General features: G+C 38.7%; 1 protein-coding gene across 1 annotated transcript; it reads right to left on the bottom strand.

The window, feature by feature from the left end:
* Positions 1-12,878: 12,878 nt before the first annotated feature.
* HGF (hepatocyte growth factor) lies at positions 12,879-71,136 on the bottom strand (the record flags this gene model as incomplete). The annotated part of the gene is made up of 18 exons (XM_082498510.1): positions 12,879-13,049; positions 15,234-15,379; positions 17,211-17,317; positions 18,071-18,217; positions 18,816-18,890; positions 21,631-21,727; positions 22,205-22,243; positions 24,307-24,446; positions 26,264-26,366; positions 27,844-27,971; positions 29,344-29,518; positions 39,633-39,751; positions 45,501-45,621; positions 47,358-47,500; positions 52,274-52,388; positions 52,985-53,097; positions 57,869-58,034; positions 71,061-71,136. 18 exons carry the CDS (start codon positions 71,134-71,136, stop codon positions 12,879-12,881), a joined length of 2,181 nt encoding a protein of 726 aa, XP_082354636.1.
* Positions 71,137-72,089: the final 953 nt, after the last annotated feature.

The raw sequence follows: 72,089 nt of genomic DNA, 5'->3' as shown, positions 1-72,089 counted from the left end.
ATGGTAATAAAGAATTGATACATATGTTGATTGCTAAGGGCTATTTAGGAACTTATTCTTCCTCTAGGGAGGAGCATGTCCTCAAGTTCTTTCATGTGAACCCTCACTTGTCATCAGCATTTGTTTTCGATCCACAAATCTTCCATGTTAAAGCAATTGCCTTGTTTGTGGAGCTGTGGAATCGAGCTTCACTAAATGACTTAGCAGAATTTCTTTAAAATAATTCAATTGGCTTGATCAAATAATTCACGTGACTTAAGTATTTGTAGTACGCATTTCCAGTGTACTTTTAAAAGTCTTTTTTAATCTTCAGAATTCCTTCCGAGGATGGACCAGAGTTTAATTTATAGAAAAATTTTTGGAAAGACAAGAGCTGGGGCTTTTGCACATATACACATATACCTTTAGTCTATAATGCAGTCATAAAGGGGTTTTGACCCTGCCACATATGAATGTTTTGGGCTTCAGTCTGATCTTAGATGAAGTACATATCACATGCAGTTATCATCATGTTATAAATATATCTCTATATTCTATCAAATAAATGTCAGGCCTGGTATACAATCTGTCATTTTTAATTCTGAATTCTAAGAGATGTGTCTAGACAACTAATATAGATGCTGTAGAGATATACACTCTAAGTTCAGCTCCAGAGCGCAGGCCGGTTATAGGTGCTCCCTACAGACTCGGAAGTATTTGGACTGAATACCATTAAAATGCAAGCATATCAAAATGTTCTCTGCATTACCTTTCAGCTACACAAAAACATATATTGAGGCATCTAATAAGACTCTGCAGAGTAAACCACAACACCACATCTGTTTTCACAGGAGTTACACAAACTGTGGTTAAAGGTGAAGTAAATTTGAATGTGCCCTCTCCCATATAGTTGCAATTGTTGAGCCTTTGAAAGTCATTTTAAGCTGTTGTTTTAAAAAGAGAAAAGGAATTAAAGGGAGCCTTTTTTTTTTTTTTTTTTTTTTTTTTTTTTACATCAGTTTTGGAAGTCTTTTTTCTGTTTATGGAGTTCCTGGCTTAGGTACTGTATAAACAAGTGCTGCCCACCCTTGAATCCTTACCCACATTCAGCCAAAGCCACAATGCTTTATAAATTGCACTGGATTATTTTTGTCTTTGAAGGAAAAGAGTTGCCAATGGGACTTAAGTTTATGCTTGAAGTTAAACATATGTTTAATTATTTTCCCAAACGAGGACCTAAGGGGTTTGTTACAGCAGAAACTATTCATGTTGATATTATGGTGGTAAATATATCAGAAGGTACATAGTGTACCTATTCTGGCTGAATTTCTATGGATATATTCAATCTCTAGGAATAATGTCACAAAGTCTGTGCGTGAGATTCTTTCTCAACACTTTGAACATTACAACAGAATTTGAAAAGCATAAAAACACACAGCATGATGATAGCATGTACAGATTTATCTCTTGCTACAAGTATGATGGATCCTGCTGTGGAATTTTTAAATTGAACAAAACCTAATGCATTAATTATCTGGGTCAGCTATCTTTTCCACTATAAACTGACTTCTTTCTTTCATACAACGTCCCCAAAAGCAGTTATGTTAAGATTCACATCAAAGAGATCCTGTTAGGAAAAATAGCAACTTTTTATTCTTCCCCTCTTCCAGCTATGAAAGCCGTAGCCAGCTAGCAATCTCTAGGAACTACATTTTTTTTTTTTTTTTATTTTCATGGTTTGACAGACAGCACCGCATCTGCCCAGACAGAAGAATTGATCAAATGAAATATCTTTGACAAGATTTGCCAGCTGGTTTTGAATGCTGCATGGCAGTGCACAACTGCAGTAAATACAGCAAATGAAGAAAATTATGGCAGCTCCGTATCATCAGAGCAATGCAGCAGACAAAATCCACTGCTGAGCCTGACCTTGAATAAGAATAATTTCAGATTATTCTTATTCTTCACATCATTAACTGTTTCTTACAGAGGTCCTATCTATAGAGATCACATTTAATATCACATTGGTACTAGCCTCCATCCTATATGATTGAACAGACCTAGCATCTATTCTGATAAGTCCTAAGTAAGGTGAGAGTATCTTCTGTAATCAGATCCATTCTAGTTCGTGTTATTTATTTAAATGAAATAAAAATTTTGGAGGGAAAACCAAGCCTAGTGAGTCATAGCTCTAAATGGGCTGTCATTAACTGCAGCTGCAGTTTTGTGCCAGACTACAGGCATGCAATCTTTACTGTGCAAATATCATCTACCAAAGCATAGTTCTCAATAATGCGAAGTACTGGACAACATCCTTAAGGTTGTAAGCATGAAATATTAGGTACTTAAAGATCTTTTCTAGTTTCTGTACTCCGTGAAATATTTTCTTTTTCTAAGAGCTGATATTTTATTTGTTTTGAATGTAAGACAAAGCATTAGGAAAGGCCTGGAGGGAAGTCTAGCACACAAGTGACTAGTAACAGTCTCATTCCCTTCTACTATTGGAGGAAAATATGTTTTGGTTTCTTTCTTCTTAGTCAAGTAAACAGATAAATATATTTCCCCTGGCTTCCATTACAGCAAGTTGGCAGTTACAGAAGAATCCTTTCAGTTTTGATTTCCTGTCAGCTTTGCTAACAAATGACCACAGAGTACAGTATTCTCTTGGTGTGGTTTTTATAGACTCTGTGCCTTAAAAGGAGTGTTTCTGAATGAAATTGCTATATGTTCTCACTTGGAGGGGCTGGTGTGTTTTCTGTGTGCAGTATCTTTCCCCTTTTAATGAATGTGTGAAATTGGGAAAACGACAGGAAGGATGTGGCCTGAAAGAGAACATTTTAAAAAAAAAAAACTTCTCTTCCCTTGATCTTGATCTTCTAAGTTGGAGTCAAAAGACTGACTAGATTCAGACACAGACGTAAACTGGTTCAGGCCACTTTTTCAATCTGCCCACAGCAGGCAGAAAAAACAAACAAAACGAAAACAGCTCCATGTGCAAAGGGCACATCTCAGGGAAGTCAGTGGCAAACTGCTGAGTGATTTCAGTAGGGCTTGCTGAAATTTCTCCCTTAAAGTTGAATTTCTCCTCACAGGTGGACCTTCCAAAGAAAAAGAGCTGACAATGGCAGGGGTGATGAGCTGTGGTCAGAAGCTGTGTGGTTCCTAAACTACTTCCTTATACCTCAGTGGCCACCCTTATGGGCTGGGACCTAAAATTATTGCCCTGCTTTCTCACGCCTGAAATACTCTGAGGGTAGCCCCTAACCTTTACATTTGCCTCTACAGAACTTCTCTATTTGAAGCCAGGCATCACTTCACTACCCCTGTGCAGGCAGTAGACCATCTTGATGAGCAATCGAAAAACCTACTGTATGAGCAACAGTCTTTTCTGACGTTTTTTCTATTTTCCAGAGTGAGTTTGCTTTTTCTGCTGTCACACACCAGAGAGCTCTGTCTTTACAGGCATGGTCTCTGGAGAGACTAAGGCAAATGCTTTAGAAATGCCACTCCACTCAGTGCGTCTGCTATGTTTTGTTCTTCAACATATGTAATGCCCAAGTAGCTCTTTGCTCTGTATTTTGTAGAAGGAAAACGTCCTTCAGGGAAGTGCTCAGTACAGTTGCTGCATCTGTGTTGAGGGCCAGACAGCGGTGTGGGGTGAGGGGCAAGGGGGAAGAGAGACAAAGTGACTTCATCACTTCCACCCTTAGAGAAGATAATGAGGGAAGCGCTTTCCAAATAGAGAAAGTGAAGTGTCTTCAGAAAGCTAAGGAGGCCAAGAAAACTGCCAAGAGAGGAGAGAAGAGAAGAACATTCCAAAAAGCTGTCCTTAGCAGACCATAAATCTTACCCAGCGGACAGTTCAAACACATCACTTGCACCAGCCCTACTCTTCCCTGTTTATTTTCTTCCTGTCAGCATTAAAATAGAATAATAAAGTACCAACCAAACAAACAAGACAAACAAGAAAATAAACAAGAAAACCCAGTAGAGAAGAAAAAGGATTGGAGTCCTTGTCTGTCAGCAGTGTAGAGGAGTCCCTTGGATCACACTGTGCTGCAGCCTGTGCAAACGCCACTGCCTCGCCACGTCTGATCCAAGAAGGAATTCACAAACTCTTCTTCAGTGTCTGAAATAACCATTCAGAGGAATATGGGAATGCCAAGATTATATTTAAATATTTAAAAGGGAAGCACATCCAAAACTTTTGTTTTATGTCCAAGTGAGGTGTCTTCCTGTAGGTTTTGGCTGCCCAAACTTGCGTCAGCTTCACAGATTCTCTAAACTGCTTTAAAGGTGAGGAGCATTTTACGCTCCTGAAGAATTTGTGAGGGAAATGGGAAGAAAAGTCCGTCCTCCCCAGCGTGGAGTGGGAAAGAAAGGAAACTCTGCTGCCAATTCTGAAAGGGAATGCACAATCCCTACCCAAATAAGCAGGGAAATACCTCTCTGGAGGAAGCCGCAGAGAGCGGGAGCCTGGGGAGGTAAGCAAGCACGCTGGAGGGAAAACAAATGGATTTCAGTTGGAAACCAGCCTGGTCTCTGTCAAACATACCAATAAAACTGACAAGTTCCTGCAGACTGAGTTGGTAAGATCTGCATGTCATGATGGGAAAAAGTACCGATAAGAAAATTTAGTAGCTTTAACACAAAGGGCAGCTACAGAAAACTGAAGAGCCTTTTTTTTTTTTCTCCCCCCCCAAGAATGTGTATAAACCAGTCATGAAGGTAGGGCTAGAAAAACTTCAGTAATCTCAGTAGAAAGAAATTCATGTTCAGGGACTAACGTTAGGGGGTTATATGAACTAAAAAGTTGTTAACACTAAGTGGCATCAGAGGGGATTCAGGAACACCATGCTTAAAAATACAGCCCAGCCTCTCTGCTAAGATAAAGTGAGAAATCAGCCTGGAAAACCCATCCAGAGCTTTAGAAGCAACTCAACCAAATTAACTAAGATAACAGCCCAGAAAGTTCTCCAGTAAGAAAGCAGGTTTCTACAGGAAAAATACTTTCTTTTAAGACAGCTTTAACATTAAGACCAGTCTACAGTGACACCTAACAAAATTAAAGCAGAATAAAAGGAAGAAAAGGATCCAGAAGGGTCCCCAAAGGCCCATGCACCATTTCAATTAGCAGTGTAGATGTATACTATTAGTATTAATTCCCTAGAGGGTCTGAGCACCTTAAGCGCCAAGGCTGAGCTTTTTAATTCCTAACTTTTGGGACATTCACATGCAGATTATAGTTTTACTGACAGGTCCAAACCAGTACACATCTGGCTGAACACTAACCAGGCGTGATTCTCTGCTTCCAGGACAATAAACACCAATGCCAGAGCTTCTACATTGCTTCAGGCAGAATAAGTACATATGTGTATGCACACATGAACACACACACACACACAAAGACATTTGTGAACACACTGTCACTGCAGAACTGATTGGATTGGTTTGGATCCAGCTCGTCCAGAGTGCAGGCGAAGGAGCTGAGGCACATAAGTTTTTTTCTCGCGATTCAGGCTTACACTACCAAAGTTTGCCAACACAAATATACAAATTCAGGGTATGAAAAATTCATACCCCTGGCTGTCACCACTGAGCTTCCCCTTGTTATTCTTGCTTATTAGGCAAAGTGAGATAAGTGTTTCTGGTAGGAAGACCTTTCTTTACAGGTCGCCCTATTCCTATACTAAAGCACTTCAGTTAGCTCAGCTCTGGGGGACAGGGAAAATCCCAGGTTATAACCTTTAGGTATCTGTGTAGACCAAGAAGTTCTGAATTAGTTAGCTAGACACCATTGTGAAGACACCTGTGTGCATTTGTGGGGGTCTGGTGTGCCTTTTTCCATGCTTAATTTGTGTGCTTTAGTGCTGTCACATTAAGCCTCTGGCTATGTAAGAACAGTTTGGTATAGAGAGAGGGCTGAGGCACACCTGCCCAGGGATAGCCAAGCCTCACAGATATGGGATGTGTAGAAGCCATCTAGCCCACTAACATATTCCTTTCCCCGTGTCAATATACTTGATGGCATGCTAGGAACATCAGTGTCAATAGTTAAAGGCTGGTATCTAAATATTTCAGGACTGTTATGAGTTTTCACCTCCTAAAGGTAATCTTAGATACATATTCTGAGCACGTTCAACAGGAAAAATTAAGGCTATGTGTGGACTTCGCCAACAGAAGCATAGACTTCAAAGAACTGTGGGACCAGGCAATGATTGCAACTCATCTGCCTCGTGAGGATGCACAGCAATGAAAAACAGAGGCTTTCAAGTGAATACTTAATGTAAAGCTTCCACAACTTACATTGCTCTGAACAGCAAATTCTCTGAGCCTTCATTCAATTAAAAACAAAAATTAAAAAAAGGAGAGAAGATACTATGTGATAGCAGTTTTGTAACTGCTATGTGAAGTTACAGTACTGTCAAACACAAGGCTGAACAGCAGATGGCATATTTACACCCAAGACATGAGACTATTGTTGATATGGTTTGTAATAAATAGCAATGTTGATGTAAATGCATATTTGCTCAATCTGTGTATCGTGCTGACATTAATCCTCAAGGAAAAGAAACCATCTGGAAAATTTTCAGTTAGTATAATCTGAACTGAATTAAATGCTATAAAGTCACATGTTACTGAAGGTAAAACTTTTCTCAAGTGGAGAGAATGACTATATCCTTGTTTGTGTTTTACACTAGCCTCATCTAATCCAATGTGTCTCTCATGCTGTATTTCCTGCCTTATTTTTAATAAGTTCCTATGAATTTCACTCTCCTCTATATATTTTTTCTCCCAGTAGAATATATCAAATAACCCACTTGAGGACAACACTAGCTTAAATAGACACAACTTGAGATATCTCAAGCAAATGCCAACATCACAGGCTCTGAAGTGGTACAGTTTTTTGCTCTAGTGGAGAGTTTTTCCCTAAGGAATTCCCTAAAGAATTTATTATTATGCGTATAAAAACTACATTAATAGTGACTACATCCATCATTTTTTTAGTTATTATTATTATAATGAAAAATATTTGAATAGTAAGTAAATCATCCAATCCCCATATTCAGTTAGACTCTAACTGAGCAAAGTTGATAGTCTGCAGTGGATCTTTGATGCTCAGGTTTGAAGTAAAACATATGCTTTTCTCTGCCCTGAGTGCTTGGCTAAGTCAGGATCTGAAACAGCCCCATGACAAGGTCCAAGGTTCAGAAGGAGGATTTAGGACATACCCACTGGCCCTAGAAGGAGTTCAGAGAGTGATTTCGATGCAAGTAGGATCAGATCCTCGGACACAGAAGTACAATTTGCACTAGATCCTCTGTGACCAGATGGAGAAGTTATTGCACCTTCCCAAGTGTTCTGAACCAAAGTGCAACAGCTTTAGGAAGGCTAAGGCTATTAAGCTATTCTATTGCAGCTTTTCACACCATATATCCAATGTTACAGAAACTAAGACAACATGAAAAAAACTTTATCTGTTGGTTTTAGGGCTTACTTTGAGATTAGCTTTTTTATGGTTTGCCTTTCTCCTCTCAGATGTTTTCTTTCCTATTTATTGCACGTGGTTTTTATTGGAACATAGCTGTCCAGAAATCGGTGTTTTTGAAGGCAGAGTAAATGCACAACTGAACTCTACTAAATGGCCTGCTCTGTTTACACGAGACTTGTTAAATAACGAAGAGCAGAAAGCAAGGACTGAGCACTGATGTGGGTTTTCATCATTTATCATTTGCAGATTATAGTGTTCTTGCAACTACAAAAGATAAAGCCATAACAGAATGTAATATGAAGGCAATAACCCTTTATAGATCTTTGCTGTGCAAATTGCTGTACAAGCAGTCAATTCGCATGGCTCCCAGGAGGTATACAGGTCACCTGAACATCCTTAACACTTTGAATGTAAAACTATAACAAGATATGTTTTTGACATATGGACTATTTCTAAATTGTTATAACTTTGGAAGCATTCCTGCATGGTTGAAGTTATTGGCAAATCTCCCATTGATTTCAGGAGTTCCTGATAAAATCCACTGATTTTATGAATCAATTAGGAAATCTCCTTTTTGGACTACAAACAAAAAGAAAGTGGTGTTTACCACGGAAAATTCAGAATCAGACTTCAAACACTCTTCACATGAGTTTATTTGAAGAATGATTCACTGTTGATATAGCTGGAGTTGTTAGCAAATATGTCTTTAAATCATCAAAAAATCCATTAAACCAGAAATGCTTAGAACTTTAGATTTTCTTCTGGATAATGAAAAAGAAGTAAGGAACTCACTGTCCCTTACTTGAACTTACCGAACCAGAATGCCTTCATGCTACAGGAGCTTGACAGTGCTCAGCTGGACAGAGGCACTGATCTGGTGGGGCTTAGTAATGGTGTTGCTTGTTTCCTCTTTTGCTAGCTGTTGCTGTTGGCTGGTTTTGACATTAAGTGCAGCAACATCACCTTGGTTTCTGCAAGTTATTGGTCTCCTTTGCATCATCTTATGTACCACCAGCAGTACTAAGTGACAAACCGAGGGGAGCCCTTTCCAGAAGTGTAAAGTATATTAAAAGAAATGTTTAAAATTCCAAGCCTCTCATACTGAAATTGAAAGGGACTATAAACCTCTTGGCAAATATTCATGTTTAGGTTAAACACACCCTTTCCACTGCAAATATACTCTCTCTGTAATATGCTTAGGCCATTCTCAGTGCAGAACCCCATCAGGAAGCTTTTGGGGAGACTCAGAAGGATCACAGCATGGATTTGGCTGTATCTTTCATTTTACGTGCAATACTGCTATTGGACCCATGAAGCTCTTTAAAGTACCTGTTCTCCTTACCCTGCACACTGAAATCCCTCACTGAAATTAGATTTGGGAGCCTAGCAATGGAATTCCAAACCTTCTTCTTTAAATAAGAAATATGATGCTAATTAAGCTGTTTTTTTTATAAAATACTTTATTAAGAATAATAAGAGTAAACAAGGTTACAAAAATACCAACTTTATTAACTAATGAAGATGTTGTTAATTACAGAAGATTTGTAATACAAGTTATAACCACAGTGTTCCCTTTTCATTAGGCATTCAGCTAGTTGTATTTAACGGGAGCATTATTTTTCCTACTTAAATATGAAAAAATACTCTTATCATACACTGAATTCCGCAGGCAGCTCCCCAAAGTTAGGTCCCATGCAGGGAAACACCATACATGCCCAAGAGGATGTTTAAAAAGGAACACTGTAAAATTTTAGGATGAAAAGCCATGTTAGTTCCTGCCAGCAGCCCCAACATTCATAATACAATAATATACCAGTGCACGTGAGGGAGGAAGAAAATGAATGATAAGGAAACAAGGATAAACGACCAATCCGATAGGTTTCATACAGATTCTATGGGGGTCAACTAGTTTACAACCGGCCTTCCAGAAAGATGGCAATAAGGCCTCACCTCCTGTTGCAGTTGCCCTGGAGTCGAGATTCTGTGTGCTTTTCAGTGTACCAGGATGCATGTAGTTCAGTGCATGGCCGTAGGGAAAAGCACCGAGCAACTTTCAGCCCCTGCTCTTTTGACAATCACATTCGCTGATTTCAAGGGACGTTTTGCCTGAGTAGATTTTGACCCTCAGAGATGTATTTGGACCCTCGTCTGAAAAGCTCTAACTCAAATGAGTAGCTCTGTCAAGTACATTGGCATTACCTGCAGCAAGGGTTTGCAGAACGCCTCAGAGAATTTTAATCCTAAACTAGAGAAGAAGATTTCAGCAGTAGCAGCAAAAATCTAGACCAGTACATTCCCAATGAGAGCTACAATTTCTCTGAGGGTCATGAGGTTTACAAGAGGAAAAGAGATAGGGAAAAAAGCTTTTTCAAGGGATTTTTTTTTTTCGTTAATGAAAAGGAGTGTCAGCCAGTTCCAATGCCCAAAGAAAATCAGTAATTAAATCAAACTAACTTCAGTAGCACAAAATCAGCTTTTAGGTTTTAATTCCAAAATTTTATATCCAGTTATTACACTTTTCAGAGACCAAGGATTAGTTACAGCAAGGAGAATGAAGATGAAATTCAATGGAGTTTAAGAATGTCCTTAGATAAGAATTTAAGTTCTGTACCCTTTAATTTTAATATGAATAAAATCACACTTACAAAGTAAAGTCCTGATCCCGCTGAAGTTAGTAAGAGCAATTTAGATGGGCACTAGATCAGGTCCCCTTGTTGTTATAGAGAGAAAAATGTCAGAACAGTGAAAAAATATCTATAGAGTGTCCTTTCTTAAGAGAATCCTGTAGTTATAACAGTTGCCTGGTACGGTACCATTGGTACCAACAAGAAATATTCACAGGAATAAATGAAGTACAAATTCATTACCACATATCATTATTCTTCTCTTCCCTTGCTCTTCAGAGTCTCACGTGCCCTCCGTACTGAGACAGGGAGAGCAAGAGCACCTGAGGAGCAAGTACATACAAACATGTTAAGTTCTGGAGCACCAACTCTGCACAATTTATTTTACCGAGGTGCTGCCCAGAACAAACAGGTAAAAATCCTTACACGTTGTCTAACAAAAAACAGTATTTTTATCTCATATATATGTGTATATATATATAAAAATCAGTCTTCTGCACAGCAGAAGCTTGTAACTAAAATATTTTAGGATTCAATTTTTTTTAGATAGACATAACAAAATGCCTGCAAATATAATACAGTGAGCACATAACAATTCTTAGAATACAAAGAGTGAACATGGAATTATGTATTTTATCCACATTCTACTTGTGACTGAAAACAAAACTCACTCGGAGTTTTTTAAAAGTCTCTCTTAAAAAGTTAATCCTGTCAATAAGATGTGGTCAGTATATGCTTAGTAAGAATATACTCTTCACATACATGGCAATAATGAACTGTAAATACAACAGGCTAAATCCTGCCCTCTTTCGGCCTAGTAAGTAAGAGAGCCCAAAAGGAGCACAAAGCCTTCAGAGGCAGCCAAAATAAATCAAGACAGACTATCTGTGTAGCATCCACAGCCTCAGATCTGCTGTACAGAGAAGTCGCATCTCGTCCAAAGAGACTATTTACATCAGGAGGAATTTCAGAAGCTCCGCTTGCTGAAAGACTTCTTCCTATGTGCCAGTAGAAGCTGCTGGATGCTTGACACAAATCTCCGCAAACCAAGCCGCTTAAGCATGGGCTGAAACTCACCCTAGTTCACCAGGAGATGTAAGCATATTTGAGTCCCACTGAAGTCAAAGTGCACTGCTGAGGAAAATAATTTGGTGAGCCAACATGAGGGCTGCCTCCCAAGACAGCTCCCCGGAACCGGTTACTCTCTGCCAGGGCAGAATTCAACCCTGCGTCCTCTGACTGAAATGGCCTTTTATATGTCTACGCCGTGATGTCAGCTTAGCGGCTACGCAGTTAGATATGATACACATACCATACAATTTGCTACCGGAAACATAAACAATTACATAGTCACAAGTGAAGTAACAGTGCAGTTATTTATGCAATTACACGTACAGTAGTAAAACTAACAATTGGATATATGTTCTATCAATTTTCGAGAAATTACAGGGTAATTGATGACACCTATAACAACATATTTGTAACATACTTCCAGCCCAAAAACTAAATGCCTAAAGGAGAACAAGAACTTTTCATAGATGATGACTATTTGTTCCCTGTCCCCGTCAATATAAAGGAAAATGATGATTCTACATACAGGCAGGAAACACGAGCTACTAAACTATTGGTGATGTTTTCCATATTACATACAAGATCATCTCAATATTGCAATAATTTTATTACCCTGAAAGGAATTATACAAAGGATTATTTTTTTTTTCCAAATCTAGGTAAGGGTTTATTAAAGATCTTAAGTCTCTGAAAGACTATTAATGTATAACTTACTTTTCCCAGTATTAAGGCTCTCAGCCAGGTGCCAGGTTCAACTGTTCTTTTTCCTGCTGTAAATACAGAGTTACTTTCATGAAATAACTAGAATCAACTGAATTTTTAACACTTGTCTGTTGAGAAATATTCGGGCATATTTGATTGAAATATCTTTTAATGGCCAAAGTCTGCCAGTAGCTCATCAGGGTTAATTTTTCAATCTGTATGAAATACTCTCTTTAGCACTGTAAGGTCACCGTTGTTTCTGGGACTAATTTAAAACAAATGAGCAATAGTTTGCTAGCCAATTCACTTCTATGTCTCTTCCTTCATGCAAAAGTGTTTTTGAGATATCTGTTAGGGGACCACATACACACAGAAGGAACTAAATGGAGAATTAGTCTATAAGCACTGTGTAAAAGGAAGGGATATTGACTTCTATGAGAACTCTGCTCATGGCAGGCTTGTCAAAGTCCATCAATAATGAAAAGATTAATTTCTAAGGAGACTATTTTTTAATGAAGTATTGAAATCTTCGACCTCTTATAAGGGGGGAAGAGAAATATGATCATATATGCTGGCCTTGACAGATCTAGCTACCTCTCAGTAGGTCTTTTGTCATATATGAAGAGAAATATATGGCTCACAGAAAGAATAAGATGTGTTAAATAAAGCATAATTTGTTTCTCCTTCTAAGATGATCTGAAGAGCAGCATAAAAGAGGTCATGTGATCTTTTCCTACAAAACCATTTATCATCCAGTAATAATATCTTTGCAAAATTGTTTACCCATTCAAGTATCTTCAGGAGACATGTCACCATACTTTGAATATACTGTAAGACACTCCAACATTTATAAAACAACACTGATAGACAAAAACACCAAAAACACCCATAAATATTAAAAGAAGCTCAACAAACTTGACTATCAAGTAGTTAAAAAATTATTGATCTTTACATTACACATTAAATCCGTGTTGTCCAAAGTCTTTTCTTGAGTGGAAGTTGTTGAGTTTTTCAGGGTTTTCTGTAGGTCATCATAATCTTGTGTATCCACCGAGAGTAATATGACACCCGAACAAAAATCCCAGGACGATTTCGAATGGCACATCCGCGGCCAGGAACAATGACACCAACTACTATCTTCAGCCTGTTTTGTTCACAAACCAAGGGACCACCATAATCTCGCTAGGAAAAAATAAACATAAAGGATGTCAATGCTTCAAGACACAGCCCCCACTGTCTACAATTGACTGGTTTCTTTTGGGGTTGATGTAGCTCAATGAACAGGCAATAGAGTTATTTGTACCGTAGGACAATAAAAAGCTCCCAATATATTTTTAACAACCAGAACTTATGCAAACCAATGTCAAGGTTGGCCTTTGACCTTTGGTTGCTTCCTATGCAAATTAAGCCCTGTGATCCATCTTCACATGTGATTCTAGTGACTTCAGACTAGTCGGTCTTACTCTCCTCTTTCAGCTACCTGAAAGCATAGCATTTATGTGTATGTATGTGGACTGATAAACACCTGTGTTATTATAACAGGCTTTACATCAAAGCCTACTGACAGAGCCAGGTTAATATCCTTCTGACAGTTAACCATCTTGCAAGGCTCTAGGATGAGAATCTATGTGCGCTAATTGGCCGGGGCGGGGAGGCGGGGGTGGGGATCCCAAGTATAATAAAAGGTAATATTTTGTAGGCATAATTTTGAGATATAATTTATTAAAATACTATTTTTCATTATTCTGAGTGAATGAGATATCTATGCATCAGTACACGAATTCAGTGAAAATTTGGAGTATGTCAAACTCAGATCGGGGTCTTATTTAGCACTAAAATACATCCAGTTTAAGTTAGATTGAAACGGTTATTTAAAAACTTTCATATAGATTTGGGACTTGAACATAGTGCAGTTTTTATGCAGGCAAAACGTATATTGAAGCGAGCAAACTAGCTGCAATACTAGACAGTAAATATTCATATCAGATAGTGAAACATTGTTTCAAAAAATAAAAGCTGACAATTAGCATTGTATTCTGTCCGGATCACCAGAGACACAACAATGCTTGACCTTTATTAGGTTTGGATTTGGGTTTTTTTTCTGACTGACTGCAGAGTGGTTCCCACACGAACAATGAACTATGTCAGCACCATCAGAGTGGCTCATAAAACACTTTCAGGAGTGGAGTTTCACCTATCAATCTGATTTTGCTTCTCTGCCTGTTCTCTGCTGAGGAAAGTAGCTTCAAAGGGGAACTCAGGGAGCAGGAAACCGTGCAGTGATTAAGACAGATTGCTAATACTAATTCAGTCCATTTCTTCTTGCAGGGGAAAATGAAGTGCAGGGTCCCCAGCAGACTTCCATGCAGATGTTTCATTTATAAGGCTTGACATGTCTAAGAGCTCATTTATGATTAAATATTTGATTTTGAAGAAAATACTTTGCAATAACAAAATGATCCTTTGGAATATTAATAATAAATGGAAGAGGCCTCAGCCTGACGAAGACCTTGTTTCCCCGTGGTGTGGTAGTACCCCTGGGTAGGGAAAATTTCACTGCTTGTTTAACATCAGTATTAGGAAATCATTTATTCTATTCCAGATATTAAATGCATAATAATACTCATGACTGTCCTTCTAGACATCATCTCATCAGGCAGACTTTCCACACAAAAAATGATGTCTTCCTGTAAGAAATGATTTACAGCATTTCCCCTCAGATGTCTTTTCTCCATTATTAAAACTAGTCCCAAGCAAAACAACTGTGTCAAACTATACTTCCAGTGAAGTTGTTCTCCTGTCCTCACCAGGATGTTGCTCAGGCTTGATCGGGGAGATCAGATGCTCCATCTTCCTGACTAATACTGAACATCAGTTCGGTTTTGGATCTTTCTCTTTCCCTCATAACTTTATCAACTCTGTTGAGCGGTGACTTTTATGTATTTTGCATGCAAGTCTTCATCTAGCTAAGTAGTTAAATTTGCTGCAGCCTTTGCTTGCTACTCAATCAAAATATACTGCTGTTGCTAGCACACAGCCCACTTTAGTCCTTAGTATACAGAACACCAATTTGTCTCAGTCTAGCAAAGCGTTTAGTCGTATGAATACATTTAACATTGATGAAAATCCTTTACTGGTATGGTGGTAGGGTGAAAGTGAAGCAAAGGAACCTCTTCCTGCACTCTGGCAGAAAATAGATCACTAGAAACACAAACCATTTTCCAATGCAGAAGAGTAAAATAACTTTCTGTGTACAAGATTAATGCTGAGAGAATAATTATAAAAAAAACTCTAATAAATTATTTGTGGGACAGAAATAGTCAGGTTGATGGCTCCTAAGACTGTGTTAGGAAACGCAATATCTACCTCACAAGGCCCAGCACCGACGGTTTCAGCCACAGCACAGATTTCTGACTCATTCACAGTGATCTTCCCTTTGAGATATTGGTTGCATTTCTCGTTTCCCAAAATAAACAGGTTTGCTACCCGGAGAAGGCCATCATAGTTAACTACTAGGATTGAAAAGAGAATGAAAACATTATTCTGTTTAAGGGGAAGAAAAAAATTGAAGATGCAGTCTGGATAAACTTACTCATGTAACTTCAGTTATTGTACTTTCTCTGCTGTACTCACATTATCACGTACTTGTCTTTTGGTTTTCTTATATTTGCTACAAATGAGATTTGCAAGAAATTCATTTGGCGTGCATGTCTGCTCAGTTCTCTAAGAATATCTGGAGAAGTTTTTTCTATTAGAAAAAAGCGCATGGGTAACTGGGTTTACTCTACAGTCCACCACCAGCCTGCCCTGTCACTTGGCAGGAGTCAGAAAAAGGGAGCCTGAAAATGTTATCACTCCCATCAGCGGAGCAAGGATTTGGATTTTGCTCCCTGCCTTAATGTTCAACAGGGCCTGCCGTGGCCTAGGGAAGGACGTGTGACTTGAAAAATACTGTAGCGGAGCAGAGTTTTTCTCATTCTGTGCTGGCTCAGCTACACTGAATGACTTTGTGCCTGCAAGGGCAGAGCCACAGCTTTGTGCAATCTCCATTCATCAGTGTGAAGGTCAGGAAGCAGGAGCCCTGTGGAGCTTGCTCTTGTTCTACATGTCGAAAGACAAGTCTGTACAAGCTGCGAAGATAAATAAAGGCCTTGGACCTGCTCGTTCTCTGCACAGCCATCAAAAGAAGATGCCAAGCTTGCCCTTGACTGAATGGTTATCCTGCTTCCCTGAATTAAACAAACAAACAAACAAAAGGATGTAACACTTCTTCTTTCTCTGACTAGGATGCTGTGAGGATTATATTAAGTAGTGCGTACAATATAGTACGAAGTCCTCGGATGACAGATGTTATGTATTTACTGTATTACATAACTCCACGACATTGCAAATTCCTTATCAGCTGTCTTAAGCCAAGCTTTCCCGTGATGCTGCACCGTGCTCCAGCCCGACTTCCCTGCGTCCCTGGCAGCCGTTCCCCCCAGAGGATGGCTAATATGGCCATGCTGGGAACATCAAAGGCTGTCATCTGGGAGAGGGTTGGTACAGATTATTTGCCACCCACAAAGAAATGCGGAGTAATGGTTACAAGGAAGAGAGCCTCAGAGTTACAGCCTGGTTTCTGCTCCGCTTCCAGGACAGCCCGAGTTTGTTGCTGCTGCTTACTCAGGGTCTGCGGCAAAATGACATTTGAGCACAGCAATTATTGGAGTAATTATTGTCAACTGGCAGCTATTAACTTTATCATCAACACATAATTAGCCAGATATAGCATTTACCAGACTAAATAGATGTCTGTTCTCCCGCATATTTGTATTTACTTCACACAAAAAACTGTGTTTAATAAACATTAGTAAGGTTGCAAAGTCAAGTACTCAAAAGTTAGGAAATGCCAGACTTAGGGCTGCCTGTGCATCCTTCCTTCGCTGTCTTTGTGTAGGTTAATTATGTCTTCGATTACGGGATTCTGTACTAGTTTTTTCCACAGAGCAGCCTGCTTTCGGATACCAAGAGAGACTGCTCAAGTAGATGAACCAGAATTTTCCAGAAAGGGTTAGATGTCTGCAAAACAATTCTGCCATATTTTTTAAACCTGTAGAACAATATTTTTCTCTAGTTCGTTCTTTGAAATGTTTGAATCATTTTGCCGGTCACCCAAACCAAACCAAACAAAAAAGGATGGACTAGTAGAAAATATTTCATATGAAATGATCTTAGATAAAACCCTCAAAGATTTACAGTTGGACAACTGTGGTATCAGGCATTACCAGCAGCCTCACCTATAATGACAAGAGGAAGTAAGCTGTCAACGTATTCATTTAGTTTTTAAAAATAGGTTCTTACATCCAGTGTATCCCCATCCATAAACACTGCAACTGGTCTTCTCTGGAATGGTACATCCAGAAATGGGCAATCGGATTATTTCTACAAAATTTGTCAATATGGCAGGTCTGAAAAAAAAAAAACAAATAATAGATATAATGGATTTTACTTAACCTTCTAAAATGTATCTTAAAAATGACATTAAATCTATTATAGACCGCAGCAATTAAAAACTGTGCCAATCCTTTTCCTTTCTTTTCCATCTTTGAAGAATATGATGGATTCTTCTACCTAGTTTTTGTGCTACAGCTGTTAACTGTCAAAAGATTTCTTGAAATGCTGTCACCACTTTCATGCAATTTAACTTGGGTTTTTATCTTAAAAGTAAGTACTGATGGCATTTCATTTGAATATATAGTTTTGCTAATACAGAGAAAGTTTGAAAGCTCATATATACACAAGGGTATGAGTTAGAATCTCATGCTTATTCTATAAATTAAAGCCATATACCAGTCAATGTGTGTTTGTTTTTTCTTTTGTTTTGTTTTTGTTTGTTTTTTTAAACAAACAATAATGACCCCCCCAAAAAAAAAAAACCCAAACCAAACCAAACCCCAACAAACCTAAACCTGGTTATGAGGAAAAACAATGTAGGCACTATTTTTCAGAAGTAACATCTGGTTTTTGAGTAAGGTAGATGAACCTGCATTTCTGCATATATCAAGCATATATCAAGTGAAATTTCTTACAATTGGAAGTTTACACCATGAAGACACCATCTGCAGTATCACAGCAGTAGAGAACTGAATTTGCAAATCTTATTTAGGAAGAATCTCATTCATCAGCTGAAAACCCTGGGATTGGCAATAATAGCTACTGACCTGCTAAGTTTCAGTAAGACCAAATCTGACCCTGCGGGGCCATATACCAACTGGGAGATATTCAGAATTTGTCTATGCTTCTCCTCTCCCTTTCCTTTGATATTATGGACTCCAAGCCAAGCTTTGTAGTCTTTCAAATCTTTGTACCTAAATGAGGCAAAGGAGGTTAGGATTTTGCTGAGTGCATAACAAAATAACTCAAAAAAACTCTGCTTAATATGATTATGCTTGAAGATCTTAACCAATACTCTTCACTAGAAATGGGTTTATGCTGCCAACTGCTATTCCAAAACCAACATGCTCGGACGTCAGTTTTTGGTCTGAAGCCACTACATAATTCTATCTTTAACTGTGACTAAAATCTAATTTTTGTTTCCTAATACTATCCAAACATTTAGATGCTTGGACAGTATGAACCTTTGAACTTTTTGAGATTTGCCCAATTTTTCTATTTTATTCAGTGCAGTTGAGCAGACGGATGAGATTATTTTTATAAAGAGGCAATTGTCTAACCATTACACTTGGAAAACATATTTATACTTCTATGTAAAATAGCCAGAGCTCTTTTAGATTAACAACAATAATAACAGAAAATACCAAGATCCCACAGGACTTTTACATCAGAAAAGCAGTGCTAAAGCCAAACAGGAGGGAAAAATGCTGCATTTAAGTTGAAGAAATGTTATGCTGGCAAGTTCCTGAAAATAGATGTATTTCAATATTGCAATACTACAGACTACTGTACCGAGAAGGGAAACACTGCCTTGCTGTTAGAACCCACTCTTCCTTTATCAAAGTACCTCCACAGATATGCTTATTCCTGGGGGTGGAAAAAAAAAAGAAGAAAAAAAAATTAAAAAGTGAAAAAAAAAAAGTAATAAAGTTAGTTTCTACATAGGTAAAAACTTTAAAGAGTACTTTTGCTCCCCACTTATTTTTGCTGGTGAAAGGTGGATGACTGACAGCTCGTGAAAACATAGCTCTGTCCCTCTGCTCTACAGTTTCAACAATTACAATAGCATGACTTTGCAGAGATTTTCTCCAATAGGTACAAAGCAGGACGAAAGAGAAATCGAGTTACTCTGTTTATTTAGTGGTTTCAAAGTTGAATTTATAATAAGACCTAATTAAAAAAAAAAAAAAAAAGGCAAACTAATTTTTTGTAATAGGAACTGGACGGAAACATTCAAACAAGTCCCCAGACTGCCACCAGATGTAAACAACATTTGGTCATTATTCATGTAGGTATTATTCAAAACATTGACCTCAAGGTGGAGAGTTCCTATTTGATTACCGGCCCTATGAGATTTCTGTCCCCACATACTTCAGTTGGAAACAATCTGCAAGGTATGACATCCTACATGTGATTATAGAAAAACTGCAGCATAATATATCAAGTAAAATTAAAGCAATTAAGCATGACAGTTCTTTAAAAAATAAAGATGACTGTGGAATGCAGATTAATTAGTTTCCTTCTTTGTGCCTCCAAAATCACATTTATTTTCTGCAGCTCTTTGGAAAGTGAATTAGAATTGTCAGCAATTTGGGAAAAGCTTAAAATCTCACAATTTATAAATTCAAATCACACAAATGTTCAAAGCTTTGCAAAGAACTGCTGGAAGGAGCCCAGACTCTATATGGAGTTCAAAGACAGCAGAATAACACAGATGCTTGCCTTTTTTTTTTTTTTTTAATTGTATTTTGATTGAGGAACAAAATATCTGGTCCAAAAGGATGGATTCTTTTTAAAATATAGATTCTTCCCAGTTTTTTTTTTATACAAATGTCACAGTCAGGAATATAAATGTGTTCTTGCATATTATGTTTGCTTCAGTAATTATCAAAAGGAATTTACAAGACTGCATCATCTGCTTTAGAAGATTGACTAGTACACATAGGAAGGTTAAACATCTTCTTTAAATGTGGCACAAATCCAGAGCTGATTCCATGAAATAGATAAAATTCATCCAAATACACCTAAATATTCCTGATAACAGAATCTTGATCAGAAATATAAGAAAATATGTCCTTGATTAATTTAACATTTAGGGGTGGACCTTATTTGCCAAATATGAATACAAGTCTCTAAGTATCGCTAAGCCTTTGTCATCCAGACTTGGCAATTCCATTTTGAGGTGTACAGTTAGTTTTTTGCAGAAAGCCCTGAAGTCATTAAGATTTTGTTTCAGACAACGTTGTATTTGCTTCCTTGGTAACAATACAAAATAAAACTACATTTTTGTGCATACATGTAATACTTAAAAATATATTTTGCTGCTGGAGTATTCCAGGAATCCTCTTTTCATAAAAGAACCTGAAAACATTCAAGCACTCATCTCCTTAATGGAACTTTGTTGAATAGCACAAAATCCACGTTCAACTAACTTAACGTTAGCTGTTTAAATTTTAGGTACCCAGATGTAATTCACCTTACCTGTCTAAAAGTTCCACAAACATCAAGGTTGCTTTAAAAACAGTGCAAAGATAAACTTATACAGAGAGTGATTCATCCCACTTATCTGGTTATTTAGTCTAGGAATAGATTGATGTTCCTCTAGAACCTTCTTTCTGGGCCATCTGCTAGACTTCCAGAAAGGTCTAGTTCTGACTGGATCTCATAAGATGCAAAGATTACCAAGGATGGGAAGGACCCCCAAAATTTCTCTAGCAATGAAGCAATGTAGAAAATAGGCTTTTTATGTTTTCTCTTACCCCATTTTTTCATTTAAGACCTGTTTTACAACCTAGTTTTAAAACAGTTGACAAATCATAAGCTAATAGCAGTAAGAGGTACTTTAGTCTGTACCAGCAGACAAAGAAAAACCCTTCTTTTTTTTTTTTTTTTCTTGATAGAAGATACAGGGCTGATGCATAAGATACATCTTCTGTTATACATTAATGGTTCACACTCCCAGGTGATGAGTTATGAAAGAGAGTAATGAACATAGGAAACAGTAATTCTCTGTTCTGGTTTTTACACAGTAGCAAAGTAAGATTCTGCCATAATGTAATACACATTTCTAGATGTACATATTAGGATCTTGTTTTACAGAATGAAAAGGATTTCCTTATAGCATCCTATTTTTTTTTTTTTTTTTGAACAGACTACATCTCAATTGCATGCAATGATATGAACAGAAAGCTAAATTTGAGGTGGATCTATATCCTGAATCCGTCACGTCACAACTAAATGTACTGCTGTTAAAATGAAAATAATGATATGAAATGAAAATTTTTTGGTAACAGTCTCTGAAATAAACAGTTTAATGCTGGATGCTGAGCCAATGATATGAAAAGGGCTGCAGTAGCTAATTGAAAGAGCGGAACGCTAAGAATGCTATACAAGCTCATGGGTGCAAGGTAGCAATAACAAACATATAAACATTTCACTGATGGAATGAATACTATGGAATCACCTCATGTTCCAGCAATGCTGATTTTCTGCTTTTACAGAATTTAACTGCAATTTAGAAGTATTCTTATTACCATCAACCTTTTCTACAGTTCCAAAACAAATACCCTGGTAGATGCATTGTCTTTTTAATCAAAGTGATAGTTACCTGTATGTCAAACTAACCACCCATCCTTCGTTAGTTTGTGTTGGGATTCCATTTACAACTCTCAAATGTTTTGTTGAGGCACAAGGAATGACAGTATCTGAAAGCAGGTCCAGAGATCACATTTTACTAAAAACAGCGGTAGGAAACCTGTACAGTTGCACATAAGGACCACAAGAAGGTCAATATTTATTATGGATTAACTTTCCTGCACTAATGAAATATATTTCTAGAGCATCAAAACTACTTAGTGAAGCTGGGTCAGCCTGTATAAATATTCATAGAGAATACAAAAGACATATATTCAAGTAGGTTTATTATGGAGATTTACGTAGTTATAAGCAAACATTGAAAGTCATTACCATATCTCACCACTGGCAAGACGGGACAGTGAGCATAGATAAAGGAGTATAATAAAGCTATTCTACATTTTCCTCTTGTAAAAGCTATTTTTCCCAGGCTGTATGTTTTTCTGTATCTTTAGCTGACCTCTCTCTTGTTTCCCAATCAGAAAGAAATGGCTAGTCTCAGAGGATACAGTACATGCACCGAACAGTACATCTGCAGACTCACTTACCATCCAGGCCGGTTGTAGTAGGAGTTGTATCACCTTCACCTAGACAGACACATAAGATATCCATAATACAAAATTAAAACACATCCAAAAATTGAATAGAGTAAAAATAAACAGCAAATGGCGTATTGTTAATTTTAATAGCTCACAAAGTTTTAAATTTCAATGATTTCGTTAGTACTCTGCAAAAGCAGAATTTGGTACGGATTAATGAGAAGGCAGAATTTCATTCCAATAGAATGAAATAAGAATTAAACATTTTGCAACAGGAGTTTCAGACATTTTTCTTCTTGGCTGAATACTGACTACATCAGGCCATATCAGTCATGTGTAAATTACATGTTTTATTCAAGCAAACAAATGTTGAAAAATGAAGTTGTGACTTTTCTCAAAGCTTTCAGGAACTATAGAAGTCATGTGATTAAATCCAAATCAGATTTAATGAAAATTTCTAATTTTCTTAAAAACGTTTGAAACTCCAAAAGTCTTTTTATGCTGCTTCTACCAGCAAAAACTTATTCTTATCAAAATCTGTTCCCCAAAATCTGGCTTGGTTCTTCCATCTAGTCCAAGTAAAAATACAATTCCAACACACTTGCTTAAACTCTGTTCAAAATTCTTGCCTTTAGTGAAGTCTGCAGAGTGACCCAGCAGTATGAGCTACAGGTGTAGCTACTGAAAATTTGCACAGGCAAAATTTAAACAGTCTCATCCAAGTAGATTTGCGTTATTGATAATATATATATAAAGGTATACATAGTTAAATTCCCATGTGTATGTATACACATATGCATGTGTATGTGTATGCATCTGTATATGTGTATGTATGCATGCATACATACAAATATATTTATATAGTGCAGTTTGAAAAGACCAGTTCAAGGCACCAAGTAAATACACTTGGGAACTGCCAGAATTTTGTCTGTACTGGTTAAGCTGGTTATCAGTACCTGAGTGAACTAGTGTAGTTTAATACCAGTCCACACGAGTTACAATTGTAAAACAGACATATTCCAGCTCCGCAGTTTGATTCCAGAAATCGTCATACTCACCATTGCCATGTAACCTACAAATGTTTGCTGTGAATATTTCCTTAGGAATTCAGAGATCCAGATAACAAACTCAGAGTGAGTGAATAATATTTATATTTCTTCAGCTGCTGTTCTTTACCTACATTGACACAAATGACCTTTTGCACAGTTTGTTTACTCTTCACATAGATGCCAAAATATCACCTGAGACTTCAAATATCACCTCTTAGATGATGCTGCACTCCAGACTATGAAGAAATGCAGCAGATTGCTGCAAGGAATGAATGTAACATTATCCTTAATCTCTAGAGATCACAGCCATGCGTTCAAAAGCCTGATTTACCATTCAAATGTTCTCTCAGGATATACGGCACAGTGATTTAGAAATGAGAATTTAAGAGAAAAATCTTGAACCTAAATGTGAATTGCACGTTTTTCGGCATAAATCTCTTTCCACTTCACTTTGGTTTATAACTGATGTCCCTATGACTTTTAATTCTGTTTATTTAAGCTATTTAGATGTTAACATGCAGCTTTAGAGGAGTGATGTTCCTCATTCTTGCCAGGAGTTAAATCATCCCATAAACATCCAAAAGCAGAATGTATATAACACATAGATGTATCAGCATACATATAGTGAGTTATCCTAATTTCACAAATGCAGAACACACAAAGAGACTATGAAGCTTGTAGCACAGAAGATAACTGTCCCTGGGTTTCTTGAGGCCACAGCCAGCATTCTGACCACTAGACAATTCTTTGTCTCCGTCCAGCCCTCATTCAATAGCTAGATCTGTTGGAAAATGTTTGACCATCTGTAATAGCTCTTTTATGCTCCTGCTGCATAAATAAGCCTTGAAATCTCTAAGCTGGTCAAGGAAAAGGACCCCTTGTTCATATATTGCACAAGCAGCTTCTGTCCATCCCTTTTCAGTCATGCACAATTGATTCTTGATGGATTTACACATTTTCTGCTGCCACAAGCGACAACAGAAAGGTATGCATACGTGTGTGACACCATGGCTTCACTGGGACGGCACAGTTGGCAATGCCTGAGGCATACCAAGTACTCACATCGAGAAATAGGGCAGTAATCCCAAGGAACGAGAGGATCATCTGTGTAACACCAGGGACCATGAAAATCATCATCTGGATTGCGGCAATAGTTTTTCTTCAGTTTACTAACATCTGGTTCTCTGAATATTTGTATATGCCTACAGGGAAAAAAAATTCAAAGTGCTGAAAAGCTTTATACTATAGCCCAAATTTTCAAAGGTTAAATGTTGCTTTGCTCCACATTGTAATATTAGCTGATTGAGAAGCCTACAGGTCAGGGTTTAGGGCTGGTTAAAATCAAAGGGAAGATGAGACCCAAATATTTGCTCGATCTGGGGCCAAGTTTCCTCTGGTTGGTATTCTGAGCACCGGACAGCTGGGAGGTTTCTAGATCTCCTATTTGAGCTAAAATCCCTGGATACTCTCAGGAGGGAACTGTGCACTGGTTAGAAGAGCGTCTGTGTTGCCCTTAGCAAATCTGCAGGCCTCTCGGGGAGCACCGGTGCCTTCTCCCTGCAGATTAGCACAAGGGAGCACGGAATCTGCAAAGAAAGCTGAATCTTAGGCAAAGGAAGGACAAATGCAAGAAAGTTAGCAAGACTGAGCAGCAGGCAAGGAGAAGGATGAATGGCTCAGACAAACTCCAGTCATAAGTCACCTAAGTTGCGAACCTACACGGGGCAGTTTAAAGGTGGAAGTTTGGGGTAGAAATCTGAAGCAAAGAAGTTTTTATTTCTGGCTTGTCAGACAGAAGCATGCAGAATTCCTAAGTTACAACTGCACGGCCCTTTTGGTTTTGTAACCAACTGTGCATGCTGCCTCTAGCACACCCATAACCAGAGCAACTGCTGAAGCGACACAGATAACTCTCCAAAGAGGTTCCCAGATGGAAAATTTGTGGGACTAAGAGAAGAAAGGCTGATCTGTGCTCAACGTTATACGAATGCAACTGCATCAAGCACCCAGTTGCTTCAGGCTGTTTCATTTACAGCTAATTGAAGACTTATCAGAGCTCTCAGAAGTCATGAACTTAAGCCTCTGCCTCCCTTACATGGACAGGACAGGAATCAGGGACAACCAGATTCCGGAGGGCAATGGCTAATATGTTGGGCACTATGACTCTGGTGATCATGAGCACTAACTCAAGAACAAGTACCAAAGGTAATATAGACATAATTACATCTTCAGAAACTAAAGGAAAACAAAGGGAAAACTGTTTCCATCTGGGCCACTAATGTGTGTACTATCTGATACATAGTAAAATTTTTGATGAATCTCTGTCTTTGTGCGGTACCTGGAAGTCATTGTTCTTGTCACTCCTGAGATTTATTAACCTACTCTTCTAGACCAGCAAAAACAACTAGAAGATCCTGGCATAATTGAAAAAGTCTTGAAAACTCACAACTTCTTCTGTACTTATTGCTGATTCATTTTTACCTTAACAAATAAATTAAAAGTAACTTGCCATTCCCACTACTTGAATATGAAGCCAAAGTAATGATAAACAACAGAAATTTCAAGTCATTTTAATGGCATTTGATGTCAGTGTCATTAGATAATAGACTCATGGCTGCAAGGGACCTTAGGTGGTTTCAAGTACAACCCCCAGCCTGAAGAAGCATGAGCTATGAGATTAGATTGATGAGATAACAATTTCCTGCTCTGTTCCTGCTATCCTCTCATAGAACAAAACTTTCAAGGACAAAGATGGGGTAAACCAGGTCAGTAAACTAAACACTAAGAAACATCCCAAAGCCTGCAATTAGTGGTTAGCCTGAACAAAGACATGTTGTGTAATATTTTTAAACACCGAGAGAAAGAAAAAAAAAAAAAAAAGAAAAAAAAGAAGATATTAAAATCTCCAGGGCATAAGTGGCTATTTTAGAATCACTGCAGAAGAAAAGGAGATGCCATCTGGAGGCAGTATTTATTCAGGACTCACTGAACCATCTCTTTCTGTTTCATATGTACACACCTACGTAAGTCTTCAATATTCTTGTCCCATGTGGAGCAAGTTAGACCAAATCTTGTCTTGGAGAGATTCCCCATGTAGTTCTTCCCATTGCCACGATAACAATCTGAATAAGAATGTTGAGACAAGAAAAAGTGGAGGGTGATTGTGCAACACTGAAAACTCTTCCATCAGTAATCCAAATAATTAAAGACAAGTGTTATATTTAGCAAAAACTATACAATATAAATCAGACAATTACATAAATCAAATTAGAAGGAAAATAGGAGAAAAATTCAAATTTAGATACATAATCTGCTTGAGGCCTTCATTCTCAACACAGTAACATTTTAAATGTTGTCTTACTTAGATAAACTGCAAAAATTTCTTTCAAAAATAGTTGGTTTATGGCTAATTTAGAAGTGTGACACAGAATATTCTAAAAGTTGTCAGCATCTATCTTATACAAAACAAAGAAAAAATGTCCCCTTAATCCTCCCTCCTCAAAAAACAGGCACTCTTAGCCTATTTGAAACAACTTACCTTCATGTGGATTCTGGATACTGGCAGCAATATGTAATCCTAGACTTAAGTTCTTCTTTGGCAAAATCAAAAAATCAACATCACTTTCATTTTAATGTATTTCAAAAACTTGCCTGTTCACTCCAGCAGAAGTCATGTTTAATTCATAAGCTTTTGTCACAAGCCTTTTTGAGACTTTTCAAGAGGATTGTTTAAAATGATCACTACTATAAAGACTTTTTGTATAAAACATTTCATTTCATATTCATCAGTATTTTCACTTTTTGATAATTGATACTTTACAAAAAACACGGAATGAAAGTCAAAGTTTAATCCTTTCTCTGACAGAACTCTTGCAACTGCAACTCTTCAAATTTTAAGAGAAAAAAAATGGCTAAAATTTAAAGATGGAAATCTTAATGCAGCCTGATGTAGGGTCATAGGTCTGAGGTCTCAGCCTTAGTTTATGTTATGATTGACATCAGTTCTCAGGATGTAATAATACTCCTTAGAGTAATACCAAGACCTCACGGGAAAACCAAAATTTGCCTGAAGACTCAGAGTGGACTTTGCAGGCAGAGGTAATAACTGGAAGCTAAGAGGCTACATGAGAAGTCCCACGTGTTTTTTTCAGTTCAACTCCTTTTAGACAAGGGGCTATAAGGAAAAATTAAATTAAAAAAAATGATATTTGGTGGCCTCATATGCAATTACAAAAAGACTGTGAACCAAGGAAATCATCTTAGCTTTGGAAAAAGCCCTTTCAAATTAAGAAAGGTAAGACAGTGAAGCAGATCTCCAGCTAATATAAAATGGCACACAGATCCACCTTGTCTAAAAACCAGATCCAACAGCAAATCTTTACTGCAGCTTTCTCTGCTGGAATCGAAACACGAACTGAGAAATGAATCTCATTTACACCATGATGAATCCCAAATATGCAAATAAAGCCAAAGTGGAACTACACAGGTGTAATACAGATGCACTGAGACCAACTTCTCCAGTTTTCAAGCCTGCTTATCTGCCATTTGGAACAGTACAGCATTCACTTAAAATCATGTTATCGCCCTTCCCTCTGTTACCTTGTTCATTTGATACATCACACTTAGGAATCTGGGAGCAATAACCAATACGGATGTTTGGGTCAGTGGTAAAACACCAGGGTGATTCAGATCCATCTGGATTTCGGCAGTAGTTCTCCCTCAAATCCCTATAAAAATAAATACGTTAGCTCACAGCAGGGATAACCTAAAACCTCTGATGCGTTCTATTGCTTTTTATTATGAATTAGCAATAATATAGCTTCTTAAGGTCTGTACGTTACTGATCAGTGTCAAGTGCAAGGAGATGAGGAGCCAGTAAGAACACAGTGTCCAGAAAATATAGTAATTGTAATAAGAATATGGTTATGGGAAGTCATTTTCCGTGGACCTATGTTTTGACTGGATGTAAGATTTCATTTGAAGATTAAGAATATTTTCAGTATAGCTTATTTTTATTCAGGATTCTCAAAAAAAAAAATTGCATGCAAGCTGACATTGGATACACCTGCAACCCATTACAAGTGCTTTTAAATACAAACATTACCAAAGTGCTTAAAATTCCCCGTACTTTGAATGGTTCTGCTGAGTTTAGAGAAACAGAGTCCTGTAGACTGTCAGTGATTCATTTAAGAAACTGAATCTTGGAATATAAAAAAAAAAAAAAAGTGTGGTGAAATTCTATACAGCTGTTACCTTTAAAGTAAAAGTTAGCCACAAGGGAACATCTTTAAATGTCTCTCACAGCTTGCATGAAATGGTCAAACCTCTTAAATGTAAGTTTTATTTTCCCATCTCCTGACAGTTGCTGCCATGTTCTGTGCATCTCCATATTTCACCGTATTTTTCCATCTGCAGCGCTTACTGATAATAGACTATGGAAAGAACGGGCCTTATACCATAATTCTTACTCATGTGAGTGAGTTTGGAAGAGTCGTACCAGCAGTTCAATTGATTTTACTCAATCTATTGGCCTGAATAGCTACTATGCTCTCAAGCACTGGCTGAATAAGCAGTCCTAATATTGCCAATCCCTCTGCCCTGCTAGGAATGTTGCTAAAACGGCACAAGGGCCTAATCCCACAACAGTGCTACAGAGGTACAGCACAAACTGGTTTAAGTGGTGGTTTGTCTGAGAAAAATCTGTGGGATCAGGTTCAAGCACTAACTTCCAGGCAAGTTCAAGGTGGTCCCAAGACTGACAGAGGAGGCTCAGGATCAGTCTTATTTTCCATTACAGTGGTGGTGATTAAAATTTCAGTAGATGTGTTACAATGCACAGTATTTGATTAATAACCTGAACAATATTAGCGAAGGAATTGAGACAACAAACCTAATTGTTTTGCTCAAACAACTGTTCTTAGGGAGATAATCCGAATTCAGACTGGAATCTTTTCTCTACCTTGAAAGACCCACACTGTTAAATTCCAGCACACAGAGCAGGGACAGGGATCCTATAGTCTATTTGGTGGCGTGAGTTTCTAAACATTTGAAAACTAAGCTCTTTTTCCACTGCAGTAATACCCACATGCCTCTACTCACTTGCACTTGAAGTTCTCAGGTGTTATGTTGTGCTGGTGAGGAAACTGGGAGTCCCACCGCTGGCACTGGATTCCACTCCATATGGTGTTGACCGTGCCGCGGTAACCCTCACCCTGCCCCTGAATGCAAGTCGATGTCTCGGCTGCCGCCTCCGTGCCGTTCACGACGCTTTCATCTGTAGACCCAGAGAAGAAGTGCTGTTTCATTTTCTTAAGACTAAGCCTGGCTCGGGATTTCAGGTTTGAACTCTACGCTGCGGTTCAAGTTGTGGCAATTGGCATTCTTTGGTGAAAATGCCAATCTCATGTCTTGTACAGGATAATTTTCTCTTCTTCACATTCACAACATCCATGAAATTAAAATGGGTATCAGACCTTATGCTACTTTATCCACTTGCAGGCAAAGAATCTATACAGTCTGCAACATTTAAGAGCTTTTGTTTAGTGAGACACCTGACCTATGCTATATTATTGAAGGTCAGGAAATATTCTTGGTTACTCTTTCCAGTTCAACATATATTATCTCATTCTTAGCTTTACATAACTGAGTGACCACCCATGTGCACATTGTTAAACATGTTAATACATGTTTGCAGGATTAAAACCCAATTGTTTTTCTCCAAAAAACCTCTCAGAATATCAAATCACAGGAAAGAAGATGCAGATAAAAAAAATAAAAAGATAAATCCTATTATAAAGTAATGTGCTAAATCCTCCTTGAAGCTTCTCTTTTTATGCCTCATACAGTTAGAGGGGAAAAAAAAAAAACAAAACAGCCCAGCTTTTGGAAATCAAGGATCAGTATTCTCTACAGAGAGACAAATGTTTTAAAGACCAACAAATTCATCAGACTCAAGATCTTTTACAGATGTTGATATACTCTGCATTCACCCTAGTGTGGGCTGTCTTGAACTAAAGTCAGAAAAACAGTGGTTTTTTAAATGACTCATTCACATAACTTGAAAGACTTTTATTTCTTATGCAATTTTCATAATTGCAAATTAATGGCACAGATATTGCATCAGATATATACAAAGTAGTACAAAACTAAATATACTACAGTAAGAGCAGAGCAACACTTCTACAATGTCCTAAAAAGCACCCAACATAATATTTTTGTAAGTAACTGCCCATCTGTTGGTAATTGCTATTGTTCACAAGACTAATTTTATTAATTACCTTAAGAGTACTATTTTCCAGCAATAAGTATGTTAATAAAGTTTTCAAATTAGTTTTCTTCAAATGGTCCAGTGTTTAGAACAATATTTGTGTGTTTCTCATGATACAGTTCATTCCTGGTAACCTCAGCCAGTTCTACGAACTTGTAGAGAATATGGATCTTAAGGAAACCAAATGTCATAACAGATGGGTTTGGTTGATTTGCTGTCTAATCTTCTATGTTAAAGATCACTTCCCTGTCAGAAGATAACATCAAGTTGTGCAGTTGAATTATACATTCCTCCATGCTGGAGAAAATGTCCCTTTTTCTCTTCGTCTGGTTGATGTTTTTAAATCAGTGTTTAATGGTTAAATTAATTTCCTGTCCTTTCTTCCCAAGGCACTTTTTCTGCAAAGATTGTCCCGTTTCAATGGGATTGTGAGTTCCATGCTCATTCCAAAGTCAAAAAGACATTGCACTGCAAGTATCACAAGAAGGCTTCTGCGGGTTGACGAATGCACCCTTTCTGGTGAATTCATCAAACAGGTTTGCAGCTCGTAACTGTATTTTTAATCGTAATCATTCACTTTATAAGTAATTGGACAACAGAAAGACAAATTCATACACCTAATAGAAATACATGGCTGTGTATTTCAGCTTTCCATCATCACTAATATGTGAAAACAAATTGGAATTACATTCTAAGATAGCCCCTAAGCTGATTAGACTAGACATTGCTGTGTCACATTCAAATATATATTAGTTGTTTGGTTTGTTTGTTTGTTTGTTTTTTTAAATATATGCAACACTTTTATTAAATATGAGAGTGGTGGACAGTTTGGAAAAAAATAGTTACCCACCATGATCAATTTCAGCATACATGTGGCATCCTGGTTGCATAACATTTCCTAAGTAAATCAATAAATTACAACTATCTCCAGCAAAAAGTCTTCTTAAATAATAGTAACAATGCATAAAAATGCAACGTATTACAAGCTATTACAAAGACCTTATTTATACACAAGACATTACTATTTCAACTGTAATGAATTGTATAGTTCATCTACTCTGTGCTCAGTCATTCTAGGGAAAAAGTAATTAGGTTGGTGTTTATGCATCTTTGTGTGTTTTGTGTTTTTTTTTAAAAAAATCACAGGCCTGAAACAAAATAACTAGTGCACCAATTTAAGCAAGGCCATAGAGTAATTTTGCAGAGCAATCCTTCTTACATATCTACAGGTACGCAGCTCATGGCTAAACCTTACACTATGTGTCTGTACAGTGACCTCTATCTGTAGATCAGATTTTACAATAATTTGTCCATGTCAAAATGTTCTGTTTAAAGGAACCAGACAAACCCAACTTTCACATTGTCATGAATACTTGCACAGCCAAACCTCTACTGCAAAGGCTAAAAGAGAAATTATTTCAAAATCTGCAATGTGTGATGGATTAGCTGCTGCTACTATTTTGTGGCAGCTCTCAACAAGAATTCTAGTGATGAAGAGCATCACTAAAATATTTTTATTTGAATTAATAAAGCAATTCTGTCAGTCCAAAATGTCCACAAAACCCTCCCCAAACTCTTCTTTCTATTCCACCTGCATTTCCTACACACATCTGGTTTTCAAACATGAAAAATGAGACCCCAAAATATTTTTGAAATTTAATTCTGAAATTTCCCTCAGAAACAACTTCTGTTCTGGCCCTTGAGTCTCCCAGGAAGCTCAAAAATTATCAAAAAATGCTCAAGAAATCCTTCATTCAGCTGGTGATTTCCACGAACAAGCACTATGGGAGCAGTTCAAGTGAATGAAAGGTGGGCTGGATGCACACACGGACAGGCAAAAGCTTGAGGAGAGGTGCTCTGCAGACCATAAGGCAGTTGCCAGACTTTAAAAAGTGCCCAGGTTGTCCAAGCCTACAAGTTAAGTAGTCATCTCCATTCAGTACTGGTCTTGTTCTTGAGGTTAATTACTCATCACCCACACAGAATCACAGAATCACAGAATTATCAGAGTTGGAAGGGACCTCTAGAGATCACCTAGCCCAACTCCCCTGCTAAAGCAGGATTGCCCAGAGCACATTACTCAGGACTGCATCCAGGCGGGTCTTGAAAATCTCCAGAGAAGGGGACTCCACAACCTCCCTGGGCAGCCTGTGCCAGTGCTCTGTCACCCTCACCGTAAAGAAGTGTTTCCGTGTATTTGAACGGAACTTCCCGTGTTCTAACTTGTACCCATTGCCCCTCGTCCTGTTACTTGGAACCATTGAGAAGAGCCTGGCTCCATCCTCCTTCAACCCACCCTTTAGATACTTGTATGCCATAATAAGGTCTCCCCTCAGCCTCCTCTTCTCCAGGCTAAAGAGTCCCAGCTCTCTCAGCCTTTCTCACAGCCAATTATCTGAAGTTTAATAACTCTGAGCACAAATATCAGATGTGCAGAGCACTGCTAGAAGAGTCCTGAGACCACACTCACCAGTTCTCTTACATGGTGGAAGCAGGATGAAGCTAAAAATCAGTAAGGCTAGATTCACACCCTTATCCTAGCCATTCTTCTAAAATATAAATTAAGACCTGCAACTCCAAGGGCTTGTTCCAATGAGGAAGTCATTATGAATTGTTAGAAGATAAATTTAAGTTCAATAAGCAATCCTTATTATGCAGGCAGGTACTTTCATTTCATAATAGAAGTACCTTTTCTTTTTTTTTGTTACAGTTCAGCTTTTATAGTTCTGAACTGAGATCAAAAGTACCGTTAAAGGAAGATCACACAAAATATCATCTTATAAAAGACTATTATTTATGATTTATTAATTAAATATCATTTCTTATTCCTGTATGAAACTTCATTATGAATAGAATAATTTGGTAATTGTCTAGCAGCATTTTGCTACCATTGAACTTTGTTGTAATCTTTTTTTTTTTATATATTTTGGATGACTCAAATTAACCATGTAATTCAGACAGCTACTTGAGAATTTCCTGTGAGTAGTATTTGCACCATCACATGTTCACTCCGAAGTCCCCAACCAAAGCGCAATAATGCAAAGGTTTCCTTTTTTTTCCCGTAAAACCCTCCCTAATTTTATACTTCAAAATACATAACGCTATTAATAAGGGCCAGCTCATGCATTCATGGATGTTAAGTAAAGAGATGAAACATTATCCAGAGCTTTGTGTGTAAAGCCACAGATAGTCTTCTCAGTTCTGGTTCTCACAGTAATGCCAGCATGAGGGAATCAGCAGGGGCCTTGAGTCATTCTACCGCTGAAGTAACCAGTTAGAGTACTATTTCTGTCTTTAATCCCACTGACCCTGGAGAAAAACCTGCAAAAGTTTTAGGTCAATGGTGAAACTCCTACTGACTTAAAAGAAGGTAAGGATTTTGCTGGAGTATTCATGTGCTTTCATGGTAATACTATCTATGTATTTTTGGAAAAAAGATGTAGTTGGAAAAGAAGAAGAGTCCTAAATTACTTCATCAGGAAAATTCCTACTTTTGCTTATGCTGTTGCAATGCCTTTCCCAGTGTGTCGGTCCAAAAAAGGAAAATGTACCCTGATTTGTAACAAAAGATTTTAAAAAGTTGATTTTAAAAGATGAGGTGCCTAACCCAGTAAAGAAAGCATTCTAAACACAGCAAAGTCCTCACTAAACATACAATTCTGCAAATGTCAGCATGAAACTTGAGTGACGTTCTAGGGAGATGCTCAGTTACACTGCTTCCAGGTATCCCTACCTCATGCAATACAATATACAGTTCTGGGTGGTAGGATAGTGGCTGTTCTTTTCTTCCTGCATGTTTCCTTCAACGTGCTATCTCACAGTAGATGAAACATGAAAAAAAAAAGAAACCAAAACAAAAAAATAACCCTAACTCTGATTTCTAGTGTTTTGTTTTGTTTTGTTTGTTTTTCAGTAAAAACATATGAGAAAGTGAAGAAATAAATGAGATCCAATCTCAAGAATCACAGTACCAAAGAACTCATTGTCACCCAAAACCTGTGCACCTACAGTTCATTTGTCCTTGAGCACAGAGAGATCTTTCCAGGTTGTTCCAATATCTGAAAATAGGCTTTAAATCCAAACAATTTTCAGTTTAAATACACTAAAAATAAATAAATCTGGATCCAAAATTTCACCATTAAGACTTCTCTTCAGGATCAGAGCTTTTTAATCTCACCTTCAAAACTATTGTAGAAATGATGAAAAGCATCCTAGAAGTATCCTTTTTTAGGAAATGTGGATTAAGCCATTGCACACACAATGAATGCTGGACCTCAGCTATGCCCCCGTGTGAAGCGAGGTGGAAGGTAACACTTTATCAACTACCAAACATCAGTCTCTTTTCACTGCCTCCTTTCTATAAACATCTTTACCTTACATAAATATTAAACTTAAATTGAGGGGCCTTTTTATTTGTTTACATACTACGATTCAACAAATAACTCTTTAATCAGAACGTCACATTCAAATGGGCAGTTGAAATCTCTCTGTTTCTGAAGGATAAGTAATCTAATATTGGTGATATTTTGCCTTCCCAACAGTTGCAGACACACTGCAATGGTTTATTTGACACCTAGATTCTGAATTTTGCTGTTTCATTACTTGCCCTTTCCCATCAAACCCAGACCATTATTGAATTCTCTCAGGGCTTTTGGGGCTCCAGTCATCCCTGCCTATTGCCTATGAGTACTGACAGCAAAGGCTAAACCTATGGTAATATTATTTGGGTTGGTTGGAAATCAGGTAGGCAGCAACCAAGCACTGTCCTTGTCGTAATAATTCCACATAGCTCTGCAGCTCACGAACGACTGACTTATGTAGCTTCCTCATTTCTGGGCCTCAGCACCTCTCTGCCCTCATCCCCAGAAGTGCAGCTCTGTCCTTTTTCCTTTTTTTTTAAAAAAAAGCAGTATTAGCTCCCCACTCCTGTCTTCCCTGTAGTCCCTGTCCTCCTTCATGCCAAAGTAACAGTCATTTTCTTTTCTTATATTTGCTGTCACTGCTTCCATTTCTTCATTTCATCCTACACTTCTTTATTGCTGTTATAGTTGTCCTTTTATCCTCTCTTCTAACTAAAAATTGTCTCAAGCCAAAACCACAGACACATATGTGAGCAACTTCAAACCAATCCTGGGGTCCCTGAAGTCTTAATCCAGATCCAATTTTTGCAGCTTGAGCCATCTCTAATCCCTAATTGCTCCTGTCATCTCTTTCTCACAGCCCTGGCTGCAAGCCACAATGTTTTATGCTGCCTTCTGTGCTTGGAAATAAAGTTACAATGCCCTCCTGTCTCTTCAGTCTTAAAAACATATTTATTTTCTGAATGCTTCCTTCCACTGACTTTTTTGCCGAAAATTTTGTATATGAGCTGTTGTCAGCATTTTGGCTATAGAGCATACTAACACTCACGACATGTAGCAAAAGCCGCAAGCAGCATGCTGCCTTGTGGTCACTCCCTGAAGAGAGGACACCTACGTTTTTGTATATGGTCCAAACACTTGGATTTGCAAAGCATTTTTTCTAATTAGTATTTCTTGTAAAATATATAAACGGTCTTCAGCATAGGAATTAAAAACCTGTGTGAGAATCCAAACCACAAAGCTATAAAGACGTATAACTCATGATGTTCTCTTTTTAGTGTACTGAGATTGCACACAGCCACAGCTTCAGAACATGGAGCAGCCACTGAAACCCAGAACAGCCTAGTGCTTTGGGCTCCCTGCTGGGAGGTGGGAAAACAGTTTTTCTATGTGCCTCAAGAAAGACAGAAAACTGAAAACAGGGCTCGGACATCTTGTGTCGATATTCCGGTCACCAAGCTGGTGATATAACAGTAACATCAACAATAGATTCCTTCTCTGGGTTTTAACGTCAAAAAATATCTGCTGGATTAAGCCCTTTCAAGATCACTACTTTTGTATTCTTCTTCATATAAATCACTTCAGTCGTTTCTAAAGATATACAGTTTTCTGCAGTGAAAATATAGTCTTGTGTGTGAAATTTCCACTGATCTTAATATACTTTCTAACTGAAGACAAAAGAAATAATTTCTAGTTAATTCGGTCAACTTTTGCCTAGAAATGTGACCAAAGGCTTTCATTACAACACTAAAATCATTACATTGTGGGGTCTTTTTGGTGATTACCTTTCCTTCAGGACTCTAATTGTGACTTGGGTAGACAGAGGTGGCATTAGCGTAGTTAGCAGGAGATCTCCCATCCAGCTGTTTTATAAAGCATAGACCAGACTGTAGATACTGAAAGTCGCCTGGACTGTAAGCTTACGTGACCAGCAAAGCCAGATGCGAATCCTCAGAACACTGACACATCAGCTCAGGAAATGCCAAAGGAGAAAGGTTTATAAAAGTTGCATTTGTGAAACAGTCAGCTGTAACTTAGGAATATTTTTATTTTTCGTAGTAAAAACACTACTACCAGGGGAAAAGAACAGATCTAGTATGCTACATATGATTCATATATTATCTAATTATTAGAGAAATGTAAGAAACACAGTTTAGTTTTAAAAAAAAAAAACAAACACCAAAAATCCCCGAAAACACAAACCAAAAGTGCAAAACAACAACCACCCCCGACTAAATGAATCAACTAAAAAAATGGAAAGATGATTCAGTTACAGAGCTAAGCAAGACTGTGTTCCCAATGGGGAAAGTCTGAACTTTCTCCATTATCAAAGATCATCCAAAACTGTAGATAAAATCATATGATTTAGTACTGTAGTTCACAGGCAAGACTTTCAACATGGGTGTGACTTAATGGGCGCCTGGCACAAAGCAAGCAGTAGTCCTGTTAAGTTTCCTCGGTCTCTGGAGAGCTGATTACAGGCATTGTTTGAAGTGACAAATTAACCCCACTTTTTTACAGTGGAATAATTTTGCTGATTTTAACTACCTTATACTGGATTTACAATGATATATGATAGTGCAGAATAAGCTCAATTAGTCCTCATCGGGAAGTACAGTAAGAGTATTCTTACTTAAACTTTTTACTTGAAACAATTGACTAACTGATAAGAAGTGAATGACACTCCAAGACATCACGCTGGCTTAAGCCAAGAACAAGCAAGGAGAGCAAATTCTGAACTATTGGTGCTGGAAGCAGAAACCACAGCATAATTTGGTTTGGTAGGAAATAAAGCGAAAATGAGGAATACCACGCTTCCCCCTTTAGGTAGCAACTACTCACATATAAGGTTCATGCCAGAGCCATTCCCTCTTCTCTCCCCCTCTCAGTATTTATATATATGCCAACTTTATAGGAAAAATACAGGATTACATTATGGAAACTGACTTTTTGTAAGATCCGCGACTGTCTCTATTTTATGTAAATTTGACATACCCCAATAATGGTTTATCTTGGTTTATATAATGACAACAAACACAGAGAACCCTAAAAATTAAAGTCATTAAAAATCACTCCTTTTATGCTTATTATTATTCCCCCCCCCCCCCCCTTTTTGAATTCTTACGTAAATCCAGTTCCAGGTAAGCTTTATTGTTCTTTTCAATAGAGTCTATTGTCTTCTTCTATCCTCCTCCCAAGAGAGCCAAATGAATTTTACAATGACATAAGACTACTGAAGTGACACTCAGAGCTAGATGAAAAGCAGAGTGTCTGGTTTCGAGGATTTTTATTTTTTTTAGCACTTAATTTTGGTCAAAATTCAAGCAGGACATCAAAGGAAATTGTAGTTTACAAAACTGCAGAACTAGGAGAAACTGACTTTCTCATGAGCTAACATGACACTGAGTTTCACTGAGCAGCTTTAGAAGCTTCTCTTTGCCTCTACTTCATGGAAAATCAAAAAATACTGTTTTCCCTTTTCTGCCTGTATTCCTGGGGGCTCTGCCACAAGCTTGGGGCACATGAAGCTGACAGGCTTCTGCAATATGGATTCAAAGTCATGCCTTGTGTTCAGAAATTTATTCCTAAGAAATGCAGAAATTATTCCTAAGATGTTATAAACCAAGTATTTTGAGAAAAAAAAAGAATAAAAAAAAATGCCTAGGTGTTACAAGACTGCTTTTAATATCATGCTTGTACATTGATTATTTCACAGGGTGTCAGTTCACTAAAGGCAAAAATTGGACCCCAAATCTGGCAACAAGAAGTATGGGAGACAAGAGAGGAAACTATCACTGGTAGATCCACAAGCTGTGAATGAGTCAAGGAATATCAGGGATGCGAGTCTCAGTTTCCTGAATAAAACATGTACCAACAAAACTTAATTCTACCATCTGCTTCAGCATCAGCATTACCATGAAAATCTGGAAAAAATTACTTTTCAAGGGAGGTCCAATAGTTTTACCTTCCTCATTGTCCCTGTACTGCTCATTTAAGACATCTAATTATCACTAGAACAGAGCTGTCAGAGCTACCACCAAAGTTAGGAGGATCTGGGCCTTGGAGATAGAATATGCCACAGAATGCTCTAAAAATTCCAAACTAATGCAACTCAAAGTGGGCACCCAATATTTGTATAGCTTAATGTTACTTTGATTCTATTCCCTGTCTGTATAGTGAGAATAATAAAAGTCACCCTCTTGTAGTTGGCGCAGGAAAATAAATGAATTGCCTGTGGAGCACTTTGATACTGGAGTGCTGAACATCACAGAGAAACCCGTGAGGAAATTAATAATTCTGTCTTCAGCACCAGGCTGAACAGCGTGCAGGAACCGAGACCTAGAACTGTGAGAGGAAAACAAAGCGATGAGCAGTTGTTGACAGAAGGGCACCGAGTAGGGCAGGTGTGCATGCATCTACTCGCAAATTGTAATGCAGGTGCCCAGCACGGCCCAGCTAATGCTGTACATGAGATCTTCGTGATGATGTTGCCTCACTTTTTTAGCTCTTGATTTTCCTACATTATAACTCAATTTCCTGTACGTAAGATATACACATATTCCAGTGCTAAGTAGCACACAACTCTCTTATTTCCTGTCCAGATTAAATGTAACGTTTTTATAGGAGATCCTCTTTGAAAGCTATGTTTCAGAAGTCAGTGAAGTGCAATGAATGACCTAGCTGTGGTCCTATATGGCTTGAACTACCTGTGTCCAGATTTTGGAAAGGAAAAGGAAGTAATAAATTTTGCTTGAACTCACCACACGTTTTGATTGCACAGAACTCCCAGGGGGTGTTAGGGTCAAGAGTGTAGCACCAGGGTCTCAGCTTGCCATCAGGATTGCGGCAGTAATTATCATCAAAGCCCTTGTCAGGATATCTGCAAACCACAACGAGAAAAGTGTCAGGGAAGTCTTCCTGGCAACACTGCACAGGCTTGTACAGGACAGTCTTCAGCAGCAGCAGCAAAGGAGAACCAGTTCCTATTAACCTTGGGTCTGATCCTGTGACATGGATACAAATACTCTTTTAACGCTATTAGAAAGTTAATAGCACAAAATCTCTTTCCAAATATGCAGCAGAATCAGACCTCCGCTGAGGGGATTCCCTGCTGTGCTAATGCACAGGATACCGGATGGGGTAACTCTGCTAATTGCTAAACTCTTGCTCTTGTGTCTGTCAACTGATGACCAGACTCTAAAGCCACTAGTTTTTTTGAAACAGCCCAATTAAGTGTGGATTATATAAACACTGCGTGGCATGCCGGACTCATTAAGAAAACAGGTTCTTCAGTGCAACAGCCCTGGGTTCAAACTGGAAGCTATTTTGAATAGCTATGTTACTAATGATAGCTCTGCTTTTGTAATAGAGCTAGTTCTAGGTCATGCCCTCGTTTCAAGCACTGGGGGTAAAAAAGGAGAAAAATAAGGAATTAACTTCCGTTTCGCTTTATCTCATTAAGATTTGAAACTATTGTGCCATTTAATTATTTCCACGTTCCTATGACCATCACTGAACAGTCAGGCAGATATTCAAGATAAGGAGGTCCTTTCTGTATGAATGTGCTATAAGAACATCTATAAACTTAAAGAGAAGGAGATAAATGCATACTTTTTTTTTTTTTTCTCTCCAGTGAATACAAATTGTCTTGGTTTTCCAGTTTTATTGAAACACGTTTGTAAAAGAAACACAAAGTAGATTTGCCCCTGAGGGAAACATGAAAAGTACGTAAGAGAACAATAAAGTTAACTACCTGGGAACCTGAACCCATTTACAACTGCAAGCAGATGTGTTTTGCACAAGCAGAGGAAAATATGATTTACAAGCGTGTGGTTTTTTGTCAAACAATCATCCTAATTTTGACTCATGCATTTGCAACTTGATCTCCCATTCCTTGGGAAAAATCAGGTTCCTTCATCTATACAAGGGACAGGGACAGGACTTAAATAGAATTTTAAAAACAACCAATAAAACAAACAAACAAAAAAAAACAAAAAAAAAACCCAATCAAACAAACAAAAAACCCCACCCCCAAAAAAAACCCACACCACCAAATACACCAACAAGGAGAAATCTCACAAAACTGAGAATTCAAGGGCAGTCAAGAATGTGGTAGTTTCAGATCTAGCAGTAGTACACTGTTTTCTGCTAGGTAGAAGACAAACTGTAAAGGAACAAATTGTGCCCAAGGATTTTACAAGAAAACAGTTAATAGGCTAATAATATAGCAGAAAATGAGATGGCTTTGGCCACCCAGTAGGTGCAGTGATGAGCTTTGATGTTGGTATCACATGTTCCATGTCATGTAGCAATGGAGAGTCCATGGCACCAAAAAGAGCCCAGGTACCTGCAGTCATAGCTCCCAAACGCCTTTCAGAACATCTGGGAATGTAAAGAATCCACTTTCTAGAAGGCAAGTGTCTTCTGTAGCACTGAATGCTCTGTCTTTCCTGATATTGTATATGATACCACAGTATGTCAAAAAAAATAAGTAAAGGTGTAACAGTTCTTCCAGGATCAAGCTTTGAGTGTCTTTGTGGGATGGAGTAGTGTCTGTGAACTGTATCTTTCCACCTACTATATCTATGTGTCCTTTTCTAGAGTGACAACAGCCTTCCCAGTCACTGGTTCTTCCCACAATATTCAGGCATCCTTCTGCCTTCCTTCATATCCAGCAAGCAACAGTTCCTCAGTTCCTATAGAAAAGGCTAACTAATGCCTTTAAGATACAAATATTAGGGATAAGACAAACAATAGGGCTTCAAACTGTTCCACAATCCAATAGGGAGACTGTGGAGGATTTTCTGAGAGTTCATCTGACCTGTTGGATCAGGTCCAGCAGAGGGCCACAAAGATGACTAGAGGGCTGGAGTCTCTCCTATGAGGACAGGCTGACAGAGTCGGGGTTGTTCAGCCTGGAGAAGAGAAGGTTCCGGGGAGACCTTACAGCAGCCTCCCAGTACCTAAAGGGGACCTACAGAAAAGCTGGTGAGGGACTTCTTTTTATGAAGGCATGTAGTGACAGGACAGGGGGGATGGTTTTAAACTGTAAGAGGGTAGATTTAGATTTGATAGTAGGAAGAAATTTTTCACTCTGAGGGTGGTGAGGCACTGGAACAGGTTGCCCAGAAAAGCTGTGGAAGCTCCATTCGTAGATGTGTTCAAGGCCAGGCTGGATGGGGCTTTGAGCAACCTGGTCTAGTGGGAGGTGTCCCTGCCTACAGCAAGGGGGTTGGAACTCGATGATCTTTAAGGTCTCTTCCAACCTAAACCATTCTATGATTCTATGATTCCTTTGGTCTCCACACTCCTCCTTCACCCAATACACTTGGGCACAGACCTCTTGCTTGGACCCAACAATTAGCCTGAAGTTTCCAAAATCTTTCAGAACCCTACATATTTGATTCCCACCCTTCTTCCCCCACCTCCCCCCCGCCCTAGAGCCGCAGTATACTTCGTTGCTGAAACTTAAATGAAGCATTAAGATACACCACATCTGGTGTCAAAATCAAAACTTTTTCTCAATTTCTGAGGGGGAGAAAGAGACAAAGAGATAACATTTATTCTCTTTAAAGAGATAGATGTTGATCATAGAAACATAGAATCACCTAGGTTGGAAGAGAACTTTAAGATCATCAAGCCCAACCATCAGCCTAACTCTGCCAAAACTACCACTAAACCATGTCCCTAAGCACCACATTTACCCATCTTTGAAATACTTCCAGGGATGGCAACTCCACCACTTCCCTGGGCAGCCTGTTCCAAAGCTTGACAACCTTTTCGGTGCAGAAATTTTTCCTAATAGCCAAACTAAGCCTCCCCTGGTGCAACTTGAGGCCATTTCATCTCATTCTATGACTTGTTACTTGGGAGAAGAGGTCAACCCCCTCCTTGCTACAACCTCCTTTCAGGTAGTTGTAGAGGGTGATAAGGTTTCCTCTCAGCCTCCTTTCCTCCAGGCTAAACAACCTCAATTCCCTCAGCCACTCCTCATAAGACTTGTTCTCCAAACCCTTCACCAGCTTTGTTGCTCTTCTCCGGACACGCTCCAGAATCTCAATGTCTTTCTTGTAGTGAGGGTCGCAAAACTGAACAGAGTACTTGAGGTGAAATCTTGAGGTAATCGAGGTGACCTCTAGCTCTGCTGGAACCAAACTGAAACTTAGTGTCTAAAACTCTTCCCTAATATTTCTTTTCCCCTTCTTTTGGTTTTAAAAGACATGCAGGACTGGAAACGTGATTTTGTATGAAGTAAATTTTCATACAAGAGGTATAAACCAGTGTATTTTAATAAAAGGGTACCTGTAGTTATTCAACTCATACTACACTTCAGCCTTACTTTCCTCCATGCAGTAAGTACCTATTTTCGGAGCATATTTGATTTTGAGCAGAAAACATGAGCAGAATAGGAGAGAACTGTTGCTTCAATATGTCCCCCTATGCCTCTCTAAGTCTCAATGGCCTTCCTTCCACACTGAGGTATAATCCTATCCAGGAGTACATGAGAGAACTGGAGCTTCAGAATACAATTCTGCATCCTTTAACAGCTAAAAACAGGACATGCAGGAGTTGTTTGGGGGTATTCCTACCGCTAGCTTCAATGACATCTAGGTAACAAGGTATTATCGATTCTCTTCAGTAAGTGACCTCTGAAGGGAATAAATGTGGAATAAGTCATTGAGGTGACAAAAAGGAAAAGTGAGCTGTATTCACCTTGAGCTGAAAGCATTGTCCAGCAGCAGGTAGACTGGAGCATTTGAAAAGATTACTAGTTTTACCTCTCTTTCTTCATCATTGCAACTGATGAAACCATAAATGAAAACAAGTTTAAATCTGTCCTTTCTGGTTTCCAGGTTACTACCCCTAGATGGTATAGTATTGTAATGGATCATTTGTTCCAGACCTCCCCTCTTATTTTCAACTTAAATAACTATTAAAAAAAAAAATCCCCGTACAAACAAAAGCCCACAACATTTTTAACAGCTAGTATAATCAAAGTGTGATTGTCACTACCTTTAGTGACCATTCCATTAAGTTAATTAACATCAGTGTATTAGAAATGTACTGGACCCCAGCTACTCTTCTGAAAGCACATACAGATCAGAGCAATCTGGATGGGTTGCTTTATAATAAAAAAGCATTTTTATAACAGAAGGCATTTTCTGAAGGGAATGTTTCAAGGAGGAAGATGATCATTCTTGAGACTGCAGTTAGTCTGAAAAGTTATTTTGCAAACAATCCAAAATTAACGGAAAACAGAAATTTCCTCCTGACAGTAAAATTATTATTGTTTCTACCCAGAAGTTCAATAAATGTTTCACCCCCAAGGAGCAAAATTCTTTCTGTGACTTATTCTAGAATGCACAGCAAGTGCGTGGCAAAACTCAGAAACAGATTATCTTCAGTCCCAGTTTGCTAATACAAAATATTTATTGTAGCAGAACTATGGGAGAGCCTTCTATTATTCATGAAGCAGATCGTCTGAGCCAAGAGGAAAAAGAGGTTGTATCACATAAACTCCAAAACAGCAGATCCCTAATGTTTTGCTGAATAACCAGGCTTCCCAAAATCTACTAGTACCTGTATTTCTGAGTATGAAAATGATGCTTCATTTAGTGGAACACTTCAACATATAAAAAGATACTTTCAGTGGAAGGTCTCAATCATTCTGAGGTTGTTGATTCTTGCAGTCTTCCTCTGGCAGTTTAAGTTTATTCAATCCACTATATAAATGGAATTAATCCAAAATCCAGAGTAAAACTAAAATGAAACTTTAGTACAGTTTAAGAGAAACACAGAGGGCCTCCTGTGTGGCCTAAACCCCCCACAGAAATCCTTCTAAAAGGGTGTATTATAGATGACCCTTTGCAGCCGGGTGAATTTTACCCTCTAGGACAAACCCTAATGGGATTTGTCTTGATATTTCTGACTCATCTTTTGGCATTATGTGTCTATGCTTAAATTAAAAAAAAAAAAAAAAAGAGTTTAAAATATAAATCCACATGCATAAAATGCTAAGCAGAATGATCAACCCCTTTCCCAGGCTGAAAAAAGTCATGTAGTGGGCAAACATTTTGGTCAAACAAATTGGATACTTAGACCTGATTACAACAGAAGATCATGTACAGCTTTAAAGCTGTTCAACACTTCAAAAAAGAAGCATGCTCTAACTTGACAATGTTGCAATTTTATACTCACTAATTATGTTAAGAACTCTAACAAAAAATTATGACTTTTAATCATTATTTACTTTGTGATTAGGTAAGGTATTTCAAGCTGACTGAAGCTACGTAACAACACATACAGAAACATTCAGAGGTTAATTTTTTAATGTCATTGAAGCTAGGGAGGAAATTTTCATCAATTAATGCAGCACATGCACCTCACTGCACTACACAGCTGTGGGATGTAGCCACAACTGCACAAAATAACCTGTAGTCCCCATCCTGCATCTCCATCATGACTGAAGCCAGCCTGCACGCACCATGGGCCAGAAGCCCAAGCAACTAAGACTGATGAACTCTACAAAATTCAGTTCAGTTAATGCTGATTTTGCCCAACTGGTTCCAGAACACATGCGATTTTAAATTATAACCACATGGATTTACTTGAGGGGGAGGAGGGATTACCTCTCTGGACGAAATTTGTGCTTGTGTGGTCTCTGAAGATCCCAGCGCTGACACTCCTTGCCTGACTCAGTGTGATCCATTGGCCCTCTGTAACTCTCTCCATTGCAGGTCATGCATTCAACTAGGAAAAAAGAGGGAAAAAAAAAAGTTACTAGTCATTTATTATGATGATAACATGATAACTTGTAACGCAAAAAAAAAAAATAAAAAAAAAAATCATATCCCTGCTGTTACAAATTGAAACCAACCTAGAGAGGTATAAAAAAGTGATATCTTTTGGTTAGGTTGGTAAGGGAAATGTCCTTTGGACCAGAATTGCATCTCTTTCTTTGATCAAATACAGATGCTTAAAATTTGGTATTACTTTATAGGACACTTACAGTTTCAAGGCAGGTAGGTGTGAACTGCTAGAAGCATTCATGTTTCTAGCAGATTTTTAGCCTTACCTATGGTCAGTAGCAGAAGGAGATACACATCTAAGGAAGGAACATTTTTAGAGGTGCTGCTTTCTAATTAAGTAACACAGATTATCCTAAACCACTCTAAGTCATAGTATAATAACAGTACAAGTTTAAATCCATAATAACATCTGAATCACAATGTCATGCAGTACAGTCTGTGTCTTTAAATTCACAGCACTTTCAGCCACATATAAGACTGTTTCTTTTCGATACTAATTCTTTTTGGCAGCTTAAACTATGATACATTTTCAGCCCTGGTTTGAGAAAGTGGGGGGGGGGGGGGCAGAGGGAGAGTGGGCAAAAGCTACCAAAGGGATTTGAAATCAGTGTTGAACAAAATATGCTTCATAATTTAGAATGAGAAGTCTTAAAATATAAAATAAATTCAGCATAATTAACTATAGACCCATTTCTCAAGTGCCTTCTAATTAGAGTAATTGTAAGGAAGGATCACTTAGTAAATACTAATTTATGCAATTACAGATCTCAGTCTTCAGTCAAAACATCCGCTATCGAAGTCTTCATCCTGCAGCAAGCTCCAGGCCTTATCCCATTTGAAGCTCACTCTACACTGATCTTTAAAAGTTAGCTTTTAATAGATTTTCAATTTCCTTGTAAATCATTCTCTCCCTCCGTCCCTCCCTCCCTCCCTCTCCCTTTTCTTCCCCCACCACTCCATAGCTGATGCACGTGACACATTAGCAGGAAAATTAAAGGCATCCTACCTTGAGAATTTAAATGGGTTGATTGACTGGAACTGAATTGGCTGATTAGCAAAGACGTAAGAGCTTAGTTTGGAGGTTAACATAACTTAAAAGCCAACAAATGCAATGGTGCACATGAAGTGTCTTCTGTGACTTGAAAGTCAAATAGGACTGGATTTATAAAAAGTTTTACTTATTTACAGTATGTATTTGAAAAGCAAAATGTATGCTTAGATTGGGCTTTTGTCCTGTAATTCAGTATCTACAGTTTCATCAAAAAGAAGAAAAGTAATATCAGAAGATACTGCCATGGAATGGCACTAGATGATTTTATCACACAGTAATACTGAAATTGTTAATGGATTCACTATGGACTCGACAAGTAAAAAAAGGGGCACATTTGTGCTATCAGCACAACTTCATTGTTCCAGCTCCTCCGTGACCTGAAAAAATAAGCTGCTGAGCCTGAAAGCTTGTTTAAGTCTTCCAGAGTACTGGAACAAAACAAGATCTCCTCTTTCTCTAATAACTGCTTGCCTTGCTGCATGAGTTACTCTTGCTGAGAAGTCGCCTGTTCTTTCGCCGAAGTCCATGAGCAAGTGTGAGTGAAACTCCTGTTTCATTGTACCTGTTGTGTGTACCCGCTGTCAGCGGAGAAAAGGCACCTCTCCGCGCGAGCCGTGCCGGGTTACCTTGTGAGCAGAGGGGGATGTCGCAGACCTCGTGGCGCGTCTCCGGACTGGTGGTGAAACACCACGGCCCTCCCTCTTCCCCTCGGGGGTTACGGCAGTAGTTTTCCCGCAGGTCTTTACCCCGATAGCTCGAAGGCAAAAAGCTAGTTTTAAAATGACAATCATTACAGTATAAGAGCATGCAAACTTTGGTGTTATTCATACTATTTTTTTTACAAACAGTTAGAAACAGTCACATTTCTGCTTCCTTCTCCCCCCACCCTGCCTACACAAATGCACACACCCAAATATCTGTCCATACGCAAATACACATCTTCAGTCAGGATTACTCAATCGATGGCCAAAATCTGGGACAATTCGTCTAGCCCATAGCTTGCTCTAGCAAGTTTTGCTCCCGTCCCCGGGGCGTCCGGAGCCGACTATCTGCTGCAGAGCCAGAGGCAGCAGCACACTCCCTGCCAGCCCTCGCGGCGCTCTCCTTCACGAGCTCGGAACTCCTCACACAACGGTGGAAGGACTCTGGACAAGGGGGAAAAGTGTATTGGGTGCATAGGGGAAAAATCCTTCGGGTCCATTGCCATGCCAGACCTGCCGTTCCCATGCACGTACACAGACAGGGCCCCAGCTGGGCTTAGCGTGAACCTCCTACATAGAGCCCACGAGCAGAGACACCTCTTCTCATCCCTGGTCAGGCTGCAGCTAGAACTGGGCACCAGGAGTGTGTGAGCGTGACCGAGCGGTGTGACACACCGCACCGAGAGGCTTTCATTGCCCAAAACCACAGACTGCTTTGCATTTCAGCATGAGAAATTTCCCCAGGTTCCGCTTTAGCTGTCTTGCTTCGTGTTCTGCCACAAGCCCCACTGTTGTCACCTTAGGGTCTGCTACTTATAGACCCACTCATCGCTATCGTACAAATTAGGACATTTAACAGTGACTTAAACTGTGCTCTCCCTTTCATTATATTTTCTGCTTTTGCTGTAAGGGGCTATTAAATAACAAAACCCCTTAAGATTTTTGCCTTAGATTAGGGGTTCTCAGGCCAATGCTAAGAACTTTGTTTTTTTGTAACGTGAGCGAATACTCTATTTCTTTGCCTCACACAGATTTTCAGTATGAGACCTTGCTGTTTATGCTCAGTCCATCAAAAATAAACTCTCCAGGGTCAAGGTTTTGTATTCTTAGCTGCCTGTAAAATTATGTGCTTGCATCCAGAGAAACCCCCATGTACAACATCGACATATAGAAACATATGTAGGTGCGTGTGTGTATATGTATACTGAAACATAAAAGTAACACATGTTATTTTTCCCCACAACCTAGGGAATCAGTAGCCCCATAGTAAGGAGCCCAACCCCAGAGCTGGTTCTGTTCAAGGCCAATGCTCGTGACCGCGCTCAGGCTGCACATTGCAGAGAAACCCACTGACACTTCACCACCAGTTTCACTGCAGTGATGCTTAAAGAGCAGCTAAATCTCTGTAGTTAAAAAACACACTGAATTAAGAGTTATGCTCAATTCTGTTAAGGTTTTTGTTGTTGTTAAATGAAAAGTTGGGCAAAATACATAGGGGATCACACAAAACTTGCAATTCAACTTAATAAATTGATTTAATTTTTGAGCTTTCTAAGATTTGTTAATTTTTTTTTTCTTCAATATATTTAAATTCTGGTGGAAATATCACAAGTGCAACTTTTATCCTGAAAATACCCAATAGTTTATTTTGAGTGACTGTTTAGGGGTTTTGTTGTTGTTGTTGTTGTTGGGGGGTTTTTTTTGCTTTGTTTTGGTGTGTTTTTTTGTTTTGTTTTGTTTCGGTGTGGGGGTTTTTAATCAACAAGGGAATTCAAAAGTATCTATATTCTAGAGGGGAAAAAGGGAATAAAATTTCACCTAACTTCTTTTAGAAGACTGTAGACACTTGCAGCTTAGGAAACTAAACTAAGCACTTGGGACAGTCTTTATACACAGACAAATATTTAATTTATATAAAAAAGCAGAAGATAAATGTATGTTTCCTGATGTCCTTGGCAAATTCTATTTTACAAATGAATAAATTAATAATTTTTTAAAAAGAGAAAGAAAGAGAAACAAAAAGAAAATTCTGACATGTGACATTTTAATCGTGTTTTATTCCCACTAATGAAATCTTTGAACTAACTGAAGTGGAAAATACCTCTGTTAATTGCATTGTGGTTCTAGTCAAGGCAATGTGGAAGCACTATTTAAAAGTGTTTTTCTTATTTTTAGTGCTTGAAGAGAATAATTTTTATGTCGTTACTGCTGCCTATAAAATTGTTGTTTCTGGTTTTCCTCTGTAGTCTTGTAATATAAATATCTTAATTTTTTTTTAGCTAGAGACACCCCTGGGCAAACTTTTCTAATGGGACATGGGACATTGCAACCTGTGTATGTGTTAATGTGGTATGTCAGTGCATATTAGAAAATTTTATTTAATTTTCCTGCTAGAAACTCTTTCTGCTCAGAAATTATGAACATTAGAAAATATAGGAAAGAAAGGCATTTCAAATGACATCAGGTATGCTGTCAGAACTTTAAAAAAATTAAAATCTAAATTAATAGAATTAAAACTCAAGATAGTTCAGATATACAAATGGCTTCAACAGGTATGAAGCAACATTCTTGAGGGAGGAAAAGATGAGATGCAGTAAAGACCCACCCAGAAATGGAAGACAGAGCCACTCCTAAAACTGTGTGCTGATTTAGTTCAGCTATATTAGGTAAGGAAAAAAAGAAGAAAGCCAAAAACTGAAGCCAGTAAGAATAATGGTAAAAACAGATTCAACCACAGGAATAGTCATGGAAACTAATAAAAAGCCTGTGAAATACTGGTATACTCTTTGACCATGTCTCTTTGAAGTCTTTTTTGCATTGGCTTTATCCATTTAGATAAAAAAAAAAATCTTCAGAGCAAAAAAAGTCTTGTAATCTGTACTAGGATGGAGATGGAAATAATGGAACTCTGATTTTAGCCAGGAGTCTTCAGGTTCTACTGGAATACAAATAAATAAAAATATAATTTGTTAAATCCAAGCACAACTTTAAAGTGTGAAAAATCAGTAAAGTACATTTCTCTCTTGAATATGAAAAAGGGATTTATTTTCCAATGCCACTTGTGATAATCAGACGTTGAGAAAAACTGACCTAAAAATCTAAGACTTTTGTAATAATAAGTTCCAAACACACCACTACTGTCTGCTTCCTCCCATCTCCCTCATGTCTCTGATGATGAAATCATATTTTCTGATGTTGAAAAACAAAATTAGCATGCAGCCACCTCATTTATCCAGTGACCTTTTAAAAATTAAACTTATTGCACAAGGCAGGAGAAAAGTCATTCTCATAAAATACATCATAGAAGAGTGCCTGTCCAAACGTATTAGATAAAGCTGCGTATGCTGTATATTAAAATGTAATTTAGTGATAATATATACTATTCAGACTTTTTTTTTCTTTTATTATATAAAGTCATATGTATATCATAGAATAAATATTCATTATTGCTTAGGCTGCAATTATTGAGAATTTTTTTATTTCTAAAAGATGATTTTATACTTCAAGGTGTTGAGTCTCGAGAGGTCATTGCTGTGGGAGCGGATGGTATTTAGCATGCTAGCATGCATTCACAATTAAGAGCGGGGCTGGTCCCACGCTGAAAATCAGACACACCACCATCTATATTATAAGCAGCCAAGTCCAGCCAAGTCCAAGCCTGAGGCTCAGCTTTGTAACACATCATAATAAGAGAAAACCCAAGTATCCTTTGCCTTCTAATGTTGTTCCAAGATATCATCTTGCACACTGGATAGATTTGGTCAGGACAGGACTGAGCAGTGCACAGCCCAGTTCTTCACTAGCAATCTCCAGCTTGGCTCCTCCTAAACAAAGTGCTGACGCTGGGAGCCCAGAGCAAAAGGCAGCAGTGTGGATAGGAAGCTTATAGGTGAGAGGACACTGGTTTTGGCTTTTAAGGTTTTATTATCTAAATGGATAAAGACAATACAAAATGCTTCAAAGAGAAATGGTCAAAGAGTAGACCAGTGCTTCATAGTCCTTTTGCTAGTTTCCAGTAATGTTTGGTGTGGTTGAATCTGTTTTTACCATTACTCTTACTGGCTGCAGGTTTTGCCTTTCTTCTCTTTTCCTTAGCCAATATAGGTGAACTAATTCTACTCTCAAGGTGTAGATATGGCCTCAGTTCCTCACTATATCAGCTCTTAAACTCAAAAGTTAAATCTTATTCCTGCTGCATCAGTCTTTACCGATTGCTCATGTGATCTGAAGGAAAGGATTTCAATAATCTGTTCAGTCCTTTCCATGTATTTGTTGCCTGGTCTAAATGCTTTATAGAGTTTAACATAATCTACAAATAACAGAGAATTAATAGTAACTATACAAAACAGAGTAACAATAATTATACACTGATAAAATAGGGGGGCTAATATCCCTAATATCCCTCACTTCCTAATAATGTATTTTTTTAAATTACCCATTTCCTAGAAGTTGATTAGAAAACAGTGATAAACTTCCAGACCCCAGGCTGAAGTTACGCAGATGCTTTGTTTCTGCCAGTAGCTAAGAGATCAAAAGGATATAAACAGAAAAAAAAAAAAAAACAAAAACAAAAAAAAAAAAAAACTCTGACACAGGAAAGGAAGGGATCCAGACACACAGACTGGCATTAGGAGAGACCTCTTTGGAGAAAGCCCAAGAAGGTAAGGATTTTCTGGGATCTGGAGAACGACATCTCTTGGGGAAAGGCGAGAATACACCTAAGAGACTTTGTTGACTAAGGTCAGTTTTCTCACACATTCTTTGCCTGCTAATAAGTCAAACCGTGCTTTATGGAAACTGCCTGAGCACTGTTCACATTGTCTCCGCTCCTGAACTCTTACCTGTGCTCATGGGGGATCATTGAATTCCAGGCTTGACACTGGATACCACTTTTGGTTACAGATATTGTTCCTTTGTAGTCTGCTCCTTTTCCAATGATACAATTCCTGACATAGTCTATTGAAAGAAAAGAGAAGAAAATTAGGGGTTTGGTTAATGTATTTAAAATTAGAGCTCATCATCATTTTTCACATAAAAATAATGTATTTCTGATAGCCTATAAATACTTAATTACTCAAAATATTGTTTAATTGTCCACATACATTTTTGTATTTTTTTCAAAATATTGACCCCTAACTTCCCAAAGAAAGCTACTGAAAATGTTTCCAAAGTGTCTGATTGACCGAAAGTCTATGTCTGAGGATTTAAGTCTCTCACTAATTAATGAGGTAAATAAAAGCAATATTAAGTCAATAACAGTAACTCATACGACTGAGCTTTTAAGTGGCAAACTGAAGTAGCAGTTCAGACTAGTATATAAGATGGTAGGAAAATATGTAGGTTGGAAAACTGACCAAGAGCAATTATGTAGATGAACTTGCATGACAGCAAATCCACAATATTTGTAAATAAAACTGTAGGATGAAGCTTTCAAAATGCATAAAACCATCCCATGCCCAGAATAGTCTTACAGCCAAAAAGTCACTGACTGACCTCAGCTTTTTTTTCCCCTCCATAGCTGGAAAAACAAAATCAGTAAATAAATCAGTTACCCTTCTTTTCATACAGATCAAACGCATGGTCTTGCTTCTTTCTCACACCATTTGTCAAGCTGTTGAAGGATAACCAATGGCACCGTTTTGTAACTCTGTCATAAGCAAAGGCCCTGCAAAGAAAATCTGGATGAGAAAAAAAATCTCTGTGTGGTTTATAATAATGAAACATGGCCTGCCAAGGAGCATGCAATGACATCAGATTTATTTTTACTAGGAAAGTCAGAGAAACAGCCCAAATTACTATTTAAACCCACAACTGTGCTGACAAGAACAAAGAAACAAAGAAATTAAATTGATGTGGCCATTACATTAAATACCAGCTTGGTTGTTCACACTAATCTAAGAGTTCCCTTGTCACTAAAGATCTTTATTTTAAAAGTGAGATAAATGTGACTGAGACAGCGTTTGTGTCCCCAGTTGTGTTGTTTTCTGGGAAAAAAAAAAAAAAAAAAAGGAAGACTCTAAAACATTTTTTTTTACTGTGCTAACAATATACCTCTGAAATAGTTAAGTATCCCACACTGATGGCTTGGGGAAAATTCAAGCACAAGGAGTCTGTTTCTTGCCTAGAACAACACAGCTATTTAAAAACAAGATTATTTTTATTTTTATGAATAATCTAAACTGTGATAGTGTACCTACAGCTTGTCCTTGCTTTGGTTGTGTTTACTTTTTTCTCTTATTTTTAACTGCTTTCAAGGATAGAGTACAATGTGTGCTGAAATGAGTGCATTTTTTGGGGGGAAAGAAGGGCAAATAGAAATCGTAAGAGTAAAACCATTTTCTTTCAATATTTTAAATGAAATGTGCTGATCATTTTCTGCTAACATCATTTTGAAAGGAAATCCCTTAAGTGTAGGTAAAATATTTTAAAGGATTGTAGAAATACAGTTGACTGCCTGGATGGGGGCAACAGTTATTCCAGCAATAAAAACAAACAAACAAACAAACAAAAAAACCCAACAACAACAAAACACTGAAAAAATCTTTTTTCCCTTAATTTCTCGTTAGAACCAAATAACAAATCACTGACATGATACTATTGTCTCCAGCCCACCACAAAGTCTACATTTCTCTCACTCATCCCAAACCTTCTGAGATATTTTATTCTGACCGGAGAAGGCATTTTAGCACTACTTGATAATATCCAAAAGACACACAAGTTTCCTGTACTTCATCCATAGTGTGGCTGTGCCATATTCCTGAGCACTACGTCCCCCAACGCAAAACTCTCTGATCTTCATGTAATTCCCCTCTCGCCATACAAGTTTTTCTGTGTGAGATCTTGCTGGCTTCAGTTAAAAATATTACAAGATCCTATCCAACCTCCCCACTCTTCTCTCTTTCAAACATCCTCTTCATTATCGTTTCCATCACCAAACAGATTTTTCATCCAACTGCTCTCTCTACTCTGTTGACTCCAAATGTTTCCAACCTGCTAACCTTCATCCTTCTGCCCTTGTTCAGCCTTCTGTTCTCTCCTGGCGAGTTCTCAAATATGAACGTATCCAAGCGCCTCTAACTCCATCTTCACAAAAATATCCTTGACCTTTCCTGCCTTTCCAATTACATTCTCCTTTCCCCTCCTCCCTCCTAAAGTGGGAATGCAGAATGCACTGTTTACAAACATTTCTTTCAGTTTTTTGCCTTTCAGTTGCCTTTTGGTTTCTTTCCAGTTTGTCTTCAGCCACTTCTGCACATAAAAGTTTCTAACAATCTTTTCTTGGACTCAAATCTGGAGGGTTTTTACACTTCCAAAGTCAACATATTTAAGCAAATTCTTGGACTTTCTTCTACTGATACTGCTGATGACAACAATTTTTGTTGTTGGTATTTGTACTGAGATAGTCACTAGATTTTCTGACACTGGAATCCTGTGGTCTATACTGGAATCCCTTTCTGCGTAAATACAAAGACACTCCAGAAATTAAGCAGAAATTAAGGGTAAGACAGGCACAGCTTTGTAGGTAAGGAAGTGACAGGTCTGCAAAACTCATCTGCATAGCCAATAAATTTGGAACTATATCATCTTTTTCTTGTCCATAAGAAATGTAGTGGGAAAGCTGCAAGGATGACAGAAGGAAAACAGTGGGAATAATGGACTGCAAATGGTGGTGAAACAAAGGAATAAGAACAGCTTAGCACTGGGTTAATAAAGCTAATAGGGAAGACAGAAAATGATGCACAGGGAGTTATGAAGTCAAAAAGACAAGGTAAGCGAGTCTAAGGGATACTTTGATGGGGGATTTCAGGAATAACGTTATGAAGAAGAAATAAATCTGGATAAGGATCTTGTAACTCAGTTGGAAATAATCAAGGTCTGCGAAAGCCTGATAGCAAGGGAAAAGAGGAAAGGTCCATTCTGAGAAGAGGCATATATTATCTCCAACAAAAAGGTGTCAGAGTTAAAAAGAGCAATAATTATCAAATACTCACAATTTACTTGCAAATAATTCAGAAACTTATCATAAATAAATCAAAATTTGTCTTCATTTCCCCCCTCCCCACCGCCCCCAGGAAATAAGGAGTGTCTGACCGTTTATAGGTCTGTAGTGCCCGGAGTGCGATATTTTACCACTTTCTGGAAGAAAAGAAACCCAACCCTCTTCCTGCTGTGTACCTCGCAGGGCACAGAGCCAGGGATTGCTGCTACCAGTGCTATTGTCGCAATTATTTTACGAAGTATTTCTATTTTATTTGATCTTAATACTTAAACAAATTCAGTTTGCATCCAGAAAATAAAACATTGGTACTGTGACTGAAGTGATGGAGAACTATTGCATGGATACGGAGCATCAGAATCAAGCCATGAAAATGTGAATAAACAAAGGAAAATCCATGTCTTGCATTTCAAGTATTTAAAATGCCATTTTGTGTTAATTGTCTTCTTATTTTAGAATGCTCCCACAGCAACCAGTAAACTAATTGGTTTTAATTTAAGTTGGCAACAAATTTCACCTCGTAGTAACCATATGTTGGGATGAAGTTAAAGACTGACGCTCCTAAGAATAAAAGGGAAACATCAGTAATCACTGATTCCTTTAAAAGGGAACACATGTCAAATATGTGTTTACAGTAGCATCAAAGAGCTATGCACACTACAACAGGACTCATCCGAGGCCAAATGGGAAACCACAAGAATGTTCCCAGATACAGAAAATCCCTCTTGCTCTGATGCGCAGTGGTAGCACAGGCAAGAACTAACCACCTACACCTCTGCTGCTAGCCTTCCTCGCTAAAAAAGTGTAGGGGAAAATTGGACATTCAGAGCACGAGTAGTTAGATTTGCAATTCTTTTTCATCTTCAGTGCAAAATAGGTACATGACTGATTGTGATTGTGCTATCTGTGAGTAAGCTTCTTCAATGTTGTGTTCTCAAAGTCCTTCATGGCTCCTCTGCGTTGCTTTATTGCCTGATTGCGGCAGAGAGAATTTGCCCCTGAATTAATCCATCAAACACCGTCTCAGTAGAAAAAAAAAAAAATCACAAATGTGAAAGTTTTAAAAATTCAGGGAGATTCTACATTATTATTCATGTAAAATATAATCTATAAATATGTTAACCTACTTTTTATTTTCAGAACACAAAACATACCAGCCAGAGCAGCTACAACTAGCTTGAGACAATTTTCCTAAGCAGATGTTGGAATACAGAATTGTTTGGTTGACAACATTCAAAATTTTTTTATACTGCGAAACCTAATTTTATAATACCGCTCACTGCTGACCATCAGAACTCAAGGATCTCTTGAATACAACCTGATCCACTTGGCAATGTTATCCTTGGAAGCTCTGCCAATAGGAAAAGGAGTGGCTTGTACCATGTGAAAAATATTAGTGCCTGGAAAATGTTTTCTAACAGAAATAAGTAAGATCTGCTCATTGTTTACATATATAAATAGTCAAAGTACAAAACAATACAAACTATGTCTTGCAACACTGGAATTAAAGTCTTAAAGAAGGATTAAATTAAAGTTGAGGACCTTTTCTGCCAAGGAAGAGCTTTTGTTATCACATTTGGTCTAGCTTTCATGTGGAGTGATTGTGAAAACTTTTACGTTTCAAGATCAGGCTCACATTAGCTCGGTACTCACCAGTACAGAAGCCATCCATTCTCTCCAAGATTTTCCTGCATTCATGTCCTTTCATTTATTGCTAATAGTCTAGACTAAAAGAGGCCAAGGGGATAATTTAAGTCTAATACATGGGAAAAATAATACTGATTTGTTCCAAAAAATAATAGAGAATATGTAGACTGCAGACAAGCAATCAGCTGCACGATGTGTTTCTAAGAGACAGCAGATGCTGAAGAATAGCTATCCTATACTTGTAACGATTGTGCAGCCCAGAAGGTTTGATTCCATTGTATCAGATTCGTAGCACTTGCCAGTGAACTTCAGCAGTGCATGTATCTGTGCTCCATGTGTGAGGTTCCCATTGATTTCAGTGGGAGTAATGTGCAAAGAATGAAGACAGAATATGGTCTGAAGTGGTGCTGAAATACTGCAGCTGTGATGTGTGACAATAACCATTTTATAAGAGACATAAAAATCTCAGAAATGTTCACTGAACACTATAGTGCAGCACAAGTCATCCATATCTTAACAGGAGTACGTTTCTTTCAGCTATGTTGTGGAAAAGATTACAGATTGGACAAGCTACGAAGACAGAACAGCTCAGATAAAGCTTCAGAAAAGACTGACAGTCTCTGGACAGGTAGAGCAAGATCATGGAAAACAAAAAGCACAATCTTTAGGTTGTCTTCAGTGTAAGCTACCGCTGATGACAATTATAGACAGACCTTTGGTCAAAGGGTGTTATATAGGTTCCATTAAGAAAAAAAAAACCAAAACAATAAAATAATAGAGCTATATAACTTACTTGCAGGTGAATGAAAGGCCTTTGTTCCTGCTGCATCTCTTGGCACATTGCTCAGTGGTATTTAACAGCTTGGTTTTTACTTCCAGTGTTTTGTTTACTTTAATGAGCATCAACTCTCCTGTTTTTTTGAAGTCATGAAGAGGATTTCTCCTTTTTCCTTTACCCTCTACGAAAGAAGCAAAGAAGGGAAAAAAAAGTAAATACCAATGTAAAGAAGAGTGCTGAGATTAAAGATGGCATTAGATATGAATAACATTTATTAGGAATTATAGGAACACTGGTACCTAAAGCATAGAGAAATTCACAAAAATAAAGCACAAGCAGATACTTGAGAGGAATTGATTGTTTTAGATGGTGATTCTTAGAAGCAAGAATGGTAGAAATTATAGCAAAATTAATTTCAAATAAAGATTTGCATAATGCTAGAAAAGGGTAAGAGGAACGTTTTTCACCCTTTGTAAATTTTTTTCAGAACCACCAAAATATGCCTGATAATAATAATGTGAGATCTTATAAATATTTCCATGAAAAACTCAAGTGAAAAAGATGAACAAAGGACTCTTTTGGATGGACAGAGTGTAGTTACTATCAGAAGGAAAAGGACATAAATATTATGGAGAAACATGATCTGAATGTGATAAACTGTTCTTAAACCAACAAACTTTTCATCACAAATTGTGAAAAGAACTGGAGCCTGGAAGTGACATGAAGTAATCGTTTGTCCTCCCTCGGCTCCTGTGAAGACTCAGTGAGAGTGTTGTGTCCAGTTTAGGTGTGACTGAATTAGAGGTGTTCGTCTACAGAGAAGAAGATGAGGGGTGGCAGAGGCCATAGCATGGGAATAGTCTGCACTTTTGCAAAGATTTCTGAAAAAAAAAAAAAAAAAAAAAAAGAACACGCTGATCTGGTTTCCATGTCTCTGTTCAAAGGCCCAGCAGAAGGGGTATAAAATGGAGCAGGGAAGATAGGCTAGAGATGTTTGGCTGAAGTGCAAGAGGAAAAGTCCCTGATTCTTGCAAGAAAAGCCCACAATTTTCCCAATCCATATGTATATTATTTTTTTTTTCCATAGAAACCAATCTGTCAGTGTAGGCTGTTCCATCATCAGTGAAGGCAGATGAGTACCTCTGGAGAGTGATTCTCGCTGTTCTGACAGATGAGTAACATAGGGAGGACAAATTGCCTTTTGGATCTTTCTCCTATTTCATTCAAAGATCCCAGATGATATTTTTGGATTAGATGGCTAATGGTAAGTTTAGGTGAATGAATCCCTCCTTAATTTACAAAATAGGTAATGGTATTTTTCATAACTTCTTTCCATATAACTGTTTTCACTGCTGTCCTTTCATTTTTCTCTTCAGAATCTGAAACGATGATAGAACGCGAATGCTTAGCATTGATGTATTGAATTTTGCCAGAGTCTTTCAAATATATGAAACGTCAGTCTAGTGCTCGGTTATCCTGAATAAATAATTCCTCATGCAAGTGCAGAGTGCACTTAAGCCAGCAAATTTTTGCTTGGCGCATTCTGTGCAGAAGCTCAGAATAACTCTGTAAAGTGCAATAGCTGAGGCGCTGAAGGAGTTACTGCCAGCTCCGCGTATTGTAAAGCCAAAGAGAGCTTAAGGGTGTTCCCTTTGCAGAACTTCCATCCTGATCATTAAGTGAGCTCGCGTTTTCACTGCATTCAGCTAAATCACACCTCTCAGTGGTGAGTTATCCCTAAGACACCTAAAAATATACCAAAGACATTTAAATTAGATTTCATCAAGCTTCAGCCTTTAAAAAAAAAAAAAATAGAGAATCAAAGGAGTAGAATATCTCTGCTTCAACGTCCCTATAAAATAATCTTCACCCCATCCTATTCTCTTTCTTTTTGAACTGCTGAAAGTGAACTCTGCTATTCCCCTGCACCTAATAGATCACAATTTTAATTCCAACTACAAAAATTTTCAGAAAAAAAAGAATGTATTTACCTCCAAATGCATGTTATTATTATATGAAAAAGCTTTTGATGTAAAGATCAAATGTTAATACTTTTGGTGCTGTCTTAGGGAGTCATATCAGCTCTCAAGCATTTTCAGCCTTTGTGCTAGCGCAGTGCACATGCACCCAAAATGAACCATTATGTTTAGGGAAATGCTGTGAGGACACTTTTGCCTTAACTATCAGCACCCGGTTATTGGAAGCCGTTGTGTCTACACTGAAGTTGTTTTATTTTTTTGCTGTACCTGTGCTAGAGCTGAAGTGGTGCAAAAAGGATTGTATCTGCTCTTTAAGGCAACCCCAGAAAAAACAGTCTTCTATAAAGCTTTTGTGGTAAATTTCTCAATCTATTATCTTACAAGACATATTTGTTAGTTCTATGTTGTCTCGGCCAAGACTTTTATGTCAAATGGAGGTAAGAATCTGTGCAGAAATATCAAAGTATTTTCTTTCAGTTCCTGATGCTAAAATTTCCCATCTACTGATAAGTGTCATTATCTTAATTCCCAATGATAACAGCTTCTTAAACTCACCAGCTAACATGCAAGAATATGATTAAAAAAATGAAGAAATTCTGTTCTGCCTGAAAAACATGGTTCACAGTTCTGCTTTTTTTTTTTTTTTTTTCTTCTTTTCCTAACAGTTGTCCAAAGAGGATTATGGGCTTGATCTTGCATTTAGCAATTCATAACAGCCTGATTTACTTTAGCTTTCAAACAACAACATTCTATGACTTGCCTATAATCCAAAAGGCAAAGGGCCAAATGCATCTGCGGTGTGACTGTTAGAACCACCAGAATAATACAAAGCATTACTTTTACAACTCTAACAACAAAATAGATGAAAATAATTCAGCCTTTTTACTTTAAATTAGGTGTTTTTATTATGAAAATCTTAAATCAAATAGTGTCCTGGAAATGTTCTACATTAAAGTTTATCATGCAACATGCTATAAGTAATGTTCCTAATTTGTGATTGCCATTCATTTCAGTTTCCTAAACTTTGATTAATCTGGACTTCTGGTTATTTTGTGGGCCATGACCTCTGATGTTTCTTGCAGTTGAATATCATATTACTAAGGAAGTCTGATATTCCACTTAAATTTGAAAATAATAGCAGCTGATTCAAACACAAAAGAATCCAGTCAAATATGAATCAACACTTTTTTCTTCAACAGAAACAACCACTAAATAAAAATATTTCTTCGGTCAACTTAAAAAATTCCTCAAAAAGATGGGAGTGGTGTCTCTTTATATTTCCTAACATGATGGCAACCTTGGCTGAAGAGAAAAAAATAAGAGCTCAGCCAGAGCTCAAGGAAATGGGAACTACCACATTTGCTCTATGGACAAGTACTCCATAATCTCTTTTGGGATTTCCACGGTCTCCTTGCTGGAGCTCTTCCATTTTCATAAAATGCTTTAAATATTTACTGAAGAAAAAAGGTTCCTCACAGTGAAAGACATTTACCTGGGAGTTATAAGAACCCAACTTTGAGTTTCCTTGTGACCTTTTTCATATGAGATTTCTGTGTAATCTTCTCAGATATGATGCATTAACGAAGACTGCTCAAACTATAGAGCCCCTGGGGAAAAGATTTACAGCAATACCTTGTCTTGGAGTAGTTCCAGTCCATGCCAAATCAATAATCAGGGATAAGGAAAATTATTATTCCACAGCATTTGGTGAGAAAACTCACTAGGAGGTTGCAGTACCTCTATTCTAGAACCTACTTAACTACAGTTTTAATTATATTTATACAAAATAGAACCAGTAAAACAGCAAGTACTGGGAGTAATGAACAATGTAATATTCAATATCATAGAAATTAAGACAATTTCTTGATTAATAGAATCATAGAATGGTTCGGATTGGAAAGGACCTTGAAGATCATTGAGTTCCAACCCCCCTGCCATAGGCAGGGACACCTCCCACTAGACCAGGTTGCCCAAGGCCACGTCCAACCTGGCCTTGAACACCTCCAGGGATGGGGCCTCAACAACCACTGTGCCAGTGCCTTACCACCCTCAAAGTGAAAAACTTCTTCCTAATGTTCAATCTGAACCTGCCCTCTTCCAGTTTAAAGCCATTCTCCCTCGTCCTATCGCTACATGCCCTAGAAAAAAGTCCTTCCCCAGCTCTCCTGTAGGCCCCCTTTAGGTACTGGAAGGCCGCAATAAGGTCTCCCCAGCGCCTTCTCTTCTCCAGGCTGAACAGCCCCAACTCTTTCAGCCTCTCCTCCTAGGAGAGGTGCTCCAGCCCTCGGATCATCCTCGTGGTTCTCCTCTGGACACGCTCCAGCAGGTCCATGTCCTTCTTATGTTGGAGATTCCAGAGCTCGATGCAGTACCCCAGGTGGTGTCTCACAAGCATGGAGTAGAGGGGTAGAATCACCTCCTTTGACCTGCTGGCCACACTTCTGATGCAACCCAGGATACGGTTGGCCTTGCTGAGGGTGCACTCAACCCCACTGTCCATGTTGCCGACAAAGATATTGAACAGTACAGGTCCCAGTATCAACCCAGTACTGACCCCTGAGGAATGCCACTCGTCACTGCTCTCCACTTAATTAAATTAAGAAGAGAAATAGGTTTGAATGAGCAAAGGTGTTTGTATTTTAATCTTTCCCACTCTCCAGATATTTTCTAACCACTGGGCTAACAGGAAAATGGCAGCAAAGTACCTTCCTTTTTCTCTTCTGTCCCTGTGTCCCACATCAAAAAGGGCTTTGGGCTCCCATAGCACCACACCAATCAGTCCTGAAACTGAGTTGTGATTACGTTCTATATCTCAATTAAAAATTCACATCTTGCAGAAAACAATAGGCCTGATACTGAGCTATATGGTAGTCAAGAAATTCACTATAAATCCAGTTTTAGGCCATTTAGAGCTCAAATGCCTAAGCAAGTCAAGTTTCAGACTCTCAGGTCTTAGTCTGACCACAAAACGGATTTGGGTTTGCATCAGCTGTTTAGTAGTAAAACACTGATATAGCCAATATGATACCATTGTTGCGGTACCCAAAATAGCATACAGGACATCAACAGGCCTAAAGATCACCTTTGCCCATTTTAATGAAATTAAAAAACTACTTGTATTGTCTACAGCAGAATTTTGCAATGAAATTATCTGGCTTTATTTACCTCATTGGTAATCCCTTTCTCCCTCCTCTGCCAGCCCAGCTTTTTCTAACACAGATGTACATCTAGGCTTAGGAGTTACAGCCTTACAGAGTACAACTGGACCATACTGGCTCTCTCCCTGAGAAAAATCTCCGCTTTTATGGACTTGTCATAGACTCTACAAAGCTTTTATTAAACAGGACTTATGATGCACTTGGCATGTCAGCTTCCAGGGTTTCCAAGTTTCAGTCTAGTCTGTGCAACAGCTAGTGCTTTCTTAAAGAAACACATCGTGAAGTCTTGTGATAATGTGAGAAGCCTCATTCCTTTCATTTCTTTCTCATTTGGTATCCCATTTTATTATACAGAACAAACACATCAAAACTCAACACCAAGTTTCCCAAATGAGAAGAGAAATATGTTTAAATTAACAGTTTACTTTTAAATCAAGATTCTTAATGAAATCTTGATGGTTTGGTATGGAGTTTTAGTTCCTTATTCTGTTTGTTTACATTTGCAGAACTTCAGCATTTTACTAAGTAATTATTTGTTTTGTTGTGCTAAACTTTCAACTGTCTGGAGTAATGAACTGTTTTTTTTTCTATTAGTATAGTTACTGATGTATGTAAGTTGGATACAGGTCTTCATACCATGGACGGAAAAAAAACTTTTATAATTTTCAATGTCAAAAAAAAAAAAAAAAGTGGACAGTCACATAACAGCTGTTTCTCAGATGTCAGAGATAAACTAAATCTTTGGGGGAAAAAAAAAACATCAAGAAAATGAAAATATCTAAATTCCTTAGGCTGGAAGATACAGTCAGAGAATGGCAGGAATCAACTGCCGTCCTTCCAAATAGTGCAATGAAATGCAAAATAAGATGGCACTGAGGACAAAACCTGAAAGAAGGAAATTGTCCACACTCTGTGTAGGAAGCTCAGAGAAGCTGAAAATTCAAAATATATTCCAGTAAAGAAAAATGATCATATAAAGTGACACAATTATTTCAGAAATATAGAAGAGATGTAGCCCCTTTAATATCAATTGGTATTTTAAATGTTTAATGTTTTGCATCATGTTTATTATGAAACGAAGTCACTTGACCTTGAGCAGTTAACAGATGGACTAATTAGAGATTGAATTATTTGTGTTATAAGTGATAACCAGGTCAGAATGTCAAAATGAGATTAGCTATTAACTTAATTTTGCAAACAATCATCACTGCAAACCAAAGTAAACTGGATTTCCCCAATGGGCTAGAAAAAAAAAAAATAATAATAATATGAGAGCGGAATTTCATGTGATTTAAAACTTAGGGGAAGAAACTAATCAGAAATCTACCCTTGTATGAAAGACCAAAAAAAAAAAAAAAGAAAAGAAAAAAATCCCAACCCTAAACACATCTGAAATAAATACAAGAAAGCACAGTTCAACACAATAAATGTAGCAAACATTTTATCAGGGAACACAGGGAACATCACACTCAACAAAAATTGCATGGTAACACCCAAGCAAAGATATTCATAAGTATATATCTGAATGGAAAGAAAAGAAACGAGCAAATGTTAGATCTCAATAAAATGTACAAAGCAAAAATCTGCAAAACCATTGGTTATCACAGTGTCAGAAAACATTTTCATAATAGGTATCAAAGCTGAATGCTCATCTCAGTATAGATAGTGATGATTTAATACAAAAATAAAAAATAAAGTATGCTTAATTATATGCACAAAACTGCATTTGGTAAAGCTTGTCTATGAAGAAAAATCAATGAGTAATATTTGAAATAAAGCAACAGTTCTCAGCACACTGAGGTTGAAGAGCAGTATGTAAATGCAGTGAGGTGTTTAATTTGTCTACAAAACATGGTTCAAGGGAAACTTTTAATTAAATTCAGCGATGTATTTCCAATACAATGCTTTTCAAAGGACATAAAACATCAAGGGTAAATTGCATATTGGTGCAAGCCCCAGTATGACAGCGTAAATATACTGGCTTCATTAAGAACGAAAAAAACAAAACTTGACCAGATGGTGAAAGTAGATGTTACTAAATGGTTTCAGACACCACGTGCTTAAGTTAACAGTATGGTCACAGTAATAAAAGAAAAGATGTTAAAGGTGAATGTTGATACTAAAATCATTAACAGAGTCATCAAAGTATTGTTATTGATGAGAATAGTTAGGAAGCACTTTTTAAACAAATACATTCAAGGCAGTTTTATCTCTTAAAGCAAGTCCTAACAGAGTCACTTTGACAAAAAGAATTAATGCTCAGCACGTTTAACTTACTTTCATTTACTTTGACTTCTCCTTATGCCTGTTTCAGTATCAGAAATGTCCAGATTCCTGGCTAGAATGCAAAAAAGTGAACACCTTTTCCAAATGACTTCTCATTTGGAAAAAAAAAAAAAAAAAAAAAAAAAAGAAAGTAAGAAAGAAAGGAAGACCAACATAATGAGAAACTGAAACAATTCTGAAATGTGCCCAGGAAAAGAACTTTGTAGGTTGAACAGACTTAGATGCCGGCTTAAGTTTAATCCGGTTATTTATGTAAGTCAATAATTTGGCGTGAAAGAAGTTTACCAACCATACCCATCAAAACTGCAGTCAGCTGCGGAGATGGAAAGTCACCAAAATAAAACCAGCTGTGCAAGGAGGCATCTCTAGCTTGTCACAATTAAACAGTTTCTCAGAAAGGTATCTGAGGTATCTGGAGGATGATGTGATTATTTTAACGTCTGAAATTTATTTTCTTGGCAAAAGAGCCATTATGGAAAAAAAATCTACAATTTTTAGAAAGTTTGAAATATAGATATATAATGTAGAGATAATTTTTTCCTTATTTTTACATTGGCTTTCAGTCTAGTTGTTGAGCAGATTCAGGAAATGCAAAGATATATCTTTTTGGTTTTCATCGCATATTACCTCTCACACACACACCCCCTGCACACTTACCCCTTATTAGCAGCTACAAAGATTGCCATGTTACTTGGAACCCATCTTCATGTTTATGCTAAGTCCTGCCTCTGTAACCCCCTCCAATAGTCAGCGAGAAAGCTCAAGAAGCTAAGGTTAATGCTAACAACTGATAGTACATTCTAAAATTGGATGGTAGAGGCAAAAGGACAGCTCTTTTTCTTCCAAGAAAAGGTTATCTGCTCAGCAGGATGCTGGGACCCATTGGCAGAAACAAATGTTCTGCAGTTTATACTCTGACTTGCTGTATCTAACCTCTGGCTAAATTACTGAGAGGGTTTTCCCTTGTAAGATTTGTCGTCTTATGCATTTTGCACAAGAATTAAAACCCCACCATTTCACATTGCATTCCATAACCTTTACAAGCATTTGGTGTCTCCTCCGAAGCACCCAGCACGTTGTGCGCTTCTTTTGCGATGGGGTCTCAGCTGCCGCTGAGGACACTGGGACATGGAGTGGGGGCTAAAAAGAAAAGCACAGGCAGGCAGGGCAGGGATTTGGGCAAAACAAAGAGTGACGGACTGCTGAGGGCAGCAAAACAGCCCCTGTGAGGAGTGATGAGAGCCTCGCTGCATGTTGTATACATAAAACCAGCGCTGCCGGCCAAGGCCAGGACTTGTAGGAAGAGCTGGAGCTGAGGGGAGATGGAGGGAGCAGCCAGTCCCCAGCTGGGCCAGCAGCACCGAGGACTGCCAGGCATGGCTGGGCTCATCAGACAGCACATGGGTGGAGGCCCACAAGCCATTGAAAACTCCTGCAGTTCGGTTTTGCCAACACATCTGACTAATCTGGGGCATATTTCCAGCTCTGCTTCGCCGCAGCACTGCTTTACGTGTAGGTACTAACCACATGTGGTTACAGCTCTACTGTCCTCTAAGGGCATTGCCAAAAAAACCTACAGAAAAAAGATGGGCTAACAGCAAGGATGTCCTCAGCTCTTCCTAGTTCTTTGTACTTGCCATACTTCCCCTCTGCAAGGTACAAACATTGCTCGCATCATGCCAATTCTTCTCCTAGTCATGCTGCCCAACCAAGCACGGAGACCGATCCTTTCTCACCTCCCCGATCAGTTCTTTCTCACCTCCATGATCAATCCTTTCTCACCTCCCTGCCGCCTCGTGGCCTCTGCCCTTCAACCCCCCACCTCAACGCCGATGGGGAGAAAGTGACATTCCAACACTCATCCAGTACAATAACTGCACAACATTCAGGGCAACTGTTCTCTCCACATAAAGTTTTTACCCATCAAGAGGCCCAGTTATCCTGTTCTTAAATCTTCTTGGAAAAGTTCGAAATGCTTAAGTGGCAAACTAATGTTCAGCGTAAAGATCCAAAGGGGAGATATTATGCTCTCTGAGGGAGACTGCACATTTCCCTTCCAAGCCTGGCCTCAGTTGAAGTATTACAATAATGACAGATGAGCTCCTCCAATAAGAGGCTTTCCTTTCCTTGACTTCAGTGCACAATTTTCCAGAGTTTTATGCAACATTTTAATCTCATGTCTTTCAACTCTATATTCTTCTGCTATGTTGCTTATGAAAATGGCATTAATAGAAACAGAAAATCTGTTAAGCAGGGTAAGTGCTGTATTACATGTGAGAGCAAAACAAGCAGCCCCTGGCACTGAGCACCAAAAGGATTCCATTAAACAGAAGGAATACAGTCTTCCAACTGGCAGAGTATCATTTCGCTTTGTTGACAGTATATAGTATAATGATTATCTACAGCTGGGATGGGGAAGTATAAATCACGTTAAATTTTTAAAATATACTTAGCTATGCAGACCACAGGAATACACAACATTCATAAATCGATTATGGCTATGGGATTTTATTTTATTTTTTTCTAAGCAATAGTTATTTATAGGAACTAAGTGCAACTCCCACATCTTCATTAGCAACTGCTTCAGATCATCCAAACTACAGAAAGTGCTGAGAAATTTGAATAAACACACTTGGCTAACAATCTTTTCACAGAAAAAAATATCTTTAATTTAAACAAATCTTTAACATTCACTCTTTTGCAATATGCCAGTCTACTTTTTGCTTTGATTAAAAAATCATTTTAGTTTCACTAGATTAACATTATTAAGGAGATACTACCTAAGAACACTGAATAATAAGAATATCTGAATAAGGAAGAAAATTCCCTGATAAAGTTATTAGCTACAGATTAATTTCTTTGTGCAAGTGAGGGAGACTTACAGAATATTTATAATGACTAGGGTAGTAGTTTATAGGAACCTTGCACATTTATCTTTCACCAATCACAGTCTTATCTTCTATATTAAAAAGAACCTCAGAAACTGATAGTGTGGACAGCTTGCTGACATGAAAATTTCTCAGTGTTTTCTTCACCCTCCGTTTTCTTTCCCCATTAATATAACCCAACATGTATTTGTCAGCAAACCCGGCAACACAGGACTTTGTTTTCGCACAGAACTTAGGACATAAGATTCCAAACCTAAAAGATCCATTCACAGAAGAAGTAACACTCATCATTAGGTACATTTAAAATCAGCTTTGACAGAACTGTAATCAAAAAAGTATGGACATGCATTATCAAAAGACTTCTTTTTTCCTATTTTTAAATTCTGTTTTCATCACTTAGCTTATTTTTCATATATATAAGAATAATAAATATATAGGAAAATATTAATCTTTCTTAAAAAATCCCAGTAAAGAGTTCAGCATCCTGTACAAAGATACCATGTACGTTTAGAAAGAAATCAAAGTATTTTCAGAAAAGTATGGCACAACTTCCCCTTGCCTACATTGTAAAAATCCAGACGCTATTGTTGAAGATCATAGATTTTTAAAAAGCAAGGTAGGCACAATGGCAGCGTGTGGTAAGAGTCCTCTTGCTTGCCCATAAGGCAAACAATAGGTTTGATTAATATTAAGGCGGGTGGGGGAGGAAAGTTAAGAAAGGGAGGGTTGCCAAGAAACTGTCACTATGAAAGTTGGCCAGAAAACAAGTTCTACTCTGTGAAAAATTCTGAAGTTTTAGAAATCTTATTTTCCTCCACATCGAGATGAACCATCCACTCCTAAACTGGAGGGCCCATTGGTTAGAGCACAACCCTCATCGTCAGCCTACTGATAGCACAGTACTGAGGCTGTCTCTCGATCTCTCCTGTTGGAACATTAGATAGATTAGTCATTGAGCTTGGTAAACTACAGACCAGCGCTAAAAGCCTACAGCCAGGCAGAACACAGACTTTCTCTCATTCAAGAAAAGCATCCCGACTCTCAAGAGAGTAAGCATGACCTAGCTGCTTATGAACTGGGCTATAGACCAGTTTCTGTATCTTTGGCCCACGGAATGAAGTTGGGAGGGTTTTATTCAGCTTTTTTTTTTTTCAAACTAGCCCATCAGTTGATGGGTTTCTGTCACAGGTGAGGGTTTCTCAGCAGCAGGTTGTTCACAGCTATTGTGAACATCTCCCACTGCAAATTTCTCTTTCGTTTGATTTGGGGGAATCAAGTCGAAGAAAGTTTCTGTTTAAAAGGAATTATTTTCATGAAAAGTTTTGCTGGGTCAGCATTTTCCAGTAAAAAAAAAAAAAAAAAAGACATTTCCTCAGAAAATTCCTAACCAGCTCTAGTCATCACTTTTCAGAGAGGTCACATGTCCATAAAATGGAAATTGCAATGTACATGGAAAAGGAGTTCAGAAAAGTGTAGTAGCATAATACTTGTATCTCTGTGTCACCTGCTAAGAATGCCCACGAAAACAAAATCATCATCAGACTGAGCACAGAAGCTCTGGTGATATGTTCAGCATCCTACAGAACCACACTCTTACTGTAGGGGAAAAATGACAGGTTTTACTGCACGTGACGCTGCCAGTCTTTTTTTGACTTGCCATCTCAGATCACAAAACATTCCACTTTTAAATTCTATTTCAAAATATTTTATTTTTTTTTTAACTAGTAAATGCAGTTGTGTCTTGGAAGCCATCACCATCACTTGCCATATCCATCGCCTCATGCCCCCAGACTTCTGTCTGGGACACAGCCGCTGCCCGTGCCTGCCCTCGCTCTGCCCGCTCCTGGCAGATCCTTTCCCTGAATTGTGGCTGTCTTTTGTTTCTGTCTGTCCAAAGGTCTGACCCTAACAATGTTGGCGGAAGGAAGGAAGGAAAGGTTTGTAGAAACCTTGGCAAACTTTTTTTTCCTTGAACGTCTCCCCAGAGGGCCAATAGAAACACAGAGTAAACTCTTCAGATATCCAGTCCAAGGGGGACACTTCAGGAAAGAAATTCAGCTAAAGAGCTTCCAGCACTTGATTGCTTATTGTTTGTTCCTTCCACCCCCCCCGCCCCCCCCCCCCCCCCGGCCTCCCGGATTTCATCGGGAACGTCTAATGAAATTACAAGTATTTCAGTCTGGAAATAGCAGGCTCATGCCGCTGAACTTCAGCAAGGATATTCCCTTTCAGCAACGCACTATCCCGTGGTTTGGGTATTCTTTGTCAACTTCTGTTACTTAACGTTTATTCTACCGCTGGGAAATTCAGGACACATGTTTCCTCGTGTCCTGATAACGCCCGGGAGGCACCTATGGGCAACGCTGACATTTCCTTCTCCCGCTACCAGCTCCTCCAGGGCCGCCCGTCCCGGGCGCCCCCCGAGCGCCTCTTCACCGGGGGAGGAGGCGGCGGGAAGCAGCGAAACACCAAAACCTGCCGCGTCTCTCCCCAAAGCGCTGGTCGCCAACACCAACCCCAAGCGGGCAGAGCCCGGCTTGTCCCGCTCCGCACCGCACCGCACCGCACCGCACCGCACCGCTCCGCACCGCTCCGCACCGCTCCGCACCGCAGCCCTCCCCGGGCGCGGCTGGCGCTGGGCGGGCACCGGCGCACCTGAACCCCCGCCCGGGCACCGGCTGCGGGGCGCGGTGCCTGCCCCGCCGGGCAGGTAGGGGATGTCGGGGCGCTGGAGGTGGCGGAGGTGTCCCCACCTGTGGGGGGGGGTGTGGGTGGGTGACCCCGGTGCACCGCCCCCAGCACCCACCCTGGCCACGGCGGAGAGAGGGAGAGGGAAAATGATGGAGCTGTTGAGGTGGAGGGGGGGGTCACCAGCGTAAGGGATAGAAAAACTAACCTGCCGCAGGGATGGTGGTGGGAAGCAGCAGCAGCTGATGGAGCAGCAAGGCTGGCAGGAGTTGGGTGGCCCACATGGTGCTGGCGGCCCCCCCGGCGGCTGGCGGGGAGGAGAAGAGGAGATGGCTCCTCGGAAGGACCCTGTGCACAGCCGGTCACTAGAGGAGGCAGAGTGAGCCGAGCTGCTTTTTATTGCGATGATCTAAGTTTGTTGTGTGATTAACTGGAAAGATCTGGGTCCCAACTCCCTCTTACGGTAAGAAACTGTTTAACAACATCCCCTCTCTGCCTCCTCTCCTCCCCTCCCCAGGAGCTGCCTCCCCTCCCGCCCCGCAGCCAGCCCCGGAGAGGGCTCCCACCGCCGCATCCCTCCCTCCATCCTCCCTCCCTCTTTTCTCCCTCCCTCCCTCAGGGGCTCAGGAGGAGCAGCCGGGCCGGGACCCCCAGCTCTTGCCCCGGGGCCCGTGTCTGCTGCTTCGAAGCCCCACGGAGCCTCCCCCCAGCTCCTCCTGGCCCCACAGCCCCCTTTGCCCTCCCACCTGCAGCCACAACAAACCATTCGTTCCCTGCAGACATTTTCCTTCACAACCTCACCCTTTCTCCACCTGCCCCTTGGCCCCATCCCCAGGTAGCACCCTCCTCCGTTAGCCCCCACCCCATGGCCAGGGACAAAGCAAGGCCATTTTCCCAGTAGGAAACATCTTTCCTCCAACCTGCCCGTGGCTGCCCCTGGCCACCAGCCTGGCCTTTCTATCACCCTCTTTGGCCAGCTGACAAATGCCACTTCCCCAAAATTGTGGCAACTCTGGGGAATCTAAAGGTCGAATATCAGCTGGCTGGCGTCGCTCCATGGAGACATGCCTCAGACCGAAGGGAGGCCTGACCTTCCTTCTGTCACAGGCAAAGTACTTGTGATTCTTCTGTTGCACTTCATTTTAACCTCATGGAAGCAATGGCACTGGGTTTTGTTTAAAGTCATGAGAACGGCCTTCATGACACGCGAGTGTTCCAAAAATAAACACTTCAGGAA

The sequence above is a fragment of the Vanellus vanellus genome (genome assembly GCF_965231255.1).
Source record: "Vanellus vanellus genome assembly, chromosome: 1".
Lineage (NCBI taxonomy): Eukaryota > Metazoa > Chordata > Aves > Charadriiformes > Charadriidae > Vanellus > Vanellus vanellus.
The sequence above is the reverse complement of the archived record's forward strand: the minus strand, read 5'-3'. Positions and strand labels throughout refer to the sequence as shown.